Source organism: Lolium perenne, chromosome 7, assembly GCF_019359855.2.
Source record: "Lolium perenne isolate Kyuss_39 chromosome 7, Kyuss_2.0, whole genome shotgun sequence".
NCBI classification, from domain to species: domain Eukaryota; kingdom Viridiplantae; phylum Streptophyta; class Magnoliopsida; order Poales; family Poaceae; genus Lolium; species Lolium perenne.
Window position 1 is genome coordinate 24,599,439 of NC_067250.2, and position 71,742 is coordinate 24,671,180.

General features: G+C 46.2%; 3 protein-coding genes and 3 pseudogenes across 5 annotated transcripts; 1 reads left to right on the forward strand and 5 right to left on the reverse strand.

Moving 5' to 3' along the window:
* The first annotated feature begins 15,178 nt into the window (after positions 1 to 15,178).
* On the forward strand, positions 15,179 to 16,552 carry LOC127318084 (uncharacterized). Its single transcript, XM_051348706.2, has one exon. It carries the CDS (start codon positions 15,292 to 15,294, stop codon positions 16,399 to 16,401), a length of 1,110 nt encoding a protein of 369 aa, XP_051204666.1. The 5' UTR covers positions 15,179 to 15,291; the 3' UTR covers positions 16,402 to 16,552.
* Positions 16,553 to 16,845: 293 nt separating this feature from the next.
* LOC127316182 (putative receptor protein kinase ZmPK1) lies at positions 16,846 to 17,560 on the reverse strand (annotated as a pseudogene).
* On the reverse strand, positions 17,373 to 19,163 carry LOC139833130 (putative receptor protein kinase ZmPK1; annotated as a pseudogene).
* A 28-nt stretch (positions 19,164 to 19,191) lies between these two features.
* LOC127318081 (putative receptor protein kinase ZmPK1) lies at positions 19,192 to 21,778 on the reverse strand (annotated as a pseudogene).
* Positions 21,779 to 29,837: 8,059 nt separating this feature from the next.
* On the reverse strand, positions 29,838 to 32,357 carry LOC127318082 (putative receptor protein kinase ZmPK1). The gene has a single exon (XM_051348704.2). The coding sequence runs from the start codon at positions 32,348 to 32,350 to the stop codon at positions 29,897 to 29,899; it is 2,454 nt and encodes an 817-aa protein (XP_051204664.1). The 5' UTR covers positions 32,351 to 32,357; the 3' UTR covers positions 29,838 to 29,896.
* Positions 32,358 to 37,177: 4,820 nt separating this feature from the next.
* Positions 37,178 to 42,762, reverse strand: LOC127318079 (glycerol-3-phosphate dehydrogenase [NAD(+)], chloroplastic). 3 transcript variants are annotated; one of them, XR_007861661.2, is made up of 10 exons: positions 42,450 to 42,762; positions 42,231 to 42,367; positions 40,382 to 40,487; positions 40,101 to 40,302; positions 39,814 to 39,901; positions 38,905 to 39,052; positions 38,640 to 38,789; positions 38,412 to 38,561; positions 37,912 to 37,992; positions 37,178 to 37,601 (listed from the first exon to the last, which is right to left on the reverse strand). XR_007861661.2 is itself a non-coding variant. In XM_051348702.2 (9 exons), exons 1-9 carry the CDS (start codon positions 42,702 to 42,704, stop codon positions 37,587 to 37,589), a joined length of 1,251 nt encoding a protein of 416 aa, XP_051204662.1. In that variant the 5' UTR covers positions 42,705 to 42,761; the 3' UTR covers positions 37,178 to 37,586. The 3 variants fall into 3 exon arrangements, 2 of the variants coding, with proteins under 2 accessions (XP_051204662.1, XP_051204663.1); XM_051348702.2 differs by lacking the exon at positions 37,912 to 37,992 and having other exon boundaries at positions 42,450 to 42,761; XM_051348703.2 differs by lacking the exon at positions 37,178 to 37,601 and having other exon boundaries at positions 37,780 to 37,992.
* Positions 42,763 to 71,742: the final 28,980 nt, after the last annotated feature.

Consider the following 71,742-nt stretch of genomic DNA (forward strand, 5'->3'; position numbering starts at 1 on the left):
TGGTCATATTCACCTTCAAAATTCATTCAATGGAATGACTCATCATTCCAAGGTTTCAAATTCATTTCAAGTCACATGTTCCCATCTAGAGTAGTCAAGTTTTAATAATTAGCACTAGCTCTAATGAGGGGTGATATTTGCTTTGCTAGCTTGAGACTAACTTTGCTACTCTAGTAAAGTTCTTTCACTTTGACCAAAGTTAACTATAAAAGTAACTCTTTAAGAAAACAAGTAAACACTTGTAAGGTAGAAACTTGGGATAGGCTGATGGTAAGAAAGGTAAGACTAATGGTGCCTTGCCCCAAAGGGCTTTGCACTTTGCAAGATTATTAGCTTGCAACATTGTAACTTGCAATAGTCTAGCTTGCCTTGAGCAGGGTAGTTGTCAAAGTTCTCCTCCTCCTCCTGGGAGTAGGCTTCCTCCTCTTGATACTCCTCGTTACTAGCATCTATATACGAATACGAAGTATAAACACCAAACCAATCTTACATGCTAGACTAAAACACACCAAAGAGTTCACACAACTAATTCTAGCATCATATCATTCATGGCATGGTAAATTACTTGGTTGGTTCTTGTTTAAGAGAAAGTAATTTCCTCTCATTATACTTATTACTTTGATTTGCTATTTAGATCTTTAGAGAAAATAATTTCCTCTCATTAAATCTTGATTTAATCTCCTCAGATAATAATAAGGTATGAAATATAAGTTGACCAAGGTCAACATTCCATATCTATTATATGGGAGCATAATTTAAATGAGGTGCTACACCTCATACATTTTGAAGCTAACATTTAAATGGTTCAAAATATCTAAGTAATAACAATCAGAGGTTTATTAGCCTAAGGTCATTTCCTCTTATTGTATTACTTAGGATCAAGATTTAAATGAGAGAGTAGCTCTCATACTATTTATAGAATTTGAATTTCAAGATTTAAATGCACTAGAAATGGCTACATAGCCATTATTTTGATCTAGTCCATGATCATACAAACAACTTGGCTATATTATTGCATAATTAATTAAAGGGCAACATTTGTGATTTATGAGAGTTGGAATTAACTCAAAATCAATTATGGTTGAATTTTAAATAAAGTTTCAATTTGTAAAAGTCCTTGTCTTGTTATTTTTAGCATTTTAATTCTACTATGAATTTGGAGATGGGACCAGTGGCATTGGCTAGATAATTTCATTGGCTTTCCAGAGGTATAAAGTTTGCTAAATTTGGAGTTGTAGATTTCAAACTATTCAAATTTTACTAAAGCATCTGCAGGACATTTGCAATATTCATAATTCGGTTTTTGAACTGGTTGAGCTTGGCGGGAAATGGAAATGGGCCGAAACGGAATTTAACATTACTGCGCAGCCCAACAAGCATCTGGTGCAAATGGGCCATCCTGACGAGGTGGGGGCCACCCGTCGGTGACTATTAGACGAGCGAAACGGTACGCGTGATATGATCCGTTGGATTAGAAACGGATCGGGTGGTCGAGGATCGTCGTTGTCTCCGACGAGATCCCGACGATCTGCCGGCGTGCCTAGGGTGTCGGCGAGCGTACCAGGCCTCCGGCGGTCGAGGGCGAGGTGCGCGGTGACGTTGACGTAGATGAGGAAGTCCCTGGTACCGTCGGCGAGGCGTGGGGAGGCGTCAATCGGCGGCGCTGATCTCCGGGTACTGGCGGGCTTCGTCTTGCAATTGGTGCTGCTCCGGCGAGGTGGTGTCTAATTGACTGGTGGAGAAGAGGCAAGGATGGGAGGAGAGTGAGATTGTGTGAAGAATTCGTGCTCGGGGCTCCTCTATTTATAGAGGGGAAGGTGACCGGCGGGTGCTGTGAAGGAGCGTCCATGGCGCGGCGTCTCCGGCGCTCGAAGGGGCAAGGCGAGGACGGCTATGTGTAGGCGTCGTCCTGGCGATGCTCAAGGTGCAGCGGGCGCAGAGAAAGGAGGATGGGATCGATCGGGAGCCTGCATCGAGTGCGGCAGTACACGCGGCCGAAAGTCGATGAGGACGACGGCGATGGTGCAGGGGCGGGCTATGGAGGTTGTCTAGCTGCTAGAGGGTGGTGAGGAGATGCTCGACGCAGTGGTAGCCTTTGCAGGGGAGGACGGAGGCGATCGAGCGCGCGACGTACTGGCGCGTCCCAGAGCGCGCTCACCGCGTGCCTGGCGTGCACTGGCAAGATTTTGGACGCGGCTCTCCTGGCCAATGCCATGCGCACGCGAGTCTTGGCCGTGCACCGTCAGCGTCCTTGTGCTGTGTAGATGCTCCAGGACAAGAATTTGAGGAGAGAGGGAGTCCAGAGAGATCAAGTGCTTTGGGGCCGCCATGGATACGGCATGGAGCTTTTCTCCCCTTTTCTCCACTTTAAACGAAGAGGGCAAGGACAGGGCTTGATGCAGGAGTTGCAGTAGAGGCTCATCATCGCGAATTAAAAGTGGTTTAGGCAAAAACCCACTGGATATTGAAATCTCTATCTTTATTTTATTTGGTTGAAAACTTGGGATGTTACATAAACCCACACATTTTCTCCCCTATCATCAAACTCTTGATCTGTATTATACTGATCAGGAGTTCTAGAACATTCACCAGTGGAGTCTACTATAGTTTCTAAATTATTCCCTTGATCTAACACTAGACTAGCAACTACTAGGAAACTATAACTAGAACTAGAAGAATCCACAATGGTAAAATTCTTAGTAGGATCAGCTAAAGCATCAACATCTATAATTTTTTCATGGATATGCACACCGAAATTTTCAGCCATATCACTAAATTCATCTACTTGCAACACATGGAAAGGATTTGATCTAATTATACCTGAAATTTTGCTAGCAACACCCGAGTATTCTTCCTCTCCTTTAACTTTATAGCTTTGTCCATCACATTCTTTAACCTACCAATCCTCCCACTTTGTCTCACTGGTTGCACATGCCCCCATTCCAGCTTCCCTATGATTCTCTGTCTCTCAGCAGACCTTCAAAAGCTTGCATGGTATCTTCTAGCAATTGCAAGTGTTCTTCAGCAACTTCTTCCATTGGATCCAAAGCCAACACCACCACATGCACTTCCACCATCCTTCCCTGCATTTGAAGCATCTCTTTGTGTCCCAGATCCACTAGCTACCTAAGCAGTGAAGGGCAATTGGAAGAGCTTGCCATGAAAATTGACAACCTGATACGTCTCAAACGTATCTATAATTTATTATGTTCCATGCTAGTTTTATGACAATACCTACATGTTTTATTCATACTATATATCATTTTTATGCATTTTCCGGCACTAACCTATTAACAAGATGTCGAAGCGCTAGTTCCTGTTTTCTGTTGTTTTTGGTTTCAGAAATCCTACACAGGAAATATTCTCGGAATTGGACGAAACAAAAGCCCACGGTCTTATTTTCCACGGAGTCTTCCAGAACACCGAAGAGGAGACGAAGAGGGGCCACGAGGCGGCCACACCATAGGGGGCGCGGCCCCACCCCTGGCCGCGCCGCCATATGGGGTGGGCCCCTCGGGACTCCACCGACATCGCCCCTTCGCCTATATATTCTCCCAGATGCGAAAACCCTAAAGAGATCGGTCTTCCTCCACGAAAAGTTACGTAGCCGCCGCCATCGCGAAGCCAAGTTCGGGGGATAGAATCTCTGTTCCGGCACGCCGCCGGGACGGGGAAGTGCCCCCGGAAGCCATCTCCATCGACTCCATCGCCATCTTCATCGCCGTTGCTGACTCCCATGATGAGGAGGGAGTAGTTCTCCCCTGAGGCTGAGGGCTCTACCGGTAGCTATGTGGTTCATCTCTCTCTCCCATGGTGTGATCTTTATGTGATCATGAGCTTTGTATCACTATTAATCTATGTGCTACTCTAGTGATGTTATTAAAGTAGTCTATTCCTCCTCCATGATGTAAAGTTGACAGTGTGTGCATCATGTAGTACTTGGCGTAGGTTATGATTGTAATCTCTTGTAGATTATGAAGTTAACTATTACTATGATAGTATTGATGTGATCTATTCCCCCTTTCATAGCTATTGGTGACAGTGTGTATGCTATGTTAGTACTCGGTCTAAATTGCAACGGTCTATTATGCACTCTAGAGGTTACTTTAATATGAACTCCGGATTCACTCTCCACGGTGTGATGGTGACAGTGTGCGCATCGTGTGTGATTCCTTTATGAAGTTGTGGAGCTTGTTTACTCCGGCTTGAGGTGTGCTTTTGTAGCCCTTCACAATGAATGGTGTTTGTTATCCAACAAGAGAGTGTTTAAGAGTAGCTTTATTCAATTATGTGATCATTGTTGAGAGTGTCCACTAGTGAAAGTATGATCCCTAGGCCTTGTTTCTAAGCATTGAAACACAGTTTCCAACAAGTTCTGCTACATATTTGCTTGCTGCCATTTTTATTTCAGATTGCAATTACCACTTATAATCATCCATATTACTTGTATTTCACTATCTCTGCGCCAAACTAGTGCACCTATACATCTGACAAGTGTGTTAGGTGTGTTGGGAACACAAGAGACTTCTTGTATCTTAATTGCAGGGTTGCTTGAGAGGGATATCTTTGACCTCTACCTCCCTGAGTTCGATAAACCTTGGGTTTAAGGGAAACTTGCTGTTGTTCTACAAATCTCTGCTCTTGGAGGCCCAACACTGTCTACAGGAAAAGAAGCGTGCGTAGACATCAAGCTATTTTCTGGCGCCGTTGCCGGGGAGGTAAGGTAAAAGGTATTCACATCCTCCGACTACTAAGCTATTTCCTAGCACTGTTACCGGTGTGTGAGTGCTCGAAGATATTTCCTTTAGATCCTGCAATTATATCTTTTTGTTTCTTGTTTTTATTTCACTAGTTAGGCTTAATGGAAAACAACAAAAAAAAATTAGAGATCTTTATGAAATTTATCTTGAGTTAGGACATGAGGTGTTTGAAGAGAAAATTAAAAAACCTATGGAACTTTATATGCATGCTAATGGCAATGTTATTAGTATGAATGCTTTGAACATCATTGTTGCTAATGCTATGGAAAATTCTAAGCTTGGGGAAGCTGGTTTTGATGAGCATGATATTTTTAGTCCCCCAAGCATGGAGGAGAAAATTTTCTTTGATAATACCTTGCCTCCCATTTATGATGATTATAATGATAGTGGTATTTTGGTGCCACCTACTATGGAGGATAAAGTTTATTATGATTATACCATGCCTGCAATTTATGATGATTACAATGATGGTTGTGATAGTTTTACTCCCACTATTACTAATAAAATTGATTATGCTTATGTGGAGAGTAATGATACTTTTATGCATGTGAATAAGAATGCTTTATGTGATAGTTATATTGTTGAGTTTGTTCATGATGCTATTGGAAATTATTATGAGAGAGGAAAATATGGTTGTAGAAATTTTCATGGTACTAAAACACCTCTTTACATGCTGAAAATTTTGAAGTTACCCGTGTTTTATCTTCCTATGCTTGTCACTTTGTTCTTCATGAATTTATTTGTGTACAAGATTCCTATGCATAGGAAGCGGATTAGGCTTAAATTTGTTTTGAATTTGCTTCTTGATGCTCTCTTTTGCTTCAACTCTTATTTCTTGCGAGAGCATCATTAAAATTACTGAGCTCATCTTAATGGCTATAAAGAAAGCACTTCTTGGGAGATAACCCATGTTTTTATTTTGCTATTGTTTTTTTGTGTCTTGGAAGTTGTTACTACTGTAGCAACCTCTTCTTATCTTTCCTTTATTGCATTGTTGTGCCAAGTAAAGTCTTTGATAGAAGGTTGATACTAGATTTGGATTTTTGCGCAGAAACAGATTTTTAGCTGTCACGAATTTGAGCTGTTATCTCTGTAGGAGAATCTAAAAATTCTGTAAAAATTCATGAGTAATCCTCAGATATGTGCGCAACTTTTATTAAATTTGAGATTCTTCATCTGAGCAAGTTAAGTGCCTCGAAAAAATTCGTCTTTACGGACTGTTCTGTTTTGACAGATTTTTCCTTTTATTTCACATTGCCTCCTTTACTGTGTTTAAGTGGATTTCTTTGCTCCATTAAATTTCAGTAGCCTTGGGTAATGTCCAGAAGTGTTGGGAATGATTGTGTCCTTGCTGAACATGTGAATTTTTGATTATGCACTAACCCTCTAATGAGATTGCTTTGAGTTTGGTGTGAAGGAAGTTTTCAAGGATCAAGAGAGGAGGATGATATAATATGATCAAGAAGAGTGAAAAGTCTAAGCTTGGGGATGCCCCCGTGGTTCATCCCTACATATTTCAAGAAGACTCAAGCATCTAAGCTTGGGGATGCCCAAGGCATCCCCTTCTTCATCAACAACTTATCAGGTGACCTCTAGTGAAACTATATTTTTATTCGGTCACATCTTATGTGCTTTACTTGGAGCGTCTGTGTGCTTTTATTTTTGTTTTGTTATCTTAGTTCTCTGAATAAATTGGATCCTATCATGCTTGTGTGGGAGAGAGACACGCTCCGCTTTTTCATTTGAACACTTGTGTTCTTCGTTTTACTTTAATGTTCATGGCAAAAGTTGAAAGCCGCTGCACTTATTGCTTTTTGGTTGGAAACAGAAAATGCTTCATGTGGTAATTGCTATATTGTCTTGAATAATTTGATACTTGGCAATTGTTTTGAGCTCTCAAGTAGATCATGTTTAAGCTCTTGCATCATGTAGTTTAAACCTATTAGTGGAGAACTACCGTAGAGCTTGTTGAAATTTGGTTTGCATGATTGGTCTCTCTAAGGTCTAGTTATTTTCTGGTAAAAGTGTTTGAGCAACAAGGAAGACAGTGTAGAGTCTTATAATGCTTGCAATATGTTCTTATGTAAGTTTTGCTGTACCGGTTCATACTTGTGTTTGCTTCAAACAACCTTGCTAGCCAAAGCCTTGTACTGAGAGGGAATGCTTCTCGTGCATCCAAAACCTTGAGCCAAAACCTATGCCATGTGTGTCCACCATAACTACCTACTATGTGGTATTTCTCTGCCATTCCAAGTAAATACTTCATGTGCTACCTTTAAATAATTAAAAAGTTATTATCTCTTATTTGTGTCAGTGTTTTATAGCTCATGAGGAAGTATGTGGTGTTTTGTCTTTCAATCTTGTTGGGCAGACTTTCACCAATGGATTAGTGGCTTCATCCGCTTATCCAATAATTTTCCAAAAAGAGCTAGCAACGGGGTTCCCAGCCCCAATTAATAACTTTCATTAATAATTCTCTTCACATGTTTTGCCCTGATTCATCAGTCAGCAACTTAATTTTGCAAATAGACACTCTTCCATGGTATGTAAAATGTTGGAAGGCACCCGAGGATTCGGTTAGCCATGGCTTGTGAAAGAAAAAGGTTGGGAGGAGTGTCATCCATAAATAAAACTAAAATACATGTGTAAACAAAAGAGAAGAGGGATGATCTACCTTGCTGGTAGAGATAACGTCCTTAATGGGAGCCGCTCTTTGAAAGTCTGTTTGACAAGGGGGTTAGAGTGCCCACTACCATTCGTTGACAACAACAAACACCTCTCAAAACTTTATTTTTATGCTCTCTTTATGATTTCAAAATTTGAAAAGCTCTAGCACATGATTTAATCTCTGCTTCCCTCTGCGAAGAGCCTATCTTTTACTTTATGTTGAGTCAGTTTACCTACTTCTTTCTATCTTAGGAGCAAACCCTTGTGTCAATTGTGTGCATTGATTCTTACATGCTTGCTTATTGCACTTATTATATTACTTTGTGTTGACAATTATCCATAAGATATGCATGCTGAAAGTTGAAAGCAATTGCTGAAACTTAAATCTTCCTTTGTGTTGCTTCAAAACCTTCTATTAAGAATCTATTGCTTTATGAGTTAACTCTTATGCAAGACTTTTTGATGCTTGTCTTGAAAGTACTATTCATGAAAAGTCTTTGCTATATGATTCAGTTGTTTAGTCATTATTTTTTTGTTAGCAAACTATAGACCATTACTTTGAGTCACTTCATTCATCTCATATTCTTTACAAATAGTATGGATCAAGATTATGTTGGTAGCATGTCACTTCAGAAATTATTCTTTTTATCGTTTACCTACTCGAGGGCGAGTAGGAACTAAGCTTGGGGATGCTTGATACGTCTCAAACGTATCTATAATTTCTTATGTTCCATGCTAGTTTTATGACAATACCTACATGTTTTATGCATACTTTATATCATTTTTATGCATTTTTCGGCACTAACCTATTAACAAGATGCCGAAGCGCCAGTTCCTGTTTTCTACTGTTTTTGGTTTCAGAAATCCTACACAGGAAATATTCTCGGAACTGGACGAAACTAAAGCCCAAGGTCTTATTTTCCACGGAGTCTTCCAGAACACCGAAGAGGAGACGAAGAGGGGCCATGAGGCGGCCACACCATAGGGGGCGCGACCCCACCCCTGGCCGCGCCGCCATATGAGGTGGGCCCCTCGGGACTCCACCGACATCGCCCCTTCGCCTATATATTCTCCCAGATGCGAAAACCCTAAAGAGATCGGTCTTCCTCCACGAAAAGTTACGTAGCCGCCGCCATCGCGAAGCCAAGTCGGGACGGGGAAGTGCCCCCGGAAGCCATCTCCATCGACTCCATCGCCATCTTCATCGCCGTTGCTGACTCCCATGATGAGGAGGGAGTAGTTCTCCCCCGAGGCTGAGGGCTCTACCGGTAGCTATGTGGTTCATCTCTCTCTCCCATGGTGTGATCTTTATGTGATCATGAGCTTTGTATCACTATTAATCTATGTGCTACTCTAGTGATGTTATTAAAGTAGTATATTCCTCCTCCATGATGTAAAGTTGACAGTGTGTGCATCATGTAGTACTTGGCGTAGGTTATGATTGTAATCTCTTGTAGATTATGAAGTTAACTATTACTATGATAGTATTGATGTGATCTATTCCCCCTTTCATAGCTATTGGTGACAGTGTGTATGCTATGTTAGTACTCGGTCTCGGTCTATTATGCACTCTAGAGGTTACTTTAATATGAACTCCGGATTCACTCTCCACGGTGTGATGGTGACAGTGTGCGCATCGTGTGTGATTCCTTTATGAAGTTATGGAGCTTGTTTACTCCGGCTTGAGGTGTGCTTTTGTAGCCCTACACAATGAATGGTGTTTGTTATCCAACAAGAGAGTGTTTAAGATTAGCTTTATTCAATTATGTGATCATTGTTGAGAGTGTCCACTAGTGAAAGTATGATCCCTAGGCCTTGTTTCTAAGCATTGAAACACCGTTTCCAACAAGTTCTGCTACATGTTTGCTTGCTGCCATTTTATTTCAGATTGCAATTATCACTTATAATCATCCATATTACTTGTATTTCACTATCTCTTCGCCGAACTAGTGCACCTATACATCTGAAAAGTGTATTAGGTGTGTTGGGGACACAAGAGACTTCTTGTATCTTAATTGTAGGGTTGCTTGAGAGGGATATCTTTGACCTCTACCTCCCTGAGTTCGATAAACCTTGGGTGATTCACTTAAGGGAAACTTGCTGCTATTCTACAAACCTCTGCTCTTGGAGGCCCAACACTGTCTACAGGAAAAGAAGCGTGCGTAGACATCACAACCTACCAACAGGGATTTTAGTAGGATCTCTGCAGAAGATTTCCACTCTAACTACCTCCGCACAGTTCCTGAAAACACTCTGCCAATCCACCTTCTTCAGCAGGCCACATGCTGACACAACTTGGTTAATTTTGTTCCATTCACACCAAGGTGGGAGCAAACCCCTAATTTAAACCCAAGTTTCCACCAGTGTCTCCACAGGTTCAAAATCATCAAGCCATTTAGCTACAGACATAGTGACTCCCTCCTTAGGGCATCTCCAGCGGCGCGACGCAAACGGTCGCTGAGCGACCGTTTTTGTCCGCCGTGACCGGAAATGCTTCTGGGGCCTGCTCCAGCGGGGCGACGCAAAGTGACCGGGCCGTCCGCGGAGACGCAAACCTGGCCCAAATATGCGCCAGGTTTGCGTCTCCGTGGACGCTCGGCGGTCGCGCCGAGTGTCCGTCGAAAAAGACGTAGGACCCGTGCGTCAGTGGCTGGAGGCCGATATTATTCCCGCCACTGGCAATTCCCCCGCGCGAAATTGCAAACTAGACCGGCGCGAGCAGTCCAGAAGCGATGGACGTCCTCGCCGCCACAGCTACCGCCATGGATGCGGAGCAAACCCTCGCACCCGCCGCCGCCCCACACTCTCCCGTAGCCACGACCATAGCCAGAATGGAGGTTGCAGCTCTGGCGGAAGCAAAGCGGGCCACCACCGGCGGCGGCCGAGAGGCAAAGCCGAAGGCGGCAAAGAAGGGGCTCTCCGCGGAGGAGAAAATCGTGGAGGCCGTGAAGCGTCGCGGGCGGCGCAAGAACCAGAAGATCAAGACTATCGCGACCGCCAACCAGCAGGCCTGGAAGATGCAGATCAAAGCTGGCATCGCGCAATTAGCCCTCCATCCGACCTTAGCGGAGGGCTACATGCTCGTCAAGAAAGAGGGGATCGCCGGCGTCGCTCCTCCGGCCTCTTCGGTCAGCTCGGTAAGTTCCCAGCTGCGCCCTGGAACTCCCGCTCCCTTGCAGGGCCACGCGGCGTCGTGGTTCGCCTCCGGCCTGCTGCCGGTGAAGTTGACCGGGGCGGCGGTTCCCGACCTCAACCGGACGCCTAGAAGCGGTGACTCCTGCCCGGGCGCGACACAGAAGACGCGCCAGGTGCCAGAGGAGAGCATGCCGCAGCCCCGCATCCTGTTCGACGAAATGGTGCCGCCTGCCCCGACGATGGACGACCCGGTACGTGAGCTCTATCAATGTGTGTGAGTGCCGTGTATCATGCGTATGATGTTCGGTCATTTGTAGGACTATTGGAAGGATCGCCATGATTCAGACATCCAGGAAATTATCTTCGGCGGTGGCTTCGTTCGCGATGATCGGGCCGGGATGCAAGATGACTGGGTAGCAACGCAAGATGCGGAAGACATCGAAACCGCACGGCTGTTCGCCACCCAGCAGACGCAGCCAACAGCCGTGTCCGTCGACGACTTCGATGACGCGCCAACACAGCCTGACATTGCCACCAAGAAGAAGGGGGAGAGCCGCAGGACACAAGGCTTCGTCGACGACGAGGACAAGTGTTTGTGTGAAGCGTGGCTGGCAACGACCCATGATTGTATTAATGGCGCGCAACAAAACGGCAAGGTCTATTGGGCCAAGGTCTTGCAACAGTACAACGAGACCAGGATGCACCCGCCCTACCATATCACAAGCCCTCAAACGGAAGAGTCCCTCCGAAAAAGATGGAACTACATCAAACAAGAGACAAGCAAGTTCTGCTCGGCGGTCGAACATGCTATTAACAACCCCGTAAGCGGCGCTGGCGTCATGATAGTGGTAAACACGATACAACCAACATCATTCTACACAATTTGCATCATTGTATGTACATCATTGGTGGCTATGATTGCAGGTATCCCGCGCCTTGGAGAAGTTCAGGGCGACGCATAAGAAGAGCTACCATATGGTCCATTGCTGGGACCTGCTCAAGAACAACAACAAGTGGATGACAAGCTTTGCGGCCTACAACGAAGCTGTGAGGAATGGGATAGCGATCAACCTCGACGGCGAAGACGACGATCAAGGCCGTCCAGCCCTTCCACCTCGTCCACGAGGCCATAAGGCTACCAAGGCCGATCTTGTCCGGGAGGCGCAGGCCATTGCGTTCACGCAGAGCATGGAGAAGATAATGGCCGACAATCGTGCCGCCTTAGCTGCTAGGGACGAGAAGAGACGTCTAGAAAAAGAGGCCGCAGCTGCCATCTACCACAACCTCGCGAAAGAGGTAATTAAGGTCCAGAAGGAAGACTCCGAGGCCGAATTGCTTGACGCCGAGGCTAGGAGGATGGACGCCAAGGCCAAGCTCGTTGCAGAGGACACTAGGATCATGCTAACCGACTTGAGCAATGTCGACGATGACACCAGGGCCTAGTTCATCAAGAGGCGCGACGAAATCCGCGCGCGAGACGCCTGATCGCCAGCGCCATGCGACCAACACCTTGGCCTCCTTTTGGACATTTTTATTGTTGTTCAGGCCTTGTTGTGCCCCTTTTGGACTCCACTTTACGCCATGACATGTGCAAAGTGTGATGAACTTGTTTCAGCCCTCAGTTTGCGGCTGCAAAATTTCGTGCAAAGTAGTTTCAGCCCTCAATTTGGACACCAATTTTTGAATTCTCGCCTACGCCGAATTTGCGTCGCGCCGCTGGAGCCAGCCCCAGACGCAAGACAAGCTACCATTTCCGCGTCCGCCAGGCGACGCAAACAGACGCCCGTGGACATTTTGGGTGTCCGAAATGCGTCGCGCCGCTGGAGATGCCCTTAGCTAGTCCAAACCTGGGGTAGCCAATCACCTGCTCAACTGGGATATGAGGAGGGAATTTTACCAGGTAAGATCAATCTCCTAGTTCCCTAATCTGTCAGGCCAGTTAGTATTGTAGATGTTTGAGAACTACCTGGCCAAATCTTCTCTGCCGATCTCTCCCTCCTCAATTGTCACCACACCACAGTTCCTGGTAGAGCTGATTGGATTGACACTTGTCTCAGGAGCTTCAATATGATAGAAACCTAATCCTGTTGCAGAAATTACTATGTATGTTGCAATTTGGTGAGGCATCTTGAGCACTGGACACTCCTCCACAGGATGATTGGGTTCTTTGCATATGAAACTGCAAGAGCTCTTTGAACAAGCAGCCTTCAAATAACCTGGCTTCCCACACGCCTCACAAATAGCATCAACATAATTCAGAGAGTTTTCTTCTTCTTCTTCTTCTTCTTCGTCTTCTTCTTCGTCTTCTTCTTCTTCTTCTTCTTTTTGTGCCTGTTGAGCCATTCCTTGTTGGTTCTTGTTCATGTTGCCAAAATCTCCTTAATTTAGTTTCCTCGGACCAACATTTTGTTGTGGATTCACCCACTGACTTGTCTGCATCCTAAACTGTCGTGGAGGGTAAGGAGGATAAGGGCATCTCCAGCGGCGCGACGCAAATCGGTGTCCGCGAGCGTCCATTTGCGTCGAGCGATGGAGGCGAGAAATACCATTTTTGTCCGCGCGTCCGTTTGCGCCTGGGTGCCTCCAGAGGCCCGACGCATTTCCGCGTCGGCATGAAATATGAAGTTTGAAAACAACAAAGTAAAGAGATTCAACGAAGTCATAGTCCTTATTACATCCAAATTATAAAAAGTCTACATGAAAATAAGATGGTATTCCTCTAGGCATGGTCTTCATGGCCAGCCAATGTTCACTGATGCTCAATCATATCCGTCTGCAGCCGTTTGCACACGTTCTCGTCAGTGATTTCTACATTCATATGCAGATAGTTCTCCCAAGATAAAGCCCCAGGGAGTGGCGCAACTAGCTCACCTTGGAAGTCCCAGTGGTTCTCATTGGGGCCATCAGGACACTCGTTCTCAACGATCATGTTGTCATCACCTCATGCATGGTCTTCAGCGACCATGTTCTTGCCGGGTAACGGACAATTTCCCACCGAGCTTGGAGCACACCAAATCCGCGCTCCACATCTTTCCTGCAAGCCTCTTGCATCTGGCAAACCTCCTCGTCTTCTCGGAGTTTGAATTATGGACACTCTTCACCAGTGTGGCCCAGTCAGGGTAGATGCCATCAGCAAGATAATATGGCTTGTCATATTCATTTCCATTAATCTCATAGCTCACCCGGGGAGCTTTGCCTTGCATGAGCCTGTTGAAAACCTGTGATCGGTGCAACACATTGATGCCATTGTTGAAACCGGCCATGCCAAATCCATAAATCTTGAGATATGAAAGCTTCAAGAATGACAGTCCGTCCCTCCGCATGTCCGCTGTACTGACCCTGCCATCCAAATAGACAGTTCTTCCACTCCCAGTGCATGCAATCTATGCTACCAATCATTTCTTGGAACCCTCTAGACTCGTTGATAGACAACATCCGCCTTGTATCCTCAACAGTTAGCTCCCTACAGTAATGCTGTCCGAACACGGCAATCACGAATCATCAAAACCGGTACATGGACTCAAGGCAGGTGCTCTCACCCATTCGAAGATACTCATCGAATATATCAGCAGTCATTCCATATGATAGCATGCGAATAACGGCGGATCATTTTTGCTAGGAGGTGAAGCCTAGCGCACCTGTTGCATCGGGCCTTCATTGGAAGTACGGGTCGTAGTTTCTGACGCCCCGGAGAATGACAATGAACAGGTCCCTTGACATCCTGTACCGGTGCCAGAACATTTTTTCCTTGAACACCGAATCAGTGAGGTGGAAGTAGTCCTTGTGGAGCCGGAGCTACCCTTGCACTTTGTTGCGCGACAGGTTTTTTGAGCGGCCCTTGACAGAGCCCCGGTGCACCGGCCCCTCATTTGAAGTGAACTCGTGGATCATGGAGGCCGCAGTAGTTGCCAATGTCTGCGTCGACTGATCGGACTCCTCGTCGGAAGAGGAGTCAACGACCTCGGTGTGGAACTTCTGCAGCATCTGCCACATGTCCATCTACGTGGGTGCGAACTGTGGATCAATGGCCGCGCACAATAACACCGAAAATAGGAGAAGAAACCTACCGGTGCAATTGACCGAACAGGTCGTGGGCGGCACGAAAGGGCGGCGCAACCGGCAACGTTTGGCCCCAAAACAGCCGGCGGGTACGCGCCGGAGCCTATCCCGAGTACGATCCTGCTCTCTCGCGCGGCGACAACCGAGCCGGACGGCGAGTACTTCGGCGCTGCGGAGGGACGGCGGCGGCTGGGGTGGTGACGTCGCACTAGGGCAGCAAAGAAGGGGAAAAAGAAGCAAATCGAAGAGGTCGATTTCGCTGTCCTTGATTCCAAGGAGCTTCAAATCAAGGTGGGACACAGCTGGAGATGCTCTAAGGAGCTCCAAATCAAGGTGGGATACTGCACCAGGCATAAAACCATAGGGCGCTTGTGGAGGAAAAGGGAAAGGGGACTGAATATGGGAAAATCAAAAGTGATGAATTAGCTAATTTTGCCTCAAGTGTTTATCGAACGTTGGTGGCGTCTTGTTCCCAAAGGCGTGTGAGGTGAGAGGAAATGGAGACCCCAAGTGGGGGTATGAAAACGGTACTAGGGCCGTGCACGGAAACGCCCGGACGGACGGCCTCACCGTGTCGCGTCACCCCGATCGCACCCGCTCCATACAAAATCCTTCCCAGCGTCGACACCGCAACCACCTCCACCACCACCACCACCATGCTCTCCCGCCGATGACGCCGCCCCCGCCCCCGCCGCTCCTCCTGCTCACCCACCACCTCACCACCGCCACCGCCGCCGTCTCCGCGCTCATCCTCCACCCCGCGCCCGCCTCCCGCAAGCGCAACCGCAGCGACGACCCCGACCCCGACGACGATCCCGTCCTCGTCGTCCCGCCTCCTCCTCCCGCGCCGCCGCTGCCGCCGACCAGCCCGGACCACTACCCGCTGGCCTTCCGCGTCTCCGCGCCCACCTTCCACTACCTCTCGGGCCTGCTCGACCCGCTGCTCTCCCACCCCTTCCTCCCGCCCGCGACCCTCCTCGCCCTCGCCCTCGCGCGCCTCGCCTCCGGCCTGCCCTACCCCGCGCTCGCCGACCGCTTCCGCGTCCCGCCCTCCGCGCCGCGCGCCGCCTCCCGCCGCCTCCGCCGCGTCCTCCTCGCCAATTTCCGCTTCTGGCTCGCCTTCCCCACCGCCCCCACCACCCCCACCCCCTCCTGCCGCGGGGCGCTCGCCTGCGCGCGATTCGCCGGTCCATCCGGCCCCCTAGCGGCGCAGCTCGTGGCCGGCGCATCCTCCCGCATCCTCTCCCTCGCCGCGGGCTTCCGCGGCGACCGCACCGATCTCGAGGTCCTCAAGCTATCCTCTCTCTACCACGAGGTGGAGCAGGGGAAGCTGCTCGACCCCGCGCAGTACCTGGCTGGGGATGGAACCGGGTACCCGCTGCTGCGCTGGCTCATGGTGCCGTTCAAGGGGCCAATGATGCCCGGCTCCCCCGAGGCGGAGTTCAACGCCGCGCACAAGGCAATGTGCCGGCCGGCGAGGCGCGCCGTAAGGAGCCTGATGGGGTGGGGGGCCGTCGCGCGCCTCCACGAGGAGGAGAGTCCGCGGGCTGCCGTCACCTGCATTGGGACCTGCGCCATGCTTCACAATGTGCTGCTGGCCAGGGATGATTTCTCTGCTTTGGCACCTGAGGAGGAGGGGGATGAGGCAGCCATTTGTTCTGGGGCAATGCAAAGCCGGAGAGATGGCTCCGCAGTGGAGCAGTTTAAGGTTGATGAGCGGGCGGTGGCGATGCGCAGCGCATTGGCGGCCACGGTGAGCGACTGGCGGACGCATACTTAGCGCACTGCTGATTGTCTAACTGTTCCTGTCATTGTTCATTCTTTTGGATCATATTGTTTGTGTAGTGGTGAGCTGTTCTGTTACATTCGGTTCTTTAGTCTGTTGGCTGCTCAATAAATCAAGTAATAAAGTTAACTATTGATTGATCCAACCTACTGTATAGACCAAAGCATGGCTCATTTGGATCAAGGATCTTGTCTTCATATAACTAGAAGTAGATATATAGACCAAAGCATCCAAACAGATTACAGATACACAAAATGAAATATTACTTGCTAGCTTAGCGCTCCATCTCTTAAACTAGGTGTTCATGCAAGTCCGTAGAATCGCTACATATGATAGGGGTATGGCTTGTAGCAACTTTTCTATGCAACATCACAGAATATTGTTCCTATACATTACAGCTTCAGCTAGATGTAGGAATATCAACCACAATACATTACATTATTCCACAAATGAGATCAGAGTTTCGACCACATGGCTCATGCTTGGTCTTCTGCTCCTCTCCTCTTCCACAGATCCTACTGCTATCTTAAGCATCATGATTGCTTCTGAATGGTTGAATTCTCCATCCAGTCTGTAGTCAACAAACTCCAGAAGCCATGCCCGATCTTTGCCTGCCAGTTCCTCTTTAAGAATTTCAGTAGAGCATCTAACAGTCATTTCCATCTCCTCCTCGCCCTCAACTTCCCATCTGGAAACGTGACCCCCCTTTAATAACTCAAGAAGGACTACTCCATAGCTATAAACATCCGCCTTAACTGTGGTTGGAAGATTTAGAGCCCATTCTGGTGCAATAAAACCTCTGGTCCCATGCACTCTTGACAACATTTGTGCGCTTGATCCTTGCTGTAGTAACTTCACGAGTCCAAAGTCTGATCTTGGGCTCAAAGTTCGTATCTAACAATATGTTCTCTGGTTTGACATCACAATGCACAATCCAGCGACGGCCATGACTCTTTCTGTTTTTGTTTTGAGCTCTCCCCCTTCGCGTTGGGAGATGCCTCCCCCAAAACCCCCTGTACTGCTGCTACTCCGGGCTCTTCACCCGATCGCTCGATGAATTGAAGGAAATACAAATTCAGGTGGGAGCCTTTGTGCTCCTCCCGGTGAACAATCAAAAAAAAAAAACAATGCACAATCCATTCAAGACAGTCATGGTGGAGGATAGGCCAGTCCTTTCACCACCCCAAGTTCAATATTATACCTTTGGTCCCATTGGAGCACAGGAGATAGGCTCTGGGAATCAAACAACCACCATTCTCAATAAACTTGGAAACCAAGAGCTTGTGTATCTTCCCGACACAAAACCCCCAAATTCTGACCAGATTCATATGTTCAATTCTTTCGATGACACTTAGCTCAGACCTGAATTCCGGATCTCCTTGGATCACATCATTTAGCTTCTTCACCGCGACCTTCCTTTCGTCATCAAGGACTCCCTTGTAAACTGCTCCTTATCCACCACTTCCTAGCTCTTCTTTGAAGCAATTGGTTGCCTTCTTTAACCTATTGTAGCTAAATATTCAGAACTGGCTGGAAATTCTGGTGTAACCTTCATCTCTCACCTCCGGTCTTCTCTCCCATTTGTAAACAACCAAACACCCGGCAATGAGTAAGGTCACTTCAAATGAAAAGCAGGGTTAATGCAGAAGAAAGGAAGTAGCCAAACCTGAACTTGTATGAGCCATCCATGAACATTTGCGATGAAGTGTTGGCCTCTTTTACATAAAAATTGCATACATGGGTTAACGTAGGAGCTACTGCTGACGAAGACAATGCTCCCTTGGGAACTTTCATATAAATGTCATTGTATGGATCTGGGAAGGTCTTGCCACTAAAACGATAGACTTTTGGATAACATTTGCCTTCTCCCTGACAGTAAGCAAAAGCTTGGCAATCAGCTTTGTCCAAGCACACACGTCTGCACTCCAGAATCGGTCCATGCTCGGCGTAGGCAAAGTCATACCCATAGAAATCAGTTCTGGCGAGCTTTCTGAATGAGAAATCCTGGGTGGGCATGATGTTTGCCTTGCCTCTGCACCCTTTGCTCCAATTGCTTGCATCAACCACCTGGAAGCCCTCAAGGCAAGAGCACCCGAGCTAGAGGCTATTTTTGCCACACAGTTCATGTATATCGCAGACTCGACGGAATGCCATCTTAGTGACCAACCAATTGCTACTTGTCGCATTTAGGCTATGCAACCTAAGGTTGCCATCATAATCCAGAGTCTTCCTCCTCATGTCCTTATCACCAAAATCATAATCCAGAGTCAACAAACCTTCAAATTCAAAGTTGTCGCTGGCGACAAACTGGCCTATCTGTTCGAGAACACCATTATGGCTATTGTTGTAAGTAGTCCTCTGATTTACCAATTCTTTGTTGAAAGGACCAATATATGCTAGTACTAATCTCAGGGCTAGATGAGTTTTAACTGATTTTCGCTGTCAAAGAACAATGTATAGAATCCTGAATAGAGCAAACCCCTGGCATATGCAGACACCAGCTTCATCTGTCTAGTGGACACCTATCTAGATTGGTGATTGTTTAACATTTGGATCATATAGTTTGTGTAGCCGTGAATATTCTGTTACATTCTGCTGTTTAATCTGTTGGCCGCTCAATAAATCAACTATTAAACTGACTACAGATAATCCAACCTACTATTCGTGTTAGATTTGATATACTTCTGTTTGCTATTGATCTAGCTCATTTGGATCAAGGATTTCATCTTCAAATAACTAGAAGTAGATATATAGGCCAAAACATCCAAACAAATCGATGAAATGAAATACTTCTTGCTAGTTTAGACTTCATCTTAAGAAACTAGGTGTTCACGCAAACCCGTACAGTCGCTACATATGATAGGGACCTGTGCAACATCACACCGACTATTATTCTAATACATGGCACACAAGCAACTAGATGTAGCAATAGTAACTACAGTACATAACATTATTATTCTACAAGTGAATTCAGAGTTTCAACCACATGGCTCATGCTTGGTCTTCTGGCCCTCTCATCTTCAACACATGATACTGCTATCTTAAGCATCACGATTGCTTCTGAATAGTTGAAATCTCCATCCAATCTGTGGTCAACAAAATCCAGAAGCCATGACTGATCTTCACCTGCTAGCTTCTCTTTAAGATTTTCAGTAGAACATCTAACAGCCATTTCCACCTCCTCCTGACCCTCAACCATCCAACTTGAAACCCGAATCCCCTTCACTAACTCAAGAAGCACTACTCCGTAGCTGTAAACATCTGCCTTACCAGTGATTGGAAGATTTAGAGCCCATTCCGGTGCAATGTACCCTCTGGTCCCATGCACTTTTGACAACATTTGTGCGTTTGACCCTCGTTTTAGTAGCTTCACCAGTCCAAAATCTGCAATCTTGGGCTCAAAGTCTTTATCCAACAGTATGTTCTCTGGTTTGACATCGCAATGTACAATCCATTCAAGGCACTCATGGTGGAGATATGCCAGTCCTTTCGCCACCCCAAGTGCAATGTTGTACCTTTGGCCCCATTGCAGTACAGGAGATAGGCTCTGGTAATCAAACAGAACTGACGCTAAAGAACCATTCTCAATGAACTCAGAAACCAAGAGCTTGCATGTCTTCTCGGCACAGAACCCCCAAATTCTGACCAGGTTCATATGATAGATTCTGCCTATGACACTGAGCTCAGACCTGAACTCCTGCTCTCCTTGGATCACATCGTTTAGCTTCTTTACTGCGACCTTCCTTTCATCATCCAGCACTCCCTTGTAAACTGCTCCTGATCCACCCCTTCCCAGCTCATCTTTGAAGTAATTGGTTGCCTTCTGTAACTCCCTGTAGCTAAATATTCGGAACTGGCTGGAAATTATCGTGTAGCCTTCATCTTCAATCGCCGGTCTTCTCTCCCATTTGTAAACAACCCAACACCCGGCAGTGATTAAAGTTACTTCTATGAAAAGCAATGTTAATGCAGAAGAGAGGAAGTAGCCAAACTTGAACTTGGAAAAGCCATCCCTTAACATTGGCAATGAGACGTTGGCCCCTTTTTCATGAACTTTGCATGCATGGGTTACTGAAGAAGCCAATTTTGACGAAGTTCAGACTCCCTTGGGAACTTTCAGATAAATTTCATTCCGAGGCTTTGGGAACTTCTTGCCGTTAAAAAGAAAGACCTTTGTATAACATTGTCTTTCTCCCTGTGGACTGTGACGGTAAGCAAAAGCTTGGCAATCAGCATTGTCCAAGCACATATGCCTGCACTCTTGAATTGACACAGTCGTGTTGAACTGAAAGTCATACCCATAGAAGTCAGTATTGGTGAGCTTTTTGAATGAGAATTCCTGGGTGGCCGTGATGTTTGCCTTGCGCCTGCACCTTTTGCTCCAATTGGTTTCATCAACCACCTCGAAGCCTTCAAGGCATGAGCACTTGAGCTTCGGAATGTAATTGCATAGGCTGTTTTTGCCACACAGTCCATGTATATAGCAGACCCGACGAAATGCCATCCAAGAGACTAGCCAATTGCCACTTGTCGTGTTTAGGCTATACAGCCTGAGGTTGCCATCGTAATCCAGGGTCAACCTCCTCATAACCTTATCACCAAGATCAGAAGCATTAAAATTAAATCTGTCACTCGAGATAAACTGGCCTGTCTGATCAAGAATTGCATGACGGCTACTGTTGTAAATAGTCCTTTGATTTTGCCACTCATTGTTGAATGGTTCGGGCCAATATATGCTACTAACCTCAGGGCCATTGTAGATGAGTTTTAGCTGATTGTCACTGTCAAAGTATAATGAATAGAACCCAGAGTAGAACAAACCCCTTGCAGATGCAGATACCAGTTTTATGTTCCGAGTCATCGGCTGTGATGGCAGAAGTGTGTCTGTCGGTGAGTCGAAGCTTCTCCAGAGGGGCTGACCGTCCGGATCCACGACCACAAGGTTGCCTGAGTCGAGAAGCTCTGCCCGGCTGGCACGAGTCGCCGTCGTGCTGGTGCTCCAGACGGCCGTGCCATTGTAGTCGAGGAGGGCCAAGCTCCCGTCCTTGCGGAAGACGAGCCTGGACCGTCTGCCGTTCACCGGCTCGCCACGGTTGGCCGTCCAAGCGACGGTCTTGGCCGCCGTGCCGTTGAACCAGATGGAGAAGGTGAAGGCGTTGGTGGCCACCCTGTAGAAGCCACAGGCGAAGGTGCCGTTGGGCGAGACGAGGATCGTGGTGGTGGATGCTGTGTTGTTCTCGATGGAGACCGAGGAACCTCTCGCGAGGTAGCTGCTGCCATGATCATGATCCTTGGCAAGAGCAACGGAGATCAGCAAGAGAAGGAATGTGATGGATCTGGTGAAGATGCAGGCACCTCTGGTGGCTGCCATGGCAATCATCTGGTTCAGTCTACGTACTTCCCAATGATACATCCAGTGGTACAGCCATGTATATATCGCGCATCTGAGTGTTCAGGGCCCCAGGGTTCACATGGCTTGTAAGTCCAATAATCCATTGCTAGCTGTAGCATGTACTGTACTTTCTGCTGCTGTAGGTCGGAAAGGGACTGGACGACGGCTAGTCATTAACCCGTCAAGCACGGCGATGAAGACGACCTCGGTCAGGTCATGCCAGTTTCTTGCTTCGTCTACTATGCAAGCCTATCGAGCAGGGAGGCCCGATGGTTTAGCAATGTTGTTTTCGATAGTACCGTAGACGATGGCTAGCTACGTGCTCCACTGCTGCTATCGGTTCTACGCTGTAGGCCTGTAGCTTGGGCACACCGACTGATTGATCAAGCTCATCTTGTTATCTGTATTGTGCTCCAGTCCGGTCAAGCACGGCAGGTGATGCTGAGGTCTCTACTCTCCAAGTCCGGCTAGCTTGACCGGGCGCTAGAGTCACATCACTGAAAGGACCCTCACATAACTTCCGTTGTTGTCGTCGTGTACTTGAATTGCCTCTGCCCTTGACCGGAGAGAGACTAATCTGGTGTTGACTAGCAAGGAACCCGTGACTAGATTGATCCAACTTACTGTTGTGTTAGATTCATGTATTTACATTTGCTATTAATCTAACTCGCTAAGATAAAGCCATATAGGTTTCTTCTTCAATTAACTATACGTAGATATATATGTTGGCAATGGGCAACTACTATTCACAAAGGGCCAGATGTCAATACATCTACCGGTGTGACAATATGTAGGAAACCCCTTATATACGGGGATGTATATGAAAATGTACTATATATCACTAGCACCCATCTTCAAACTCATAGTGGGTCAACAACGGTGAGTTTAGAGAGAAAAAAACCATGTGCTCTAGTCTGGGCCTTTGCCAGTAACTCGAAAGGCACATCGGTGCACACAAGGGAGGCATCAAAACATATATGTTTGATGAGATCATGCTTCACCAGGTGGTCATGTGCAATGTAATATGAGAGGAGTCAGAGCATCTCCAACCGCGTCCCCGAAAGCAATTTGGGGCGCGCCGCGTCTCGTCGTGCATGGCCGCGTGGCCGTCCGCGCCGGCGTTATTGCGTGCAACCACCCGCTGCCGCCGCTGTTTTAAGACGCCCTGCAGTTCTCACCGCTCCCAAACCTTCTCGTCGCCGCCGCCTCCCCCCTCCCAGATCTTCTCCTCGCCGCTCCAAAAATGTCGAGCTCGTCCTCCCGCAAGATCGCCGTGGCGAACGGCTTCGGCCGCGGCAGCCTCACCGTGCCGGAGGCGTGGGTGCTGTACCACACCCGGTATCCAGTCCCACCGGGCATGCGGCTACCAAGCAGCAGCGGCTGGAAGATGGCCGTGAACGGCATTGGCGTCCCGCCGCCGCCGAAGCCGGGCACGAAGCAATGGAGGGACGCCATCAAGGCCCGGCGGGCTCAACTCACAGCCGAGGAGCGGTTGGATCCGACGTGGGCGGCCAACAACAACGACGCCTAGTGGACGACGTACTTCAAGGCGAAGTACGACGTCGAGATGTACAACACCGACGGGCTCGTCGGCGGCCCCAACAGCTGGAACAAGGACGACCGCGCCCTGTTCTGGGGCGTTCCGGGGCGCACCCTCGAGAACGTCATCCGCGGCATCCGCAACGGCGCTCAAAGGTTGGAGATGCCGTCGTCACCGCCGCCGTCTCCTCAATGGCAGCCGAGGAGGACGACGTACACGTCCTCCTCGCACTCTTCTTCCTCAGGACCAGCGCGATCGACGCCGTCCTCGTCGTACCGGTCGGCGCCCTACACCGTCCCCAAACGGGAGGTGAAGGAGGAGCCGGCGACGCCCGTCAACACGAGGCGTGGCGGCAGCGGCAGCGGTAGCCGGCGGCAGCAAGAGAGGCGCGTCGGCGCCCTCCTCATCCCGAAGCCGGAGGTGAAGGAGGAGCCGGAGGAAGTGTCGCAGGAGGCGCTGCTGGCGGAGTACGAGCGGCGGCAGCGGCTCATCGCCAGCAGCGACGACCCCGAGGACTGCCCAGGGCTGCGTGCGGTGTTCTTGGCGTCCATGAACGACAAGGACGCCTGGAGGGGCGACCTCGACGCGGTGATCGCCATGTCCATCCGCGACTCCGGCAAGCCGCTGGTGGACCTCACCGACAACGGCGAGGCAGGACCAAGCGGCTTGGTGAAGGACGAGCCCGTCGACGAGCCCATCACCGACGAGATGTACAACTTCCAGCAGTACTACGACGCCTCCGGCCGCCGCAAGTACTTCTAGATTAGGTTTAGTTTAAATTTAGTCAAATTTCGTTCGAATCTATGTAAGTTTGGACGAATCTAATCGAATCTCGTTAAGTTTAAAATTTCCGAAATTTTGTTTGGGGGACGCGACTAGGGAGCGACGTCCCACAAACGCTCAATCCGGCGCGTTTTGGGGGACGCTTTGGAGGATGCGGCTGGAGATGCTCTCAGTGCGATAGCAGAAACACAAAGTCCTCCAATAATCAGCGTAACTAGGTCACATATGTTGTTAATAGAGGCCATAGCTTAACTCAGCCTCTCCACTTGAACGGGAAACCACAGTTTGTCTCTTCATCTTCCAAGAAATGATGGAACCAAGAAACACATAGTAAGCAGAAAGTGAATGGCGGTCTCAAAGATCGGTAGCCCATATCGTACCATCTAAGTAGGCCTAGAGCTGTAAGGAGCGGGAACGAGGAAAGAAGAGAGGTTGAGAGATCGTGCTACGAAGATATCATAGAACACAGAGGCGGTGACTGTAGTGAACCAAGGTGGGAGCGGACACGAACTGTGTCAGAATATGGACACGATAAGAAATATTCGAGCGAGTGACAACCATGTAGATAAGGCTCCCAAACATGTGAAAATAGCGCGTCGATCATATAGGGAATCACCGTCAAAGGGACGAAGGTGAACACTGAGCTCCATAGGAGTCTCGATAGTGCACTCATCACCAAGAGCGGCATGAGCAAGGAGGTCCTGGATAGATATACTTCTCCTAAGACCTATAGAAGCCATCAGAGAGACCTATAGAAGCCATGAGAGGTAGAGTAAACCTCAACTCAAGAAAATAGCGAAGAGGACCATGATCAATCATAAAAACTGCTCACGGGGATGGTCATCAACAAAAGCAATGTACTCAAAAGTCATCACCGATGATGATCATGTCATCTACAAATAGTAGAAGAAGAGTTCGATCACGAGAAGAAATGTGCACAAACAATGCTAGATCACGTGCATTGGGTGAGCAGCCAGTGACAGTTACCACTGAGACGAAACTTTTAAACTAGGCACGCGGGCCTTGCTTAAGACCATATAGGGAGTGTCGAAGACAGCATACCATGCTATGAAGAATAGAGGACCCCGGTGGTGGCTATATACACACCTCACGTAATTTGCCACTAAGAAGGGCATTCTGAGTTGCGAGTTGAGAGACAGAGCAATAACAAACCGAATAACAACAGGCGAGCGCGAATAATTATCATATCAGCCACAAGAACAAATGTCTCATCGTAATTGTAGCCTTACTCCTGGTGAAAATCGTAAGCCACAAGACGAGCTTTGTAACACTCAAAAGAACCATCGGAATGAGTCATGACTAATAGACCCACTTACAATGATGGGACGAACAAAAGGAGGAAATGGAACCACATCCCAAAAGCCACTGCCCTATAGTGCAGCAATTTTCTTTGCCATCGCTAGCTGCCATTCGAGATGAGTTACCACATCCTGATAAGTAATCAGCTCAAGGATAGCGAAAAGATCATAGCAAGTAGGGGAATAGGTGGGGAACGAGGCTGGGCACGAAGATTATGAGTCGGCTTAGATGCAGGAGATGGCACATTAGAAATATAAGAGCATCTCCAGTCGCGTCCCCCAAACCGTCCCCCAAAGGGATTTGGGGCGCGCCGGACAAAAAAAGCGTTCCAGCCGCGTCCCCCAAAGCCCAAGGACGCCGGACACAACGAAAAGCGAGGCGAACCGACGCGGGGCCGACCCGTCAGCGGCACAGGGAAAGTTCGTCTCACACTCCCGCCAAATCCCGCCGCTCCCGCCAAATCGCGCCTATACCGCCGCGCACAGGCCTCCCAAAACATATCCCGCCGCCGATTCATTTCTCCTATCCCGCCGATTTATTTCTCCCTCCCGCCGTCCACCCGCCGCCGCTACCCTCTCTACATGGCGCCGCCGACAGCCCCCAAAAAGATGGCGAAGAAAGCGGCCAAGAAGCCGCCGGGCAATGGGTCGAAAGGGGCGACAGCGCCGTTCGCGAAGCCGCGGAAGGCGCCGGCTGCGAAGAAGAAGCCTGAAGGATGGACCGAAGATCAATGGCAGCAAGATTGCCTGCGCCGGAAGCTATCGACGGCGGAGCGGAAAGGACGGAGGGCGGCGGAGCTGGAGAAGAAGGCTCAGGCGGCGCGCCAGCACCAGCACGTAATGGCCGGGTGTATCGCCGCCACCAACGCGAGCCCATGGAGTACGTCCATGCCGGTGTACGTTCCAGGAGTGATCTCTCCGTCGCAAGCCGCCTTCTACAACGACGGCACCTCCGCCACTCCCGGGTGTGTGACGCCTAACTTGTCGCCGCACTACCAGGATGCGCTGCCGCACGGCGGCTTCAACCCCAACAACCTCTACTCCCCGGCGTACGAGCAGCGCGAGCCAGGACCCGGTCCGGACGGCGACCCTTTCACCGGCCGCAGGGGTCCGCTCGAATACGACGGCGCTGGTGCTGAGGAGGACGACGGGGTTGAGGTGGAGGACGACGAGGAAGAGGACGGGGTGGAGGACGACGAGGAGGACGATGATGCGGACGAAGAGGGCAGCGAGGAAGAGGACGACGAGGGTGCCGGTGACGATGATCTCATGGAGGTAGACGCGGACGGCGTGAGGACGAAGAAGAAGAAGAAGAAGGCGTCGGGCACACGAGGCCCGAAGTGGACGCCTCTGGAAGATCTTTGTCTGTGCGAGTCGTGGGCGATGGTGAGCCATGACTCCATCATCGGCGCCAACCAGAAAAGCGGGAAGTATTGGGCGAGGATCAAGGCCGAGTTCGATGAGCGCAAGCTCATCAACAGCGACTACCAGAAAGTGCCAATGAAGAGGAGCCAGAAGGCAATGTCGACGCGATGGGCCATCATCCAGGCGTCGGTGAACTCCTTCCATGGGTACCATCACGACTTAGAGACCAGAGGCGACAGCGGCGCCGACGTCGCCCAACTGGTACGACTCTTTCTTCCATAATCCGTAGCGCCTACATTGTGTTCGATGAAATGACTCTGCTTCCTTTGGTTAGTTTGATAGGGCCATGGATTTGTACGCGAAGAACTCAGAAGGTCACAAGTCTTTCGTGCTCATGCATTGCTATGGCAAGCTCAAAATGAATGAGAAATGGCGGCTGACGCGCTTGTCGCTGTCCAAGGGGAAGGACGCCATTGATCTGGACGCGCCGCTGGCAACTTCGACAGGGCGTCCTACTGGCAACAAGGCTGCCAAGGCCGCCTTGGCCGACGCTGCGTCGTCTGAGAAGACGCAGGCGTCGATCACGAAATGCCTCGCCGACGTGTCCTCGACCTTTATCTCCCGCGACAAGAAGGCCGACCAAAGGTGGGCCGAGCTGCTCAAGAGGCAAGAGGAGAAGCTGGAGCTCAAGAAACGCAGGGACGACATGTCCCTGCTGAGAACGTCGACAGAGGGAATGTCTCCCCGGACGCGAGCGGCGCACAACTTCTTCAAAGGCCAGATCCTCGACGACATCGAAGCCAAAATGGCGGCGGCGGACGCGGCGGCCCTGGCAGCGGCATCGGCGGCAGCGGCAGCGCAGCAAGAGCAGGCTGACGCGTCTTCTACTGCTACACCTGCGTCGGCCTCTGCGTCGGCGACGGAGCAGACGCACCATGCACAGGAACAGACAGATCGCGACGAGGTCGTCGTGCTCGACGGGCCTGCGTCGACTCAGGATACGACGCCGTCGCCCAACCCCTTCCCCTTCTTCTAATTTGCATGCACCACCGGTCTGTAATATGATCGCGCGCCCAGTACTTTGATCGATCGCCGCTACTCTGATCGCGACGAATCGGCGGGAACGATCTCTTTTGAATGCATCTATTTGAATTTCTGATTGGGGGCGGCGATTGGGGGACGCGGCTGGGGAGCGACGTCCCCCAAACGCGGCACGAACAAAACACGTCCCCCAAATGCTCGATCCGGCGCGGTTTGGGGGATGGTTTGGGGGACGCAACTAGAGATGCTCTAAGTCATGTTAATCGGGCAGGGATCTGGCCAGGTCAGCCAAGACGAGGGTGGCGGCCGGCCGAAATCCGGCCAAATCGGCCGACTCAAGCTGCAGCCTTGCACCTTCTAGAAAGTGAAGAAGAAGATGGCCAACCAGACTAGCAGCAGGGCTCGGGCGGCCGGAACGTAGAGAAGGAGAAGCACACCGGACAGAGATTGCAACAGCGGCAAGGTGGTGGAGCAAACACGGAGTTCTAGCGTGCAATATACCTGGTATATGATACCATGTTGGGAATAACAAATTTCTATTTACATGGGGAAAATACCAATACATCACTACTAGGAAAAGGGCAATCAGTGGCGCACCACTTTTACCCATCAGTGGCGCACTAGTGGTGCGCCACTGCTATCACGCTACTGCTAACTTTTAGTAGTGGCGCACTAGTGGTGCGCCATTGCTATTTGGCTTAGCAGTGGCGCACCAGGTAGTGCGCCCTGGTGCGCCACTACTAGCTTCATGGTGCGCCACTCCTAAACGTCTGAGGTGCGCCACTGGATAGAAAAAAGGTGCGCCACTACTAAAATTTGAAATTTCTAGATCGGGATCTGGATCTGGATCTGGCACATTTTGTTTCGATTTTTTTTGGCTCGTTATTTTTTCTCGTTCTTGTTGCAAGAATTATTTGTGCAATGTTCATTCTCATTTTTCTTAGCCTAGCCGCCGGTGATGATGGATGAGGGACGTAGGAGAGGTGAAGAGAGGTGAGGAGATGTAGGAGAGGATGAACAAGAGGACGAAGGCCAGAGGTAATGGAGGCTAGAGGGTCGCCGGAGGGTCGTCGGAGAGTAAGGTCACCGGAGTTCACCATAGTGGAGGAGCTCGCCGGAAAGTAAGGTCACCGGAGCTCGACATAGTGGAGGAAGTCGCCGGAGTGAAAGGAGGAGAGGAGAGGAGGAGGTCGCCGGAGTGAAAGGAGGAGAGGAGAGGAGGAGGTCGCCGGAGTGAAAGGAGGAGAGGAGGAGAGTAGGAGGAGGAGAGGAGAATGAAAGCAGGAGAATATGTGGAGGAGGAGGGAGGAGGGAGGAGGGGGTTAAGTGGCCGGCTCCTCCCATTTTGAAATTCGTGGGCGGGAAGCTTAGCAGTGGCGCACCAAGGCATGGGTGCGCCACCGCTACTTTTTTTCTTTTTTTTTTCCCAAAATCTAAAACCTGAAAAAAGTCCTGTTTCTGTTTTCCAATTGAGGAATCCATTTTTTGTCCAAACGGCCGATTGCAGCTCTTGGGTCAAACCCATGGTCAAACTTAGTGGTGGCGCACCACAGAAGAGGTGCGCCACTACTACATTTTTTATAGTGGCCCATCACTTTCCGGTGCGCCACTGCTAAGTAGTAGTGGCGCACTGCCCTCCTGGTGCGCCACTAACACTCATCTTACGGCTAGGCCTTTTCCTAATAGTGCATGTATATGTTTGTCAATATGTAGAAAACCTCTTATACAATGGCGATATAGGAAAGGTACCATACGTCACTAGCGATATAGAACAAAACATCCAAGCAGATAGACAAAAAGAAATACGGCTACTCTGTTCCAAATTATAAAACCTTATGGTAAGCTCAAAACATCTTATAATTTGAAACAGAGACAGTACTTGCTAGCTTAGTACTCCATCTTAAAAATATAAAATATAGATGGCCATACAAATCCGTATATTCTCTACATATGATAGGAAAAGGCTTATAGCAAATTTTCTACGACATTACTTTTTATACATTACACACCATCATCTGGCTGTATCAGTAGTAATGACAGTACTGAACTTCATTCCGCCAGTGAAAGCAGAGTTTCGACAACATGGCTCATGCTTGGCCTTCTGCTCCTTTCTTCTTCCAAACATGATACTGCTATCTGAAGCATCACAATCGCTTCTGAATAGTTGAAATCTCCGTCCAGCCTGTAGTCAACAAAATCTAGAAGCCATGACTGATCTTCGCCTGCTAGTTTCTCCTTAAGAATTTCAGCAGAGCATCTAACAGCCATTTCCACCTCCTCACCCTCAACCATCCAACTGGAAACCCGAATCCCCTTCACTAACTCAAGAAGCACTACTCCGTAGCTGTAAACATCTGCCTTACCAGTGATTGGAAGATTGAGAGCCCATTCTGGTGCAATATACCCTCTGGTCCCATGCACTTTTGACAACACTTGTGCGCTTGATCCACGTTTAAGTAGCTTCACCAGTCCAAAATCTGCAATCTTGGGATCAAAGTCTTTATCCAATAATATGTTCTCTGGTTTGACATCACAATGAACAATCCATTCAAGGCACTCATGGTGGAGATAGGCCAGTCCCTTCGCCACCCCAAGTGCAATATTGTACCTTTGGACCCATTGAAGCACAGGAGATAGGCTCTGGTAATCAAACAGAACTGTGGCTAAAGAACCATTCTCAATAAACTCAGAAACCAAGAGCTTGTGCGTCTTCTTAACACAAAACCCCCAGATTCTGACAACATTCATATGATAAATTGTGCCTATGACACTTAGCTCAGACCTGAACTCCTGCTCTCCTTGGATCACATCATTTAGCTTCTTCACTGCAACCTTCCTTTCATCATCGAGGACTCCCTTGTAAACTGCTCCTGATCTACCACTTCCTATCTCTTCTTGGAAGCAATTGGTTGCCTTCTGTAACTCCTTGTAGCTAAATATTCGGAACTGGCTGGAAATTATCTTGTAACCTTCATCTGTAATCTCGGATCTTCTTTCCCATTTGTAAACAACCCAACACCCGGCAACGATTAAAGTTATTTCAGTGAGAAACAGTGTTAATGCAGAAGAGAGGAAGTAACCAAAATTGAACTTGGAAGAGCCATCCTTCAACATTTGCGATGAGACGTTGGCTTCCTTTTCATTAAATTTGCATGCGTGAGTTACTGAAGAAGCCAATTTTGACGAAGACAAGGCTCCCTTGGGAACTTTCAGATAAATGTCATTGTGCTGATTTGGAAAGATTTTGCCGTTAAAAAGATAGACCTTCAGATAACATTTTCCGTTTCCCTGACAGTAACCAAAAGCTTCGCAATCAGTATTGTTCAAGCACATATGTCTGCACTTCTGAATTGGCACATGCTCAGCGTAGCCAAAATCATACCCATAGAAGTCGGTGTCGGCAAGCTTTCTGAATGAGAAATCCTGGGTGGAGATGTTTGCCTTCCGTCTTATCTGTTTGTCCCGGTTAGCTCTTATGTTTACCTTGCGCCGGCATCCTTTGCTCCAATTGCTTCCATCAACCACCTCGAAGCCTTCAAGGCAAGAGCACTCAAGCTTAGGTATATATTTGCAGAGGCTGTTTTTGCCACACAGTCCATGCATGTCACAAACCAGACTGAATGCCATCCAAGAGACTGACCAATTGCCGCTTATCGTGTTTAGGCTATACAGCCTAAGGTTGCCATCGTAATCCAGAGTCAACCTCCTCATGACCTTATCACCAAAATCAGAAGCTTCAAACTCAAAGTCATCACTTGAAGAAAACTGTCCTGTCGGTTGAAGAATTGCATGAAGGCTACGGTTGTAAGTAGTCCTGTTATTTTCCCATGGTTTGTTGAAAGGATTGGGCCAATATATGCTGCTAACCTCGGGGCCATTGTAGATGAGTTTTAGCTGATTGTCACTGTCAAAGTACAATGTATATAACCCTGAGTAGAGCAAACCTCTCGCAGAGGCAGATACCAGTTTTGTGTTCCGAGTCATCGGCTGCGATGGCAGAAGTGTGTCTGTCGGCGAGTCGAAGCTTCTCCAGAGTTGCTGACCGTCCGGATCCACGATGACAAGGTTGCCGGAGTCCAGAAGCTGAGCACGGCTGGCACGAGTCGCGGTCGTGTTGGTGCTCCAGACGGCGGCGCCATTGTAGTCGAGCAGGTCCAAACCTCCGTCTCTCCGGAAGGCGAGCCTAGACCCTCTGCCATTCACCGGTGCGTCGCGGTTGGCCGTCCAAGCGACGGTCTTCCCCGACGAGCCGGTGAACCAGACGGAGAAGGTAAAGGCGTTTGTAGCCACCCTGTAGAAGCCACATGCGAACTCGCCGTTCGGCGAGACGAGGACGGGGGTGGTGGTACTGGTACCTTCGTCGATGGAGACCGAGGAACCTCTCGCGAGGTAGCTGCTGCCATGGTCCTTGGTAGCAGCAATGGACATGAGCATGAGAAGGAAGGAGATGGATGTGGTGAAGATGTAGGCACCCGCACCTCCCATGGGCGCAATGGCAATCATCTGAACACTTATGCACAGGAGGAAGCAGTGCGTGCGTTCGTGCTACAGGCGTGTATATATTGTCAGACATATATGCTGCGTGTACTGGTGAAATGCCTGAGGTTCACGTACGCGGTTTCCATAATTCCACTGGTAAGTTGCTATAGCAAGTACTCCCCTGATTGGATTTGAAAGGAACTGGACGGCAAGTCATCTAGCCCGTCAAGCACGGCGATTTGATTAAATTTGAGACAGCATCGGCGAGGTCATGCCCTACGAAGCACCGATACGGCAACACGGGTACGGCGATACGGAGACGGCGATACGGGATACGGCGATTTCAAAAAACAGCGAAACGGCGATACGGCGAGTATATGTATAAATGCAAAAATATAATAGACCATAAATCAAAAATCATAACGAAGTAAATACAAAAGATGGCATAGAACATAGAAGTACTGCCCCATTTTCTGTCTATGGAATTGCTTGCACTAGGACCAACTGAAGATTGACCTTCTGCAGATGCCATCTCACTTCCTGGCCAGCCAAGCAATCGGGTCAAACGGGAGAGCAACAATCAAGCAGCAATACGCAGGCCTAGCACTAGCACTAGCAGAGCAGCAAGCAAGCAGCTGCTACCAATCTCAGGTACATATGGGAGGCAGCAGCCAGCAGTACCTTCGGGAGGCAGCTACCTATCTTAGCACTAGCCTACCACCAAAAGAAGACTGGCTGCCTACCATGCCACTGCCTGCGGATGACATGTCGTCGGTATCCCACTCCAGGTATCGATAGCACCAAAAAAAGACTGGCTGCCTGTCGTGCTTCTTCACCATCAGAAAAGTAGCACACCAGAAAGGAGAAAGGAAGCAGAGGTTTTGAAGTATCAGTGCTTCGCCAGGTATCGTCGGAGTATCGTTGGAGTATCATCGGAGTATCAGCATTGTTTTCTTTCTTTTTTAATGTGGGAAAATGGGATACGCCAGCGATACGTGTATCGGAGTATCGGTGGAGTATCGGAGTATCGGAGAAGTACGGTACGTAGATACGGCAAGTTTTGAAGTATCGGTGCTTCGTAGGTCATGCCTCGTTCTTGCTTCGTCTTCTCTGCATTCCGTGGAGCAAAGGTGGACACGATCGAGATCATGTTGTTTTCTGCAGTAAACGCTAGGTAGGTGTTGTGCTGCTGCAGGCCTGGACACACCGAGTCACTGACCGATCGAGATCATGTTGCTATCTGTACAGTTACTCCAATCTGTCTTGTCTAGTACGGCAGGCGATGCTCGATCGGTAGCTTGAGAGGGCGCTAAAATCACAGGGCTGAAACGACCTGAGAGCATATCCCCAAAGGTTTCTGGACACTGCCGTACATTTAACCGGCTACAGTCGTACGTCCAAAGACCCGCCTCCAGACCGTCTCCGCTCAGGGTATGGTTCCGACGCGCCGAACAGAGCGAAAAAACAAGCCGCGACTGGCGGGTTTGACGCGTCAGTGACCCATTGAAATTTAATTAGTCTCCTGCCACTTTCAGCCGCCAGTCGCACATTTCTCTATCCTATCAAAAGATTTCACCCCTCTCGCCGATTCGTTTCTCTCTCCCGTCGCTGATACTCTCTGCCTCCCGCCGCCGCTACTCTCTCCTAGCCATGGTGCCAACAGTCCTAAAAAAACTGGCCAAAAAATCGGTCATCAAGCCACCAGGTAAGGAGGCAACGACGAAGGGCCCGAAGGCGCCCTTTGCGAAGCCGCGGAAGACGCTGGCGGCGAAGGTGAAGCCGGGGGAGTGGACCGAAGAAAGTTGGCAGTAAGACTGTCTGCGACGCAAGTTGTCGACAGCGGAGCGGAGAAAGCGGCGGGTAGTGGAGCAAGCGAGGAAGATGGCGGCGTCGCTTGCGCAGCAGAAGGCCGTGCTGGCCGCGTGTGCCACTGCAACCGCCGCGAGCCCATGGAGTTGGTCGATGAGCGCGTACATTTTGGGAGTGGCGTCCCGTCGACACCCGGTTACTTCAGCGAGGATGCAGCGGCGACGCCCGGGTGCCTGGCACCGCGCTTGTCACCATGGTACGAGGTTGCGCTGGCGCATGGCGGCTTCAACACGAACGCCGTGTTCTCCCCGACGTACGATGAGGAACAACGCCAGCAAGGCCACGATGCAGACGGTGTTGCCTTCACTGGTCGCAGGGGTCCGCTCCAATTCGAGGGCGCTGGTGCTCCGTTCGGGGAGGAGGAGGCAGCGTCGTGGCACCAGCAACCGCGTCGACGACAGCGTCTGCTAGTACACCTGCGTCGGCATCGGTATAGGCGTCGGTGATGGAGCAGCCAGACCGTGCAGAGCACGACGAGGTCGTTTGTGCTCGATGGGCCTACATCGACTCAGGATGCGCCGTCATCATTGTCGAATTGCTTCTTCTAAATTATGTTTAATTCGTACCTCCGGTCTGTAATATGATTGCGTCCAATACTTTGATCACGGCTACTTTGATCGCGACAACTTCGACGGAATAATCTCTTTTAAATGTGAACTATTTAAATTTAGGTTTGAGGATGGTTTTTGGGACGCGGCTGAGAACGGAAGCGCCCCAAATACGACACGAGCCGGCAGCGTCTCCCATTCGATCAATCCAGCAACTTTGAAAAACGCTTTGAAGAACGTGATTGAAGATGCTCTGATAAATTCTTTTGTTACTGTCGTTGTGTACTTCAATTGCCCCTGCCCTTGGCCTGCCGAGGACGGCACGGCTGACGGCATGGCTGCATTAAGTGGGAGAGACGAACCTGCTGCTGACTAGTAGCAAGGACCTGTACTTTGTTATTGAAAACCCGCTTTGAAAAAAAAATATTACACACTGTGAACGAGTCTAATTGCAATGAGGTGGTCGGTGTATTCAAAACTTTATTTAACAAGGAGTGACCATGAAGGGCTTGGAGCTGCATTAAAAGTGGTCCAAATTACATAGAGGCCCTCAATAGAAAAACAAATTAAAACAAGGCCCTAACTTTTGCAACAAGGGCCCGCACACGTTCGAAGGAAACACCATCAAGTCCATGACCACTGTCTCCAACGCTGAGCCTGATGCGGCAGCCACCGACGTCCTCTTCGGGCACGAGACTACTCGGAGATGAAACAACAAAGAGTGCGATGGCAAAGCACCCAAGATCCTCCACGGGAGGAAGAAAGGACAAGGGCAGCTCCTGTGTCCTACCGTTGACTGACCCTAGAGGCTCCTGATAACGGTGATGCGCATACGTGCTAATAATGATTTCCACAGGTTGCAGCGGGCAGAACTTCCACCGAAACATTAAATCCACATACCCCATGCGTCCATCCATCATCGAAACAGCAAATGAATGTAATTAATATTTTATAAACTTTGGACGAGTGAAAGGACATGGGGAAGCTATGAATAGACGGTTTAAAACTTTTACTAGCTGAGCTTAACAAATGAGGAATAAAACTAGTGTTTAATTTGTCGAACACAAAACCTATATAATAAAGGTTCACTTATGTGCACCAACAACTTATACTAACCAAGACAAGCAACTATGTGATAGCAAGATATATAACTTCAAGCACAAATGCTATGACAAACTAAAGTGCATACCTAAAGAGCTTGGGTATATAAATAACCGTGGCACATGGAGACAATGATGTATCCCAAGTTTACACTCTTGCGACTGCTACTCTCCGTTAGAGCGGTGTGGAGGCACAAGGCTCCCAAAACGTCACGAAGGGCTCACCGTATTCTATTCGAGTCTTCCCAGAAAAAGCACATTCCTCGATCCACTATGGAATCTGAGGGTGGTCACCGAACCCGCACAAAGCTTGGGGCAATCTGCGCAACTTAATTGGAGGCTCCAAAGAAATTGTCAGAAAGGCCCATGCTTGACGAATCTAGGATTTTACCATTTGGGTAGTATTTGCTTCTCAATACCCTTGCACATAAACTTTCAGGTTCCAAAATTAGCCTCCATATTTGCTTAGCAAGCATAGCTTTATTAAAGCAATGTGGTCTCTAAAACCCATTCCTCCTCTCTTCTTTGGTACACACAATTTCCACCAAGCGAACCAACGCATTTTTTTATTTGTCACATCATCACCCCACCAACATTGCGATATTGCATCTGTAATTCCTTTACATATTTTTTCGGAACTAGAAATACGGACATCGCGTAAGCTGGTGTTGCTTGCGCAACAGCTTTCAATTTCACCTCCTTGCCACCCATGGAGAGAGTCCTCTCCTTCCAACCATGTGCATGCTAAAAAACTCTATCAACAAGATATTGGAATATATCACTTCTATCCGCTCCGACTAACAAAGGTAGGCCTAAATACTTATCAGACAAAGCTTCAACCATAATGTTCAGAGTATTGCAGACTTCCACTCTTCTATCTACATTAGTATTTGGGCTGAAATAGATACTGCACTTTGCTTGCGATCTTTCTTTGTTGCTTGATTGTTGTACCCTGCTCTAGTCCTCCTCACGTAGGTGGGCAGGTTTTTCTGCCAGTTGGTCTGTCCCTCATGGCACCCCGCTCTAGTCTCCCATTGCACCTTCTGGTGTCGGTTGGGGCTATTCGCCACCTGATCTCCTGCCCTATGATCCCTGCCAGTGCTGGAATCCTCGGAACCAGAATAATTACGGAACAAGAAAAATTCAAAAAAATTTACGGAACAAGATCCGCTTTGTTGGGAGATCTCTGACCCCAGCCTTGAGCCCTTGATCCTCATAGAGGGTCCCAAATCGATGGACCTGCCCCCAAAACTGCTAGCTGAGACAGAAGGGCGTAGAGGTGGAACCATCTTCTGTCAAAGATGGTACCACCCCAAATCCATGCAAACACTATATTTGCCTACTTTCAAAGTTTCATCAAAAGAAAAAAAAACTCAGGTCATGACATGAATATGAACAACCAATCCATGCCATGCACAAGAAAAGAACAACTGATCCGCATCCCTTGATCAACTCATTCTAAAAGCAGTGCAACCTACAACGAAACATGCTACAATGTCCCTATTTAATTTCTTCCCTGTAAATCTGTAATGTATATCCTTTCTCTGTACTTGTGCACAAGGATGCGCCAGAGAGCATAACAACTTCGTATGAGTGCAAAATTCTGTTGATATCCGTGAAAGCAATGGACTGAAGGAGAGCTTCCCTTGAAAATATAGATGATCCGATGTAGGAGATACACATGTGGGGGGAGTCTGGCGGAGCAACAGGATCAGTGGGTCGATTCATTTGGACTGATTCTTGTCAGACTTCCTCCACCTGTAAATACAATTTTGAAGGTGAATGGTTTTTCAATTTTAGAGTTCAATTATTCCACCTGGTGTGTAAAATTAAATAAAACGTTGAACATAAATACAGATCTTGTTGAGTTCAAAATTCACTTAATTATTTGTCATTATCAATAGGTTGCTGAAAAACAACTGCTAATGCCCCACAGTAACAAAGAAGCCTGACTAACACGTGGAGTCCCATAATTGGAAAATATGCTATACACTTTTTAAATCTTGTTAACAAAATGCCAATCATCACCATGCAAAATTAAAGAAACCAGATTTGGTAAGTTATTCACAATATAAAAAGACAGATCTGGCGGTGCAACAGGTTCAACGGATAGATTCAGTTGGACTGATTCCTGTCAGACTTCCTCCACCTGTAAATACAATTTTAAATGTGAATTATTTGTCAATTTTAGAGTTCAATTATTCCACCTGGTGTGTAAAATTAAATAAAATGGTGAACATAAATACCGATCTTGTTAAATTCAAAATAAGCTTAATTATTTGTCATTATCAAAAGGTTGCTGAAAAACATCTGCTAATGCCCCACAGTAACAAAGAACCCTGACTACCACGTGGAGACCCTTATTGGAAATTATGCTATACACTTCTTAAATCTTTGTTAACAAAATGCCAATCATCACCATGCGAAATGAAAGAAACCAGATTTGGTAAGTTATTCACTATGAAAAAGACATCATCAGGACAAGTTTGCACAACACTTCCAAACTGGTTTTGAAAAATAGAACACTTCGTTGGAGAACTGGATCAAACACAAAATAGAATGGCCGACCTGTGGAAGATTCATTAACTCCATAACAGCCTTCTTTGGAGTTAACTCATTGTCAATTATCCGAGCTACTGCTGTCAAGACTGGTAGTTTTACATTGTACTTCTGAGCCAATGCGATGACAGCACCAGCAGTTGACACACCTTCAGCAACCTAAAGTGAGAGACAAATATATAAATTACATTGCACTGTTTCTTACTAACCTTAAGCAGTGGAAGGAATACTACAAACCTGATTCATCGAATTTAAGATTTCATCAAGTTTTTCGCCTGAACCAAGACGTAATCCCACGTTTCTATTCCGTGAAAGACTGACAAAACATGTAAGCATGATATCACCCGAGCCAGATAGACCAGCAAGGGTTGTTGGCTTTGCTCCCATCTTCAAAAAAAGGAAAGAAAAAAGAAACAGTGTACTTCATAGATGATCCTTTTAACCAGTACTTTTTTCAGAACTGATAATAATACAATACACGAGATAAACAACTACTGCACACCTTTGTCGCCAACCACCGAATTTCAGAACAGCCTTGAGCAACAAGGGCAGCCATACAATTATTTCCCAGGTGCATACCTTCTACTATACCTGCTGCTATTGCAAGAACATTCTTAAGTGCGCCCGCAATTTCTACCCCTGTAACGTCACTGAAGCATCACATGTCACATTCAAATATTGTTTGTAATATTAAGTCCAAAATCAATGAACAAAGGCAAATGTATTAGAATTAATTTTTTCCAGTGTGATACATCAGTTCAAACCCACCATTTTAATGGATAGTAGCTAACAGATGGGTCCAGAAATCTGAAGAGAAGCTGGATGGCACTCTAACGCACATCGTCTTTATTTCCTTTTCGTGAATACAAACCAGATCTTCGTATCATTCCATTCCAAGAAAGAAAATTTACACCGTCATCTTATGGCTCTACAAATTATAATACAGTCGCAAATCAACACAAGGAACTGCTCTACAAAATAAGAAAAGCCTAATCTCTAACTACATGAAGCAAAGCAAACATACATCTGACCACCATACTCAGAAAAGGAGTTCTCGAGGCTGAACCGACACGAGTTAATTGAATACACCATCTGTATATCTTAAGTTAATGGCTTCACTAACATGACATGTGGTTTCTACATGGATACCTAAAGCAATTGTCCAGTGGGCAATATAGAACATTATATGCAAAATAACTTTCAAAACTGTCCATCATAGTATCCTACTATTTAACCATGTGGTAGACTGGTAGTAAACTAGTTTAAGAAAGGGAATGAAAATTATTTCTCCATATCACTCACGGAAAAAGAGAATACCACGGAACCAACAAACAACAAATTTGGTCATGGCATGCACATTTTGCAGCTGATGATTATCATAGCATCTAATGTGCTAGGTACTAGGCATTACCTTGATGTGCTTATCCTCAAATTTGAAGACGCCAAGAGCTGCTGAACAGCACTTGCCAGCTTTTTGTCTTTGGATGCGACCACCATAGCTGCAATTTTAAGTTGGATAACTGTAAAGTTCTATTTATAGAAAGACCCGAGCAAGTGTTACATAAAAGAATTAAGGAAACTAGAAAGCTAAGAGTTCTTAAACATAAGCAACATGAAATACTGTCCAAATAACTTAGTTTCACAAGCATGAGAGTATGACATGAAAATCAAGAATACGGCAAAATGATGTTTGCTAACCTGTTGGCAGTCTGTCCATCAGTTCTACCGCAAAAGAAGGTCCTGACAAAACAACAAATGGTTGGCGAGGATTTCCCAATGCTCGAGGAATGATTTGAGACATTGTACGAAGGGTGTTAAGTTCCAGCCCTTTGCTAAGTGATATGAATGGCAACTTCGGATCAACATGTGTTGAAATACTCCGAAGAAAGGATGAACTGAACTGCCACGAAAAATATCAGACTATGAAGAGAAGAAACCCCTACTGCAAACCACAATGCTTCATAAAGAACTGTTAATACCTGAACAGGGACAGCATGGAAGCAGAAATCAGCTCCTGCTAAAGCATCACTAGCACTAGTTGTTGCAACAATGTTTCCTGGCAACCTGTACTCTGATAAGTATTTGCTGCAGTGAAGTGAGAGGAACTGTAAGTTACATACAAAGTTTGCTTGGTGATATTTTCCTTGCAGAATTGGCCATTGGCTCATAGCACAGAAAAGTATCTGAATACTCAGCATTAAATATATTCTACCTACCATCAATGAATTAGGATCATTTAAGAAGTTTCAGTACAGAACAAATTTATCCCCAGATCAACCATGTTGTCAGTAAAATGACCACTTCGAACTTTGAGCCAAACATGCTCACTTACATGAATGACTGAACTCTTGGCATATCATCATTCGTGCCATACAACGACAGCCATTTTTTTCCGAAATGGAGGGTGGGCCTCCAGCCTCTGCATCGAAAAGATACTGCCTTTTTTATTAATTTATTCAACAAAGGTCGTCCGATCTGGGAGTCCCAAATCTAGGGTTTCCCCCGGAGCAGCATTAGTGGGTAGACGAAGACTGCAGCGGCGATGCCTTCAACAAGGGAATGGCGCATGGACACCACCATCGCCTGCCATGACCAGGGCTCAGATTTCTCTGGCAGCCACGCCTCCCCTTCCTTGCCACCAGCAATCGATGGACCGGAACAGATCGGGCCGGACCCAGCCGACGAGCAAGAAGCACGACCTCTCCATAGCAGCCATGACCTCCACGACCCATCGATGCATAACACCGATGACGGTAAAACCACCGGTTACCATCGCCGAAGGCCGAAACCGCGATGATGGCGAAGTCACTGCACCCGCCGACGGCGGGACACCACCGTCCCTGGCCGCCCCCTCCTTGCGCCTTTGGCAGTTCAAGCCGTGCCGAAGATGGATCTGGGCGGGCACCATATCCGCAGAGCACACGACTTCCCTGCTGACGCCGCCCGAACAGCCTGAGTAGATCATCGCCGCACCCACTACCCCCTTATTCCAAATATTGATCCGATCCAATATCATCAGGATGCAAAAGTCATCACGTTGAAATTACAGAAGTCCAATTTTGCATATCTAGGGGATTACATCCCGGGAAAAACATCCATTATGGAAGTGTATGCAAGTCAATATTATATAAACCCGAGCACCTTTGCACCAGCAGGGGAAGAAGACAGTGGAGGCACCTGGCATCGCCATTGAGAAGTTCATTCGAATAGGAACTCAATCGTGTAACTTTTGTGACATAAACTTTTTATTTCGTTGGGGTTAAATGTATGGTCAATGTAAATCTTAAAAAAAGTGTGTGCCACCTAAATAGGGACGGAGGGAGTATTTGCTACGGCTGTGCAGCTCTGAACTTTCAGGAGCAACACGGGTACGGCTGAATAGCAGAATTTGATGCAACCATCCAGAACTAGCTATAAACTTTCCTCATATGTAGGGGAGATATAGAGAACCCATGTGAATCTAAAAAAAAGATAGGCAGATAGTAAGGAGTCCAAAGATCTACTTGTAATTTTTATTACTTTTGGAAATGCTTGTACTGATATTGATGATTATTAATAGATTGGCGGAATTTTCTTACTCCCTCTCTCACAGTTTATTAGGCATGCGCGTATCCCTATGTCGCAAATTTGATCAAGTTAGTATTAGTTATATGTTATAAAAATTATATCATTAGAAAGTTTAGATGTTCTATTTTCTAATGATATAATTTTTGCATTATATAATTTAAATTATATAGGTCAAATTGGTGACCTAGTAATACGAGGATCACTAGTAAACTGAGACGGAGTGAGTAAAAAAAAAGTAAGGAGTCCAACGACGGTGCCCACCAATTGACATGGTGGCGGTTGATGGAGCGGCAGACAAGCTCGTCACGGAGCAGCATGGCCACCTCTAGGTCGGGCTTCTTGGCTGCCACCTGCGCCGCCATGGCAGTCCCGAACGAGCCGCCTCCGAGAACCACCACCTGCAATTTCCTCCGACGATGAGATCCCACAAGGAAGACAGCAATTAAGCGTCCTTGGTAAAACAAACAGCCCGCCCATCACCTTCCGAGTGGTCTCGAGGACGTCGCTGCGGTTGCGCCGGCGCCAGGAGCGAGACCACCGGACGAGCTTCTCCCACGCGATCCGCACAATGCGGCGCCGGTCCTTCCGGGCGATCCGCGGGGCATCCTCGTCCGTCTCGGCATCTGGAGGTGGCGCGCCGGTGGCTGCAGTGCAGATGGGCAGGAGGCAGTGGCGAGCGGTGGTGATGCGAGAGCGAGGGGTTGGGCTTGGGGCAAGGAAGGCGGCGGTGGCCATCGGAAGGGAAGTGGCCAAAGGAATGCAAGGTGTTTTGTTATCTTATCCGTTCCCACCTGTTTCTCAATTCTTTCTTCTTTGAAACGGAAACCAGATTTCTCTTTCCTCCCAAAAAATAGATTTATAAACGGATTTGCTGGAAATCAGGCGTCTTATACTTAATAAATTTAAGTCGAGCGCTTAGAGATTTGTATTTTGTATTTGTAGATTCGTGCTCTGATTGGACTGTTTGTGTGTGTTTGTGTTGTTATTGGCCCGACGCGTAAGCGGGTTGACTTGTTTTTTTGCGGGCTTTCTGAAGTGGGCTTGTGGTGACGTTTCTATCTATAAGGCGTCTTTCTCTCTCCCATGGAACCGCTTATCGCGCATTCTAGTTGCACGTGTGTTGCAAACGATATATTTCCAGTTGCATGTGGGTTGTAACTGAGGTTTTTCGGTTACAGAGTTGCAACTGATTTTGTTTTTCCAATTGCATGAGCGTTGCAACTGAGATTTTTCTATTTGTGCATATGTGCAACTAAGAATTTCCACATACATGTAGGTTGCAACTGAGAATTTTTCAAGTTACGCCTGCGTCGTAACTAAGAATTTTCACTTACATGTGGGTTGCAACTGATATTTTTTTTCAATTGCATGAGCGTTGCAACTGAGATTTTCCAGTTACGCATATGTTGCAACTAAGAATTTCCACGTACATGTAGGTTGCAATTAAGATTTTTCCAGTTACGCATGCGTCGTAACTAAGAATTTCCACTTACATGTGGATTGCAACTGTGTTTTTTCCAGTTACACGTAAATTGCTACTAAGATTTTTCTTATGTCTTAAATGGTTGCACAGATTATTTTTTCTACTCGAAAATGCGAACACACAAAATTGGATGCCAAAATTAAAGTAGTACACGGCTTAATAAGCTACTGATGTCAGCGACTTACACTTATAGACGCTCCCATTTATAAATTCTAACTTTAATGAAACCTGATTTCTCTTTCCTCCGAAAAAAATTTATACCCGAGGTCCAAAGATCACGGTGAATTCACACCGCAATGGGTCTCAGTTCTGAAATGTCATCCAAAAGGTCAAATCCGTATTTTATCGGGCGAAACACCAGGTGCGATGCGGGAGGTTGTAATGTCCCAGGTTTAGAGACGATCGGGGGGTGGGTAGATTTTAGAAAGGGATGTGCATTGCATTGTAAATTACGGGGAAATTTCGCGCTTTTAAAACAAAACTGCATCGAAGGGGGACAGGTTTCTCTCTCGACACCTTACAGGGTTAGGGTTTCGAGAGTGCGATGAACTTGTTCCTACTTGTCTAAATTAGGGTTTTGAGAAGAGAGAAGTGGAATTGCATTGAAATCATAAGTTGAGTGATTGAATTACAAGTTAGGTTGCTTGAATGAATTCAAACCAAATTTGAATTTGAATTTCAAATTCAAACATCAAATGATTATCACATAATTCAAATTTGAGATAACTTAACAAATAATTATAATTAATCAAGATTATAAGTAATACAACAATTACATAAAGCTCAGATGGTTTTGTTCATATATAAGCATATGCACCAATCATACTGAAGCAAAAAGGGTATGAAACCCTGGATGTATCATCATTTGGTTACTAAACCAATTGGTGCCAGCAAGTATAACTAAGGCTAGAAGGAAATCAAACCAGGGAACACTGGTTGTGACAACACAGTGTCACAACCAGAGAAATCCAGCATGGATTTAATCCTATGTAGCCACCCAGATTCACCAAGCACCTATTAGTCTAGCTAAACCATCAGACTGATAGGCAACATGTGCCTATCTTGTTTATCAACACCAAAGTCACTGGTAATTCACCAAGTGATTAGCCAGTGAGCACTTAGTCATCAAAGAAAGCCAACACTGGTGGGAGCCACCCTAACAGCAAGAAATTACTGACAGGGTTACCTCAACCACTTCACAGAAGCCCACACATAAGCCATAAATAATTATCATTACCTAGATGGGTTCAAAAGGGAGCTAGGATACCCAACTGATGTTGGCATCCCTCTAGCTTCACTTCAACAATCTATATGATCATTACTGCTCAGCAGTTCACATCAATTATCCACTCAATCAATAAAGGCAACACAGATAATTGATATTAACAAGTAAATCATGAAACAGACACTTGCTAATGATCCAGTGGATCACGGCAAGCAACAGCAGGCACTGGATCAGGCACAGCCTACACCAGCACAAGGCATGATGATACCCAAGCACCAAGATAAGCACAGCAGTTAACCATCAAGCTAATGATGATTAGATAATCATCAGAGCTTGCTAACTCATGCTACTGATTGCTACAAGCCAAGCATAGCATCATAAAATAAATCAGCCACTGAAGAATTACACACAAGTCTCAACTGAATAAATAGATACTGAAGTCATAATTATATGATTGTATCCAGAAGCACATCAAAGGCTTGATGAACCACTGGATCATGATAAACAAGTAAAGCACTTAGTGCTCATCACCTAATCATACAATTAAACTAACGGTAATGCTCAATTGAGCATACTCATGAATTTGAGCACAAGGAACAGCATACCATTGCCCTGGCACTTGCCAAATTGCAAGTAATGCACACAGAACCCAAGCCAGAGCAGCAAACATGAACACACTTGATATCTAGCAAGCTCAGTAACAAGAACAGAGCCACAGAGAGGGAATTAAGCAAGAAAGGAGAGCATGGCAACCAATTAGATTAGGAATGCTTGCACAGGGATATGGCAGAACATCACCCAGCAATAGCACATGCTTAGTGCAGGCAAGCAAAGCACAGTAGCAAAGCATGAGCATGAGCATGAGCATCAGTACAAGTACATGAACTAGAACTAGGCCATGGCGGCAGCAGTAGCACAGCAGCACCAGCATCAGAGCAGCAGCAAAGCAGCATACGCACACACACAGCAAGCTTAGCGCAGCAGAGTAGCAGCAACAGCACGGCAGGCCCCTCCACGAGGAGGGAAGCCATGGCCAGAGCTCGTAGAAGAGGAAGAAGAACAAGCACAGGGGGTAAGAGAGAGGTGGCGCGTGTACCTGGAGCGAGCAGACGACTGGCGCAACCATGGCGGCCACGGCGGCGCGCGCCGAAAGCACGGCGGCACCTGGCCAGGCCAGGCCAGGCTCCGCCTAGCGCCACAGCACCCCGCACCACGGCGGCGAAGGCCACGGCGGCGCCATCACACCAGAGGCGCCAATGAGCACCGCACCAACGAGCGGACGAAAACGATGGGGATCGGCGAAGGGGGCGGAAAGGACCAGATCGACGCCGATGATCTGGTGCGCCGTCACGAGGCGGTGCAGATGCGCCCCATCTCACCGCCGGCGATGGCCGGAGGTGGCCGGAACAAAGCGGCGACGGCGCAGGCGACCACCGCGTCGCGGGAGAAGTTAGGGTTTCGCAAGAAGGGAGAGGAGGAGCGCGTCTGGGTCCGACCGAGCCGGTTGGGGCGGCTCGGGTTAGACTCAACCCGTTGGGCCACCTGACAGGTGGGGCCCAGGGGTATTATAGTCTTTTCACAATTCAATTAAACCAGAAACTTTGAAATTCAATAGAAAATTGATAAGAGCTCTAAAAAAATAATTAAAAATATGAAAATTGATCAGCATAAAATTCTCTATTTAAATAAAATACCAAAAAGAATTTTTGAAGACAATTAAGAATAAGTCTTAATTGGATGATTTAAATAATAACTTAAATCACACATATTATTTCCAATAATGAAAATAAGTCCATTAATGCAATTGGACTTTAAAAACATCTTGACAATATTTCAAGATTGTATTTTACCCTAAATTAAGTATCTCCAAAATTGTTCTTAGTATTAACCCTCACATGAAATAATAACGACATCGGAAGGGGGGAACAAACCCTAAAACTGGAATCATGCATAATTGCTTCTTTAACCATTGCCCTTATCGGACAATGATGCTATTTTTCAGAGACAGAGGACAAGGGTCAGTCCACACCTTCCAACTGCAAAACTTTGCAGTGTTCAGGCAAGTTCATCACTTGCTCATGTCATTTGAGTATTTCTATCAAATTACTTACAAAGTATTATGGTTATCACTATTGCATAAAAATCAAAACCACTACTTTCATAACTATGAATATGACTATGTGGTGGGCAATGGAACCATGGATTGTGTTGATATGGTGGAGGTTCCATTGCAAGGGTTATATCCATCTAGGATTAAACAACAAATGTCGCCAGTGATTCTTGTGCCGTAATAACCGTGTTAACCATAAGATCCGGAGTGGGACGGAGTAGTCAAAAGTGTTTCCACCTCTCGTTCATCAACGGATGCGCTTTACCGTAGACACTTGTATCTGTCAGGGCAAGCGGTTGGCTGGGGAAGCCTTAAGTCCCCACGGCATAGTTCGTAGACACTTGTCGCTCGAAGAGCAAGCGGTTGGCTGGGGAGGCCTTAAGTCCCCACGGTATTGCGGTCTATGATGGGTTGCAGCTACCGGCGAAGGAGTTTGGTTTGATCCCAAACTGTTGTCGTGGTCGGGGTCCACCCGTGAGTGGGAATAATGGGACCGGCGAGGACCCAGGGTCGGGGCATGCAACAAAGGGTGGGTGTTCGGGGTAGCGGAGGAACATGATTGGCTAGACCTTATACCGGGCCTCACACCGAAGGAAGTGTGGACGGGAAAGCTGCCCGGTTGGCACCAAGGTTAAGATCTCTTATGGGTAAAGCAACACACCTCTGCAGAGTGTAAAGAACTGTAACCTGTCACTCCCTGTTCCGGGATAAGGAACTGCGAACGTGGCCGGAAAGGAGCTCCATGAAGTTCTAGTAAACCGGTGAAGGCTGACGGACATAGCTCTTTGAAATAAAAGCAATCTCTTGAAGAAATGTTTATCAAAACCTGCATTGGTATTAGACTTTCTGGTCTAATATCGTAGATAGTGCATTAAACACCTCTGATCTATAATGAACTTGTTGAGTACGCTCGTACTCATCCCAATCTTAAATCCCTTGCTTAGATTGTCTGAATCGTCTGGAGGAGGACTACGACAACACTGAAGGAGCCGAGATCATCGGCTATGAAGAACCAGACCTCTCTGGAGGTATTGAAGGCGTAGACTACCTGATAGTCTACGGAACCGGCGAGGCTTCCGGAGGAGATCAAGCCTAGAAGCATCAAGAAGTAGTAGTAGCCAAGCAGCCCGAACTCTTAATACTTAGCTGCTCAAGAGAATAAATGTACAACTTAATGAGACAGCTATATTGTAAGCTAAGTTGGGTTTGCCTCGAACCCAGGAGTATACCTCTTAGGACCCAAGAGGAGCTCCGAGACGATATGTGTATTATGCTTGTAATAATAAATGAATGAGTTATGGACCTGCTATGTTCTGTTGTACTACTCTGAGGGATGTAATATTTGCGGAATGGTACTCCGTGAATGTTATATCAACGACTGGCATACTACAACATGCAGTGGTATGCAGGGTCACCACAGTTGGTATCAGAGCAAAAGCTTTGACCTTAGGTTGGAACCTAGTAAATGGGACGAAACGTTAGGAGTCAAATAGGATTAGTAAAGAATTCTCTAAAAATATGGTGTATATTCACTTGAGAATAAAACAATCATATCTTTTAGTGCGATGATTCTTTATTATCTCTATTATGATGCATTATTACTAATCTTATATATTCTTTCTATTCTACAGCCAACAATGGCAAGTTCACGTCCAGGACGAAACGTGAAAGTGGTGGACTCAACACTGAGTGAATATGAAGGAGGACTCGCAGATATTCTGCGTGCCATGTTACTTGAGTTTGGGTGCGATCCCCAGATCCAAGTAAAGAAATACTGGTTCTACGACGGACCAGTATTGGCCAAGTGTAGGGTGGGACTTAGACTTCCTGAATCCCTAGGGTTGAGCATAGTAATGCCAGCAGGGGAAGCCAGAACTATCCAAACAGCCTACCACATTGCAGTTATGAGAGCCATTACTGATATCAGGGAACATAAGACGAAAGAGCTTATTGGTTCCGAGTTTAGCCACATTCCACACCTAGAGGAGGAAGATGACCCTATGCTTAATCACTTCAAGTATGCAAAACGCAAACCAGCAGAAGCCGCAAAGTACATGGACAATAGCCGCAACTTACTATCATTGTTCTTTCAATTGAACCAACATTTGTCAAGGGCAATTGATACAATGTTAGAAGAGTTCACTAAGCCCAATGAGGAGGCGAAAGGGAAGGAACCAGTGGAGGCTGAGGTTCATACACCAGTTTATTCAGCTGGTGATTACATTAGTATTGACCATCCTGAACAACTAAGTACACCAATTACACCTAGGTACTTTCCTAGCAGTTCCCACGGAGGATATGAGGGTGGAGAGGAATCTGGGAACCATCAGCGTTCCGAGACTCCTATAGAGAACTCAACAGGTTGGCGTTGGGGGTCAGACACAGGAAACTCCGGTGATCCAGTCGGAGATAATGCGGAGATGAATGAGGACGCCACAAACCAGTTCCAGAACAATCAGTATAATAGGGGGGATTATGAGGAGTATCCTATACTGATTGAGTTGGATACTGATGGTGGTAATACCTATGGTGGAGTCACTGGAGGGTACACCCGATGGGTGGACTATGATGCACTGAATGACCAGTTTGTGAACACTGATTTCTCCCTAGGATCATCATCTGATTCTGACTATCAGCCGACGGGGAGACCTTATGTTCCAGGTTTTGTCAGGAGGACGACACGTTCGACCGGATGGAAGCCTGGGATGTACCGGGAGTGAAGATCGACTAGAGACCACCAAGGGAGGCGAGACTACGATACACAAGTACCACGTGTATCGTAGTGTGTAATATTTGTAGAAAATTGTACATATACTTTAATAAGTGAGTTTGCATACTCACATCGACTTGAGTATTGTAATAAGACCACTTAAGTATGTAAATATATGGTATATGTTTTGTATGATTTGGATTTGCTTCTTGATTTCCATTGCGTGACTAGTTCTGTGCACAAAGTTGAGCTCAGAAAACTTGCGCATGGAGTAATTATGAGTATCATCTTGTGTTGCAAAACTATGGGGTTATGTCGGGAGCGATAGGTGAGGAGACCGAAGCGCGGCGCATGGAGCGCGAAGCGAAGCAAAAGGAAGAGGCTGATGAAGCAGCCAGGAATCAGTTTCCACCACCACCACCACCCATGACGCAGCAGAACTTTGTCCAGTACATGCAGATGATGGAAGAAAGACAACGCGTAACGTTAGAGCAGCAGAATAGATTCTTCCAGGAGCTGCTACAACAGAACCGGGTGGAGAGACCCGAAAACCAGGGAGTCACTTTATCAGACTTCCAGAATACCAAGCCTATATCTTTCGCATACGCGCCGAGCCAATGGACGCGGAGGATTGGCTTATGGACACCGAGCGAAAGCTCAATCATTGGTTGCAACGACCTGGAGAAGGTCCGTTATGCTACACACTTGTTGTGTGGACCCGCCGCATCATGGTGGGACAATATAGTAGCCGTGTATCCGGCTGAGAAGGTATTCACATGGGAAGAGTTCAAGAGGAAGTTCAGGGAATCCAATGTCCCTGAAAGTATTGTGGAACTGAAGCGTCGAGAATTTGAAAGTCTCGAGCAGAAGGATAAAGCTATCCTGACTTATGTCAGGGAGTTTTCAAAGCTGTCCCGGTATGCTGTTGAAGAAGTCAATACCGAGGACAAGAAAAAGAAGAGGTTTTTGAGGGGGTTAAGTCCCCAGTTCAAGGTACAGCTCCGGATGATGAGAGCGACGGAGTTTCAAGAGTTGGTGGATGCCGCCATCACTCTGGAAGATGATTTCAAACAACTGCAGGAGGAAAAAAGGAAGAAGGCCAAGTTTGAGCCTAAGAGGTTTGTTAGTAACAAGCCCAATACTAGCTTGAGTTTCAAGCCAAGATACAACAACAACAACAACAACAGCAGCAGCAACTACTACAGTAGCAGGAGGAACCAAGCGTTTCAGACTGCTAATCCAATGGTTTGCCGAAGCTGTGGACTTCCAGGGCATTTTGCCAAGGATTGTAGAATGCCAAGGATAATATGCTTTGGTTGTCGCCAGGAGGGGCACATGCTGAAGGACTGCCCCAAGAGAAATACGGGAGGAGGTCAGTCAGGAGGAGGAGGAAACCGAGGAGGAAATAACGGAGGGAACTGGAAGAATAAGAAGCCCTTCGGAAAATTAAACTGCACCAGCTTGGAGGAGGTGGTTAACTCCGATCAGGCAGTGATAGGTACGCTCCAGATACTCACTCATCCTGGCAAAGTACTTTTTGATACTGGTGCAACTACATCATTCATTTCTCAGCAATTCATCACCAAACATGGGATTAGTTGCACTAAGTTAGATAAAACCATAACCATACTTTCTGCGGGGGGAACGATAGTAGTAACCCATACCAAACAAGGACAAGTCATCATGATCAATAAGTGCGCGTTTGACGCAGACCTGTTCATTTTACCAATGAAGGACATTGATGTCATTCTTGGCATGAACTGGTTAGAGGCTAACGGAGCATTGATCGACTGTGTAACCAAGACTGTGTCTTTGAAAAGTCCCGATGGAAGTAGAATGATCTACCAAGGAGACAAGCATACACAGATAGAAGTTGAGCTACAGCTGAACAGTATGAAGGAGGTGAAATTGGAAGAGATACCTGTAGTAAATGAATTCCAGGATGTGTTTCCTACGGAATTACCTGGTATGCCACCAGATAGGGAGATAGAATTCACTATCGACCTAATTCCAGGAACAACTCCGATTGCTAAAGCACCATATAAGATGGGGCCTAAGGAGTTGAAAGAACTTAAGGAGCAATTGGATGACTTGGAACAGAAAGGATTCATACAAGAGAGTGTTTCACCATGGGGATCACCTGTGATCTTCGTTGATAAAAGAGATGGAGGTAGAAGGATGTGCGGAGATTACAGGAATTTGAACAATGTGACAATCAAGAACAAGTATCCACTTCCAAGAATACAAGACCTATTCGATCAAGTTAGAGGTGCGGGAGTCTTTTCCAAAATTGATCTAAGATCCGGTTATCACCAGATAAAGATCAAGAAGGAAGATGTTCCGAAAACTGCCTTTGTTTCAAGGTATGGACATCATGAATATCTTGTAGTGCCTTTTGGATTAACCAATGCCCCAGCAATTTTCATGAATCTCATGAATAAGATTTTCATGCCATATCTAGACAAGTTTGTCATCGTATTTATTGATGATATCTTGATCTATTCCAAGAACAAAGCCGAACATGCTGAACATCTGAGGTTAGTGTTGCAAACACTAAGAGAACATCAACTCTATGCCAAATTTAGCAAGTGTGAATTTTGGCTAGATCAAGTGGAATTTCTTGGTCATGTCATTAGCAAAGATGGAATCGCTGTTAACCCGAGCAAGGTAGCAGCAGTTTTAGAATGGGAAGCACCCAAGACTGTCAAGGAAATCCGAGGATTCCTAGGAATGACAGGATATTATCGGAGATTCATTGAAGGATTCTCCAAGATAGCAGGACCAATGACGAAGCTGTTAAGAAAGAACACACCATTCATGTGGTCAGAGGAGTGTGAGAAGAGCTTTCAAACTCTGAAAGAGAAACTCACCACGGCACCGGTGTTAGCAGTTCCTGAAGTTGGCAAGGATTACACCGTGTACTGTGACGCATCCAAGCATGGATTGGGTTGCGTACTCATGCAAGATCGGAAAGTGATATCTTATGGATCGAGGCAACTCAGACCTCATGAAGTAAACTATTGATGGCGTGTAACTCACACGTTCGTTGGGAACCCCAAGAGGAAGGTATGATGCGCACAGCAGCAAGTTTTCCCTCAGAAAGAAACCAAGGTTTATCGAACCAGGAGGAGCCAAGAAGCACGTTGAAGGTTGATGGCGGCGGGATGTAGTGCGGCGCAACACCAGGGATTCCGGCGCCAACGTGGAACCTGCACAACACAACCAAAGTACTTTGCCCCAACGAAACAGTGAGGTTGTCAATCTCACCGGCTTGCTGTAACAAAGGATTAACCGTATTGTGTGGAAGATGATTGTTTGCAGATAACAGTAGAACAATATTGCAGTAGATTGTATTTCAGTATAGAGAATTGGACCGGGGTCCACAGTTCACTAGAGGTGTCTCTCCCATAAGATAAACAGCATGTTGGGTGAACAAATTACAGTTGGGCAATTGACAAATAAAGAGGGCATGACCATGCACATACATATCATGATGAGTATAGTGAGATTTAATTGGGCATTACGACAAAGTACATAGACCGCCATCCAACTGCATCTATGCCTAAAAAGTCCACCTTCAGGTTATCATCCGAACCCCCTCCAGTATTAAGTTGCAAAGCAACAGACAATTGCATTAAGTATGGTGCGTAATGTAATCAACAACTACATCCTTAGACATAGCATCAATGTTTTATCCCTAGTGGCAACAGCACAACACAACCTTAGAACTTTCTGTCACTGTCCCAGGTGTCAATGCAGGCATGAACCCACTATCGAGCATAAATACTCCCTCTTGGAGTTACAAGCATCTACTTGGCCAGAGCATCTACTAGTAACGGAGCAAGATCATAAACAACACATAGATATAACTTTGATAATCAACATAACAAGTATTCTCTATTCATCGGATCCCAACAAACGCAACATATAGAATTACAGATAGATGATCTTGATCATGTTAGGCAGCTCACAAGATCCGACAATGATAGCACAATGGGGAGAAGACAACCATCTAGCTACTGCTATGGACCCATAGTCCAGGGGTAGACTACTCACACATCACTCCGGAGGCGACCATGGCGGCGTAGAGTCCTCCGGGAGATGATTCCCCTCTCCGGCAGGGTGCCGGAGGCGATCTCCTGGATCCCCCGAGATGGGATTGGCGGCGGCGGCGTCTCTGGAAGGTTTTCCGTATCGTGGCTCTCGGTACTGGGGTTTTCGCAACGGAGGCTTTAAGTAGGCGGAAGGGCAGGTCAGGAGGCGGCACGAGGGCCCCACACCACAGGGCCGCGCGGCCAAGGGGGGGGCCGCGCCGCCCTATGGTTTGGGCGCCTTGTGGCCCCACTTCGTCTCCTCTTCGGACTTCTGGAAGCTTCGTGGCAAAATAGGCCCCTGGGCGTTGATTTCGTCCAATTCCGAGAATATTTCCTTACTAGGATTTCTGAAACCAAAAACAGCAGAAAACAGCAACTGGCACTTCGGCATCTTGTTAATAGGTTAGTTCCAGAAAATGCACGAATATGACATAAAGTGTGCATAAAACATGTAGATAACATCAATAATGTGGCATGGAACATAAGAAATTATCGATACGTTGGAGACGTATCAGCATCCCCAAGCTTAGTTCTGCTCGTCCCGAGCAGGTAAAACGATAACACAGATAATTTCTGGAGTGACATGCCATCATAACCTTGATCATACTATTTGTAAAGCATATGTAGTGAATGCAGCGATCAAAACAATGTATATGACATGAGTAAACAAGTGAATCATAAAGCAAAGACTTTTCATGAATAGCACTTCAAGACAAGCATCAATAAGTCTTGCATAAGAGTTAACTCATAAAGCAATAATTCATAGTAAAAGCATTGAAGCAACACAAAGGAAGATTAAGTTTCAGCGGTTGCTTTCAACTTGTAACATGTACATCTCATGGATATTGTCAACATAGAGTAATATAATAAGTGCAATAAGCAAGTATGTAGGAATCAATGCACAGTTCACACAAGTGTTTGCTTCTTGAGGTGGAGAGAAATAGGTGAACTGACTCAACATTGAAAGTAAAAGAATGGTCCTCCATAGAGGAAAAGCATCGATTGCTATATTTGTGCTAGAGCTTTGATTTTGAAAACATGAAACAATTTTGTCAACGGTAGTAATAAAGCATATGTATCATGTAAATTATATCTTACAAGTTGCAAGCCTCATGCATAGTGTACTAATAGTGCCCGCACCTTGTCCTAATTAGCTTGGACTACCGGATCATCACAATGCACATGTTTTAACCAAGTGTCACAAAGGGGTACCTCTATGCCGCCTGTACAAAGGTCTAAGGAGAAAGCTCGCATTGGATTTCTCGCTATTGATTATTCTCAACTTAGACATCCATACCGGGACAACATAGACAACAGATAATGGACTCCTCTTTTATGCATAAGCATGTAACAACAATTAATAATTTTCTCATATGAGATTGAGGATATATGTCCAAAACTGAAACTTCCACCATGGATCATGGCTTTAGTTAGCGGCCCAATGTTCTTCTCTAACAATATGCATGCTTAACCATAAGGTGGTAGATCTCTCTTACTTCAGACAAGACGAACATGCATAGCAACTCACATGAAATTCAACAAAGAGTAGTTGATGGCGTCCCCAGTGAACATGGTTATCGCACAACAAGCAACTTAATAAGAGATAAAGTGCATAATTACATATTCAATACCACAATAGTTTTTAAGCTATTTGTCCCATGAGCTATATATTGCAAAGGTGAATGATGGAATTTTAAAGGTAGCACTCAAGCAATTTACTTTGGAATGGCGGAAAATACCATGTAGTAGGTAGGTATGGTGGACACAAATGGCATAGTGGTTGGCTCAAGTATTTTGGATGCATGAGAAGTATTCCCTCTCGATACAAGGTTTAGGCTAGCAAGGCTTATTTGAAACAAACACAAGGATGAACCGGTGCAGGAAAACTCACATAAAAGACATATTGAAAACATTATAAGACTCTACACCGTCTTCCTTGTTGTTCAAACTCAATACTAGAAATTATCTAGACCTTAGAGAAACCAAATATGCAAACCAAATTTTAGCATGCTCTATGTATTTCTTCATTAATGGGTGCAAAGCATATGATGCAAGAGCTTAAACATGAGCACAACAATTGCCAAGTATCACATTACCCAAGACATTAATAGCAATTACTACATGTATCATTTTCCAATTCCAACCATATAACAATTTAACGAAGAAGAAACTTCGCCATGAATACTATGAGTAGAAACCAAGGACATACTTGTCCATATGCTACAGCGGAGCGTGTCTCTCTCCCATAAAGTGAATGCTAGGATCCATTTTATTCAAACAAAACAAAACAAAAAAACAAACCGACGCTCCAAGAAAAGCACATAAGATGTGATGGAATAAAAATATAGTTTCAGGGGAGGAACCTGATAATGTTGTCGATGAAGAAGGGGATGCCTTGGGCATCCCCAAGCTTAGACGCTTGAGTCTTCTTAGAATATGCAGGGGTGAACCACCGGGGCATCCCCAAGCTTAGAGCTTTCACTCTCCTTGATCATGTTGCATCATACTCCTCTCTTGATCCTTGAAAACTTCCTCCACACCAAACTTAGAACAACTCATTAGAGGGTTAGCGACAATAAAAATTAACATATTCAGAGGTGACACAATCATTCTTAACACTTCTGGACATTGCATAAAGCTACTGGACATTAATGGATCAAAGAAATTCATCCAACATAGCAAAAGAGGCAATGCGAAATAAAAGGCAGAATCTGTCAAAACAGAACAGTTCATATTGACGAATTTTATCGAGGCACCAGAATTGCTCAAATGAAAATGCTCAAATTGAATGAAAGTTGCGTACATATCTGAGGATTACTCACGTAAATTGGCATAATTTTCTGAGTTACCTACAGGGAAAACAGCCCAGATTCGTGACAGCAAAGAAATCTGTTTCTGCGCAGTAATCCAAATCTAGTATGAACTTTTCTATCAACGGCTTTACTTGGCACAACAAAACACTAAACTAAGATAAGGAGAGGTTGCTACAGTAGTAAACAACTTCCAAGACACAAAATAAAAACAAAGTACTGTAGGTAAAAACATGGGTTGTCTCCCATAAGCGCTTTTCTTTAACGCCTTTCAGCTAGGCGCAGAAAGTGTGTATCAAGTATTATCAAGAGATGGTGCATTCTCAGCGGGGTGTGGAGTTTTCTCAACCAAGCATAGTATATTAGATACATAAGTTTTAGCATCTCCCTTTTCATTAGTCTTAGGCGTGCTACTCTCATCAAACAAATTTTCAGGAACAAGCCAAACATAGTTATTTTCTAGTGCATCATTCATAGCTAAGAGTTTACATGGTATTGGTGCTTTGATCTCCCCTCCATCATTAATATTATTAGTGTACTTTATTCTATCCATATCCATCTTTTCAAGGAGACTAACAAAATTGGTGTAAGAACCAAGCATATTAAATTTAGCAAAGACCTTTCTAGCCTCTCTCGCTATACCACCAAATTCTCTAAGAAGGGTTTCTAAAACAAAATCTTTCTTTTCCCCCTCTTCCATATCACCAAGTGTGAGAAACATGTGTTGGATTATAGGATTGAGATTAACAAATTTAGTTTCCAACATGCGAACTAAAGCAGCAGCAGCAATTTCATAGGTAGGGGCAAGGTCTACCAAGTGTCTATCCTCAAAATCGTCAACAGATCTTGACATGGTTGAAAAATTCCTCTATATTATTTCTCCCAATTATAGACCCACGTCCTACCGGTATGTTTTTCGTGGTAAAATTAAAAGGAAACATGATGAATCAAGTAAAGTAAATGCAAGTAACTAATTTTTTTTGTGTTTTTGATATAGCAAACAAGATAGCAAATAAAGTAAAACTAGCAACTAATTTTTTTGTATTTTGATTTAGTGCAGCAAACAAAGTAGTAAATAAAACTAAGCAAGACAAAAACAAAGTAAAGAGATTGAGAAGTGGAGACTCCCCTTGCAGCGTATCTTGATCTCCCCGGCAACGGCGCCAGAAAAAGAGCTTGATGGCGTGTAACTCACACGTTCGTTGGGAACCCCAAGAGGAAGGTATGATGCGCACATCAGCAAGTTTTCCCTCAGAAAGAAACCAAGGTTTATCGAACCAGGAGGAGCCAAGAAGCACGTTGAAGGTTGATGGCGGCGGGATGTAGTGCGGCGCAACACCAGGGATTCCGGCGCCAACGTGGAACCTGCACAACACAACCAAAGTACTTTGCCCCAACGAAACAGTGAGGTTGTCAATCTCACCGGCTTGCTGTAACAAAGGATTAACCGTATTGTGTGGAAGATGATTGTTTGCAGATAACAGTAGAACAATATTGCAGTAGATTGTATTTCAGTATAGAGAATTGGACCGGGGTCCACAGTTCACTAGAGGTGTCTCTCCCATAAGATAAACAGCATGTTGGGTGAACAAATTACAGTTGGGCAATTGACAAATAAAGAGGGCATGACCATGCACATACATATCATGATGAGTATAGTGAGATTTAATTGGGTATTACGACAAAGTACATAGACCGCCATCCAACTGCATCTATGCCTAAAAAGTCCACCTTCAGGTTATCATCCGAACCCCCTCCAGTATTAAGTTGCAAAGCAACAGACAATTGCATTAAGTATGGTGCGTAATATAATCAACAACTACATCCTTAGACATAGCATCAATGTTTTATCCCTAGTGGCAACAGCACAACACAACCTTAGAACTTTACATCACTTGTCCCAGGTGTCAATGCAGGCATGAACCCACTATCGAGCATAAATACTCCCTCTTGGAGTTACAAGCATCTACTTGGCCAGAGCATCTACTAGTAACGGAGAGCATGCAAGATCATAAACAACACATAGATATAACTTTGATAATCAACATAACAAGTATTCTCTATTCATCGGATCCCAACAAACGCAACATATAGAATTACAGATAGATGATCTTGATCATGTTAGGCAGCTCACAAGATCCGACAATGATAGCACAATGGGGAGAAGACAACCATCTAGCTACTGCTATGGACCCATAGTCCAGGGGTAGACTACTCACACATCACTCCGGAGGCGACCATGGCGGCGTAGAGTCCTCCGGGAGATGATTCCCCTCTCCGGCAGGGTGCCGGAGGCGATCTCCTGGATCCCCCGAGATGGGATCGGCGGCGGCGGCGTCTCTGGAAGGTTTTCCGTATCGTGGCTCTCGGTACTGGGGTTTTCGCAACGGAGGCTTTAAGTAGGCGGAAGGGCAGGTCAGGAGGCGGCACGAGGGCCCCACACCACAGGGCCGCGCGGCCAAGGGGGGGCCGCGCCGCCCTATGGTTTGGGCGCCTCGTGGCCCCACTTCGTCTCCTCTTCGGACTTCTGGAAGCTTCGTGGCAAAATAGGCCCCTGGGCGTTGATTTCGTCCAATTCCGAGAATATTTCCTTACTAGGATTTCTGAAATCAAAAACAGCAGAAAACAGCAACTGGCACTTCGGCATCTTGTTAATAGGTTAGTTCCAGAAAATGCACGAATATGACATAAAGTGTGCATAAAACATGTAGATAACATCAATAATGTGGCATGGAACATAAGAAATTATCGATACGTTGGAGACGTATCAACTATCCAACACATGATTTGGAATTAGCAGCAGTTGTATTTGCACTCAAAACTTGGAGACATTTTTCTCTATGGAGCCAAGTGTGAGCTCTATACAGATCATAAGAGTCTCAAATACTTCTTTACTCAGAAGGAACTCAACATGAGGCAGAAAAGATGGCTAGAATTAATCAAGAATTATGATTTGACCATCAATTACACTCCAGGAAAGGCCAATGTTGTAGCAGATGCCTTAAGTAGGAAGAGCACTGGAGGAGTAGAACAAGAAATATCACCGGAGTTGAGGAAGGAAATAAGTCAAGCCCAAATACAACTTTGGGAGAAGGAAGCTCATGAAGGACTATCGGCTTTGCAAGTAGCCGATGAGCTAAATGTTAACTTGAAGAATGAGATAATGATGGGTCAGTTGGACGATCCATTCATCGTAGAGGAGATGAGAAGGATAGATGAGGGAAGACCATCAGAATTTCACCGCGGAGAATCGGGATCATTATGGTTCCAGAAAAGAATTTGCGTTCCGGATATTGCTGAAGGAAGTAATACTCCGGGAAGCCCATCAAACACCATACTCCATTCATCCGGGTAGTACAAAGATGTACATGGACCTAAAGGAGTTATTCTGGTGGAATAACATGAAGAGAGAAATAGCACAATACGTGGCGGAATGCCACACCTGCCAAAGAGTGAAGGCTGAACACCAGAGTCCGGCAGGGAAGTTACAACCTTTACCCATTCCAGAATGGAAATGGGAGGAGATAGGAATGGATTTCATCACCGGACTACCCATGACCAATAAAAAGAAGGACATGATATGGGTAATCGTGGACCGGTTGACGAAAAGTGCACACTTCTTAGCGGTAAATCAGCAGGACAAAGGAGAGAAACTCATCGATCTTTACATCAAAGAGATCATGAGTAAACATGGAGTGCCCAAGAAGATCGTGTCGGATCGAGGATCCGTGTTCACGTCGGCATTTTGGAAGCAATTACACGAAGCTTTAGGATCCAAGTTGGACTATAATACCGCCTATCATCCTCAGACAGGTGGACAAACGGAAAGAACTAACCAGATTCTAGAGGATATGCTTAGGGCTTGTGCCCTAGACTTCGGAGGATCATGGGAGGAGCACTTACCACTAGCAGAGTTTTCATACAATAACAGCTATCAAAGCAGCATCAAGATGGCACCGTTCAAAGCTCTGTATGGAAGGAAGTGTAGATCACCGATATGTTGGTATGAAGCCAGAGCAAGCAAAGAGTTCAACCCTGATTATGTCAAGGAAAAGCAACAAATCATTGACATTATCAGGGATAGGCTCAAGATAGCCCAAAGCCGACAGAAGAGTTATGCCGATCAAAAGAGGAGAACATGGGAGCCACGAGTTGGAGACATGGTATATCTTAAGGTAAGCCCGATGAAAGGACTTCAGAGGTTTGGAGTAAAAGGAAAGCTAAGCCCTAGGTACATCGGACCTTTCAAGATTCTGAGTCAAAACCGAGGGTTAGCCTTTGAATTGGAACTACCGGGAAGATTATCTCAGGTTCACAACGTATTCCATGTGTCACAACTCCGAAAATGCTTGAAGACCCCAGATGAGCCAGTATCACATGAAGAGCTTGAGTTACAACCAGATTTGACATACATCGAGAAGCCAGCGAAGATTCTCGAGGAAAACTGGAAACAACTCAGGAATCGAGCTATAAAGTATTGCAAGATACAATGGAAGCATCATCCCGAGAGGGAAGCCACCTGGGAAAAGGAGGAAGACCTGAGGAAAACATACCCCGAACTTTTCAGGTATTACAACCACAACTTCGGGACGAAGTTTTCTTTAAGGGGGAAAGGCTGTAATGTCCCAGGTTTAGAGACGATCGAGGGGTAGATTTTAGAAAGGGATGTGCATTGCATTGTAAATTACGGGGAAATTTCGCGCTTTTAAGACAAAACTGCATCGAAGGGGGACAGGTTTCTCTTTCGACACCTTACAGGGTTAGGGTTTCGAGAGTGCGATGAACTTGTTCCTACTTGTCTAAATTAGGGTTTTGAGAAGAGAGAAGTGGAATTGCATTGAAATCATAAGTTGAGTGATTGAATTACAAGTTAGGTTGTTTGAATGAATTCAAACCAAATTTGAATTTGAATTTCAAATTCAAACATCAAATGATTATCACATAATTCAAATTTGAGATAACTTAACAAATAATTATAATTAATCAAGATTATAAGTAATACAACAATTACATAAAGCTCAGATGGTTTTGTTCATATATAAGCATATGCACCAATCATACTGAAGCAAAAAGGGTATGAAACCCTGGATGTATCATCATTTGGTTACTAAACCAATTGGTGCCAGCAAGTATAACTAAGGCTAGAAGGGAATCAAACCAGGGAACACCGGTTGTGACAACACAGTGTCACAACCAGAGAAATCCAGCATGGATTTAATCCTATGTAGCCACCCAGATTCACCAAGCACCTATTAGTCTAGCTAAACCATCAGACTGATAGGCAACATGTGCCTATCTTGTTTATCAACACCAAAGTCACTGGTAATTCACCAAGTGATTAGCCAGTGAGCACTTAGTCATCAAAGAAAGCCAACACTGGTGGGAGCCACCCTAACGACGAAATTCTTTATCAGGGTTACCTCAACCACTTCACAGAAGCCCACACATAAGCCATAAATAATTATCATTACCCAGATGGGTTCAAAAGGGAGCTAGGGTACCCAACTGATGTTGGCATCCCTCTAGCTTCACTTCAACAATCTATATGATCATTACTGCTCAGCAGTTCACATCAATTATCCACTCAATCAATAAAGGCAACACAAATAATTGATATTAACAAGTAAATCATGAAACAGACACTTGCTAATGATCCAGTGGATCACTGCAAGCAACAGCAGGCACTGGATCAGGCACAGCCTACACCAGCACAAGGCATGATGATACCCAGACACCAAGATAAGCACAGCAGTTAACCATCAAGCTAATGATGATTAGATAATCATCAGAGCTTGCTAACTCATGCTACTGATTGCTACAAGCCAAGCATAGCATCATAAAATAAATCAGCCACTGAAGAATTACACACAAGTCTCAACTGAATAAATAGATACTGAAGTCATAATTATATGATTGTATCCAGAAGCACATCAAAGGCTTGATGAACCACTGGATCATGATAAACAAGTAAAGCACTTAGTGCTCATCACCTAATCATACAATTAAACCAACAGTAATGCTCAATTGAGCATACTCATGAATTTGAGCACAAGGAACAGCATACCATTGCCCTGGTGACAAGGTATCAACTTGTCAATGCCTATGGATTGTAGGCTAGGGTTTAGTTAGAAGTAGAGGGCAAGTAGATCTCGAAGGTTTCAGCCGAAAAGTACTCGACGATTATGAAAACTAGGGTTTGTAACAATGATTCGATTGCCTCTTCGTCCCTCGACTCCCCCTTTATATAGGAGGCGGAGCCGAGGGTTTCGTTTTGTACAAGTTACAGAGTTCGGGACGGTTTCCAACTCATCCCGCCAGATTTACAAATAACACTTCCTATTACAACTCTAACTTTCCTTAATATATCTTGGGCTCCCGAATCTTCTTATTCTTCGGGTATTTGGGCCTTCAGTAAACCCCGGGTACTATCTTCGGCAGGCCCATTTGGGATGCCTATGTCGATAGCCCCGAGATTTTGCTTGAATCGTAGAGTCAGGGAAAATCTCCACTGTTTATTTTTATTCGAGAGCTTTAACTTTTTTATATTTCTTCACATAAAATTCTATATTGTACAGGGATAATGGTAGTTGGGGCTAGTTCATCTGACGGATCAGGTACTAGTTAACTGCTCTAGTGGCAATCCGCAAAAACCTACTTCAAGACCACGTCCCTGGACATGATCTCGGGATACTGGTGTAAACTTCGACATGTGCCGCTTAAGGTCTTACCATTCTGTCGAGTCCCAGTCACATTTATCGAGTACCTAACGCGTCTGTTAGGATTTTTCTTCGTATCTGTTGATACGGATAAAAGTAGCAGAGCGCAGTCTTCGGCGATGCCACGCCCAGCAGAACGGATCTGGGGTCTTACCTTCGCAAATTTGCGGCATTCAGAAATTGATCGCAACTTTGGCGTTCTGAGAATATATTGTCGAGTGCTTTTCCGGCTGTTGGAATGGCACATTTCATCGGGTCAAATATGACTTATATTGCTCTCCCGATGGGAGTATATGTAGAGTTAATTATAACTCGAAATATACTCTCTTGCTTTTCTATCTTTTCTTTGTTAATTTCATCGGGCACGCGAACAGCGTTCCCGATGGGAGTAGCCCCCGAGGCTACAACCAAGAACTTGTGTTTGGTTGTAGGCTCAACATTTTAGTCCACCTTGTCGCTATATTGTCATTATTTCCCAATATGATCTCTCTTCTTCTTCTCTCTTTTTTTTTATCTCTCGGGTGCGCGAACAGCGCTCCCGATGGGAGTAGCCCCCGAGGCTACAGTCAAGGACTTGTGCTTGGTTGTAGACTCCCGCAATTTCTATATTGTCATACTCGAAATTTTACTTTTTATCGAAGTAGCCCCCGAGCATTTGGGCAAAAACTTGTATTTGATCAAAGGCTCCCGAAGTATTTAATAACTTCTCCTGTCCCCAATCTTCTTTTATTTTTCTTGTCGGCATGCTTCCCTTAATCAAATTTACTTCATCTCTGTTAATAGTCGTGATTTTTCTGCCTTGTGGGTCCATTGTTTCCACCACGTTGACACGTCGTGCAAGTGGGGGACACACGTCCTCCGCTTTTTCTGGCGCACGTACAGTAACGCCTATCTCAGTAAAAATACCTTTTTACCCTTTTATCTAGAAGATCTTTTTTCACCACACGATTTCTTCATCCAACGGTGCATTGCTTCGCCCGATTCTTATATAAACCTTTCTTCAACCTCCGTTCACTCCTTCGCTTGCGCCGCCCATCTGTTCCTCTTTGCAAAAACTTCCCCTGCGCCTAATTCTCTCTGATCTTCCGCACCCACGAACATTGCTTTTTCCATTGCCGTTGATGCCACCGCGCACGCGACTCACTCGCCACAGCACTCCAGAGTCCAAGATGGCCGCCGAAGATCTTGAGTGGGAGAGATCTAAAATCTCCAACCAGGATGTCAACACGCTGAAGAGGCTTGGCCTGATGAAGAAAGAAGACGCCATCCGCTTTCCCAGCGAAGAAAGCTACCCCAACCCTCCAATGGAGTACCGGGTTAGTTTCGTTGATCACCTCATCCGCGGCCTTTCGGCCCCAATTCACGATTTCCTCCGCGGCCTTCTTTTTGTTTACGGGATTCAACTGCACCAGTTGACCCCCAATTCCATCCTTCACATTTCCATTTTTATCACATTGTGCGAATGCTTCCTTGGAATCCCTCCTAATTGGGCTCTATGGAAACGCATTTTCTGCCTCCGCCGCAATGGCTCCCACAACGCCACCTATAACATAGGCGGCGTTGTTATCTGTGTCCGAACTGACGTTGATTATTTCGACGTCAAGTTTCCTGATTCTGTCCAAGGATGGCGCAAAAGATGGCTCTACATTCACGAAGAAAGTGCCAACTCTGTGGAACACAACATAATCCCTTTCGACGGAAGTGCCAAAATTCAGCGCCGCCGTTCCTGGGACGCTGAAGCTTCCGAAGAAGAGAAAAAGGCGACAGAAGCACTTATGTCTCATATTCATCAGCTTCAAAATACTCGAGGCAAAGAACTATTCGGTGTTCAAATCACTGCCTACTTCCTTAGGATTAGAGTGCAGCCTCTTCAGGCTCGCAAAAATCCCCTTTGGACGTATTCTGGTGAAAACGACGCCAATAGAATCTCCAGTGATCTTTCTGCAAAGGACTTGGAGAAATTGATTCGAAGAGTTTCCCGCCTGGCCAAGAAGGATCCTATTCCCTCCTCTTGTCGAGTGGAACCATACAGCGCCGCCAATCCTCTTCCCGAGGTATTTTGTCTTCTCGGGTTTCTGTCTTGTTCCGAACTTTCCCTGCATCTCACTGTATTGGTATCTCTCTAATTTTTCTTTTGTCGCTATTTTCTTGCAGAACCATCCTACTATGGCTTCCCTTCCTCCTCTTCCTGAGGATGGAGAAGTCGAAGAACAGGCTATCGTTGCCGAAGATACCCAAGGTTCTTCTATTCCTGAAAGTGAAGTCGCAGGTTCTCACAAATCTGCGGCTTCCCATGAAAAAGAAGTTGAATCTGAAGCCAGCGAGTCGACGCAATCCCTTCCTCCTGCTGTTTCCCCAAGGAACAAAAGGAAAAGGAATGATGCCGAGGATTCTGGCACTTCTAAGGCTGAAAAAGTTGTTCCTTCTCATCCGAAGGCAGCTTATGATCCTTATATTGAATCCCTCGTCAGCTCGTAAGTCATCTTTATTTCTCCCTATTTCTGTACTCGAGATGTTTATCTTGTCTTGCTTTTTATGCTGCCGATTTTTGATCAACAGTGATGACGAGGAAGAAGTACCAACTGTTGACGTGGCTCCTCGGACAAGCACGTCACATACTGTACTTGCCTCAGACACGCTAATTGAAGGAGAAGAATCCTCGCCTCCTCAACAAAACGTCGTCACCACAACTCCGCCAGCAAGCCCCCTTGCTCCTTCACCAAAAAGGACAAGGGTTGAAACGATTGTTGAACCTGCCCCTCAATTGGGCAGCTCGTCGACTCTGCTCTTAGATGATGTAAGTTTGTCGATATCTATATTTCTTCTATTTTGTTTTTTCACGCCTTCACTCTCTTTTTCATGCCGATGTTTCTTTTGCTGTATTCTTCTTTAACAGCCCATGATCAAAGAGCTTCTCCGCATCGGATCCCAATTTATTGGGTACCGTGAATATGCAAGCAGAGCCGAAGGTAACAACTTTTATACTTGCCATTTTTTCTTGACTGTTTGCTCCTGTTGCGTGTCGCGGTTTTTGATCTTTCTTCGTTTTTTTTTATATCTCGACAGAGAAACTTGCAGAGGCCAACAAACGTGCCGACGCACTTGCTCAAAAACTTGAGCAAAGTGAGGCGGCTCGCAAGAAAGCCGAACTTGTTGCTAGCGAAGCCAAAGCCGAGGCTGATGAAGCCAAAGCAAAAGCTGCTAGTGTCGAGGAACTGCAGAAAAGACTTGAGGATGCTGAATCTGCCTTAAACGAGCATAAAGCTGCACAAGCTTCTCGTGAACAGGGGATCCTCAAGCGCCTGAAATCACAAAGTCGACGCACTCACAGTAATATTATTGATCCCTTCTATTTTTTATGAGAACCGCTGTTTCTTGTTGTTGACCAACGTTTTGTTTCCTTGGCAGACCAAACAAACCAAGATTTTGATCTGGAGAATCCTGTCAATGACCCTCTCCTTGACGCACTTACTTATCTGGAGCTTCATGGGTCCGAAATTCGTGAAGGTGTGGCCAATGCGAATGCAGGATTGTCGGCGCTGTTCCCCTACTTCTTCCCGAAGAAAGAGGAGCCCCCGACTTTCCTTACCCTTGCCAAGAGCTTCAATTCATCAGAAGACCTTGGACTGAAGATGCGTCAAGAGAACATGAAGATTGCTGTCGAAAGCACTGTTGCTCTAGTTGCTGACAGCCAACAGACTGTTGATTGGACGAAAGTTGGCGACACCGAGCAAATAGAGCAATCAAGATGGAGGTCCCTGATTAAGGCAGCCAAGCCCAACACGAAGAAAATCTTGGCTTATCTCGGGATCAAACCAGCTTCGACTCCTAGCTCATCAAGGCCGGAGGTCTAGTTGCATGCCTCTTTATTTTTCTTTCTTTGTCTCTTTTGCTCTTGCCGCCAAAGTAGTTATTTGGCGACATGTACTTCATTAGCTCCACTGTAAGGCCTTTGTAATTATTCTGAAAGATTAATGAAAACTCTATCTTTTGCGTGTTGATTGATGTTGTCTTGTTTTGTTAAATTTCAGTTGGTATTTGATAACTATACTCCATCTTCCGCTCCTTCCAATGTTTCGCCTTCTTCTTCTCACCCAAGGAGACCTCTTGCTGATGCTGCACCTGTCGAAGATTCCTTGCCGCGAGAATTGGATGAGCTTCGGCAGCAACTTCAGTATGCGAAGAAGCAAACACTTGTGATGATGGAAAAATCTCGCAAGTCATCTGAAGCCGAAAAAATTGCACTTCAGCAAGCTCGTGAGGCCGTGGCTGCCAAGGAAATCGCTGCTTCCGAGGCTGAAAAGGCGACTCCTCGTTAATCTTTCCCTTGATCATGGTTCTTTGTTTTGGGCTACCCCAGAGAGGACCCGCCAGATTGTCAGATTTCAGGATCGCGCTTCTCAAACTCGCGACTTCCTTGACTTCTGTACCAAGACCCTGTCCATGGTTTATAATTCCATGTTTCCTCGGAACGTTCAACCAAAGACTCTTCCCGAGTTAATGGAGAAATTCAAGGATGCCCATAGGATCCATGATTTTGTCAAAGCTCAACTGGTAGCTGGCGCCAGATTTGCTCTTATCATGCTTCAGATCTGCCACTCAAATCTTGACCTGACCCAAGTTGTTGCGAAAGTTCATCAGAAAGTAAAGCGCCGAAGAGTTGGTGTCGACCGAATTAACACGAAGGTTTCGCCTGTAGCCGAAGAAATGATTGAAGACCTTCTTCGGATGGATGCCGACTTTTTTGCCGATGGTCATTATGCTGACTTTCTTGGCGCTGCTCCTGAAGAAAACAGAATTACCCTTGACGATATACTGAATCATGATTAATTATTTTCCTTTTGTAGATAACTCTTCTTTGTAACCCATGACTGTGATTTATTGTGAAGCAATCATTATATTTCTATATTTGTCTAGCCCCCGAGTGTTTCGGTGGCTATTTACTGTATTTGTATATTGCGAGGTTTTGAACCAAGGCATTTATTTAATATGTATTGATGGCGAATATCAGCCCCCGAGCTTCTTTATTGAGTACTATTTTGTATTTATATTGACTCACGAGGTATTTTAATACCAAGGCAACGTTTTTCTTTTTTGATGAACTATATTGAAATTCGTCGGGTCAGAGACTTTGAGCATGTCGATAAAGAAAAGGTTATATTGACACTATCTTTATTATATTGCAGCACCGCGAGCCCGCCTCATTAAAAACCTTTCCCGGCCCCACTCGGTGCCCCGAAAAAGGAAAAGAGTGCGTCTGAAAACTCGCGGGCGTTTCAGTACATTGAAGTTTTACAAGGACTATATTTCGACTCTAGGCGTAGAACCGCCTGAGTTGCGCCACGTTCCAGGGGTTTTGCTCCTCCACCCCTGTCTTCTTGTCCTTTATCCTGTATGCTCCTCCTCCGATTACTTCCGTGACAATGTAAGGGCCAAGCCATGGTGACTCGAGTTTTTCATGACTTTTTTGCGTGAGCCGAAGAACTAGGTCTCCCACCTGAAAAGATCTTGGCCGCAAGCGTCGACTGTGGTAATTCTTCAAGTCCTGTTGGTATTTGGTTACCCTTGATAGTACCTCGTCTCGAGCTTCGTCGAGTGCGTCGACGTTGTCTTCCAATGCTATCTTGGAAGTTTCTTCATTATACTACGTGACTGCGGGAGTCGTGCTCTATTTCTATTGGTAGTACTGCCTCTGCTCCATGGACCAGGAAAAACGGTGTCTCCTGTGTCGCTGTATTTGGTGTTGTTCGGATGCTCCACAACACACTTGGTAGTTCTTCTGGCCAGGTATGTCGAGCTTTTTCCAGTGGTCCTAACAGGCGTTTCTTGATGCCATTGCAGATGATGCCATTGGCTTTCTCGACTTGCCCATTGGTTTGAGGATGTGCAACAGACGCGAAGTGCAACTTGATGCCCACTTCTTCGCAATAATCTTTGAATTCGTGGGATGTGAAGTTACTGCCATTGTCTGTGACGATGCTGTGGGGCACTCCAAATCTGAAGACGAGTCCTTTTATGAATTTTACTGCGGATGCTCCATCTGGTGAATTTATCGGCTTCGCTTCTATCCACTTTGTAAATTTGTCGACAGCTACTAACATGTACTCCTTTCCTCCTGGCCAGGATTTGTGTAACTTACCCACCATATCAAGTCCCCATTGGGCAAAGGGCCATGACAATGGTATTGGTGTTAGTTCTGCTGCTGGAGAGTGGGGTTTTGCGGCAAACCTTTGACACGCGTTGCAAGTTCTTACTATTTCCTTAGCGTCCTCGATTGCTGTCAACCAGTAGAATCCTGCCCGAAAAACCTTGGCTGCAATAGCTCGACTACTTGCGTGGTGGCCACATATTCCTTCGTGTACATCCTTCAAAATTATTCTTCCTTCTTCGGGTGTGACACATCTTTGCAGGACGCCTGAAATACTTCGCTTGTACAATTCTCCTTTGACCACCGTGAAAGCTTTGGAGCGTCGAATTACTCGCCTTGCCTCAACTGGGTCATCGGGTATTTCTTTCTTGAGGATGTACGATATGTACGTCTGCATCCATGGTATCTGTATCACCATGACCAAGTCCTGATCTTCTTCTTCTTCCTCTTGCTTTTCCTTGGTAGCCCCCGAGAGTTTCTTTTCCTTCTTTTTTGATTTTGTCGATTTGGTGGATCTCTCTGTTATCTCTTCCCAGAATACACCTGGCGGGACTGCAAGGCATTGCGACCCGATGTTTGCAAGAACGTCGGCTTCGTCGTTGCTCAATCTACTAATATGATTTACTTCGCATCCATCGAACAACTTTTCGAGCTCGTTGTACACCTCTTTGTATGCCATCATGCTATCATTGACTGCGTCACATTGGTTCATAACTTGCCGAGCCACCAATTGTGAGTCACCAAAGATTTTTAGTCGAGTTGCACCGCAAGCTTTCGCCATCTTCATCCCGTGTATGAGAGCCTCATATTATGCTTCATTGTTAGATGCGTTAGGGAACGTCATCCGAAGGATGTACTTCAACTTGTCGCCTTCAGGTGATATGAGTACTACTCCTGCGCCAGCCCCTTCTAGTCTTTTGGACCCATCAAAGTTCATGGTCCAGGTTCTCGACAAGTCTGGAGGTCCTGTGTTTTGCAACTCCATCCACTCTGCGATGAAGTCCGGCAGAACTTGCGACTTGATTGCTTTTCTTTTTTCATACGTGATGTCCCGAGGGGAAAGTTCTATTCCCCAAAGGGAGACACGACCCATAGCTTCTGGATTGTTTAGTATATTTGACAAGGGAGCTTCATTGACCACTATGATCGGGTGTGCCGAAAAGTAGTGGCGCAATTTTCGTGCTGTTGTGAACACTCCATATGCTAGCTTTTGGTACTGAGGGTACCTTTGTTTTGAGGGCGATAAAACTTCGCTGACGAAGTATACTGGCCTCTGCACGCCGTGAAGTTTTCCTTCTTCTTCTCTTTCGACAACTAGCACCGTGCTCACCACTTGGGGCGTGGCTGCAATATACAACAGGAGAGGTTCCTTTTCCTTCGGCGCCACCAGAATTGGTGGTGTCGAGATTGTGCGCTTCAAATCCTCGAAGGCTCTGTCGGCCTCTTCGTTCCACTGGAATTTATCTCCTTGCTTTATTAGAGCGTAAAATGGTAACGCTTTTTCTCCCAACCTGGCGACGAATCTGCTCAAAGCTGCGACTCGCCCGGTTAGCTGTTGTATTTCTTTCAACTTTGTTGGCTTTCTCATTGTTACGATAGCTTGTATTTTATCGGGATTTGCTTCAATCCCTCTTGCTGAGACTAGAAATCCCAGAAGTTCTCCTGCTGGGACGCCAAAGGAACATTTCGTCGGGTTTAGCTTGAGGAAGAATTTGTTGAGGTTGTCGAAGGTTTCCTTGAGATCCTCGATCAGTGTTGCCCCCTCTTTTGACGTTATGACGACATCGTCGATGTACACTTGCACGTTTTTCCCGATCTGTGTCGCCAAACACTTCTGCATCATCCTCTGATATGTTGCTCCCGCGTTTTTTAAACCGAAAGGCATTGTTCTGTAACAGAACACGCCGTAAGGTGTTATGAACGCTGTTTTGGCCTCGTCTTCTTCTTTCAATCTGATCTGGTTATAACCAGAATATGCGTCCAGGAAGGAAAGACGTTCACATCCAGCCGTGGATTCGATAATTTGATCGATCCTTGGGAGGGGAAAGTGATCCTTTGGACATTGTTTATTGAGACACGTAAAGTCGACGCACATGCGAAGGACTGTCGTGTGTTTTTTCGGCACCATCACTAGGTTAGCTACCCATGTGGCTTCTGTAGATATCTCTTTGATAAAACCAGCTTCCTCCAGTCGATTTACTTCTGATAGCATAGCTTTGCGGTTTGGTTCCGAAAAACGCCGCAAAGGTTGTTTGATTGGTCTCGCTAATGGATCCAAGTTTAGGTGGTGCTCGGCAAGTTCCCTGGGTACTCCTGGCATGTCAGCTGGACACCATGCGAAGATTTTCCAGTGCTCATGAAGGAACTCGACGAGCGCGCTTTCCTATGCGATATCCATGTCGTTTGCGATAGATGTCGTCTTTTTCGGGTCTGTCGGATGAATCTGCACCTCCTTAGAATTTTTCCTGGTATTGAAA

What these genes read in the sequence shown, in the direction of transcription:
- LOC127318082 (XM_051348704.2), bottom strand. Translation starts at nt 32,350, where the DNA reads ATGATTGCCATTGCGCCCATGGGAGGTGCGGGTGCCTACATCTTCACC.
- LOC127318079 (XM_051348702.2), bottom strand. Translation starts at nt 42,704, where the DNA reads ATGGCCACCGCCGCCTTCCTTGCCCCAAGCCCAACCCCTCGCTCTCGC. An exon ending in TCCTCGAGACCACTCGGAAG is followed by an intron (nt 42,368 to 42,449) that starts GTGATGGGCGGG and finishes AGGAAATTGCAG; the next exon opens with GTGGTGGTTCTCGGAGGCGG. An exon ending in AACCGCCACCATGTCAATTG is followed by an intron (nt 40,488 to 42,230) that starts GTGGGCACCGTC and finishes ACTTCACTGCAG; the next exon opens with CAAATACTTATCAGAGTACA.
- LOC127318084 (XM_051348706.2), top strand. Translation starts at nt 15,292, where the DNA reads ATGACGCCGCCCCCGCCCCCGCCGCTCCTCCTGCTCACCCACCACCTC.